This window comes from Chenopodium album, chromosome 9 (genome assembly GCF_948465745.1).
Source record: "Chenopodium album chromosome 9, dcCheAlbu1.1, whole genome shotgun sequence".
In the NCBI taxonomy this organism is placed as follows: Eukaryota; Viridiplantae; Streptophyta; class Magnoliopsida; order Caryophyllales; family Amaranthaceae; genus Chenopodium; species Chenopodium album.
The window spans coordinates 60,084,323-60,156,411 of NC_137842.1; the positions used below are offsets into that span (position 1 = coordinate 60,084,323).

The window sequence follows — 72,089 nt, forward strand, 5'->3', positions numbered from 1 at the left end:
ACAATAAATCCACATATAAAATTGTTAGAAAAATAATAGAAATAAAAGGAACATGATTCCTTACTTTGATTTTGCTTGCTTGCAACTATAAAAACAATAAACGTATTAGTAACTTCAAGGAAAACTAATAAAACGGTAATTAAAATGAAATTAAATAGAGTTGATTTGGGGCCAAACTCTCAAACAATTCTACCTTTCACGCCTTGGTTTAAGGACAAAACCTCGGGTAAAGTATGGACTCCTTGGAGTGCTTAAGGAAGGTATTTTGAGAGAATAGGGTAGGCTATTGTTTAGGCTAGAGCTTAGAAGAGAGAATGAGAGAGTTAATTGATGCCCCGTACATCAGAAATAAGGGGGTATTTATAGGGAAAATGAGTAGAGGGAACACACGGAACCCTAAAATGGATAAAAACCCTAAAAACACTGTCGTGACACGGGAGAAAAATGTCGCGTGACGGGAAATATTTGTGTGACGCGGAATATTCTAGAGTGACACAGGACATATTTGACCTACGAGAAGTGAAAACGCGTGAAGGGTTTATGCGGAAAAGACAAGGGATTGTCCCGTGTCACGGTACTAGCACCGTGTCACGGGGAACTGTGTCGTGGCGCAGCAGTGTGTCTGTGGCGTGGCACAGCTTGTCGTGACGCGGCAGGCCCTGTGTCTCTTTTTCCGTCTAAATACATTTTTGCCCTAATTATGCTCAGCCTTTTAAGTGTCGATTCATATTTTTGGGCTATTTCTGATTTATTATTAATTTAATTGGGTTAAATAATAATAATGAAAAAATAAATAAAAAGGTTTGGGCCAAACTAAAAATTAAACTATGCTTTAAGTAAACATTAGGACTGATCCCTCGACTATTTTTTGAACTGAATTCGATTAAACATGAACTTAAAGCATTCCCGGGATTAAATACTCAACCCGACCAATAACGGAGGTGAAAGGTTGTTCATCATCGGGTTTGGTTTCAGCGAGACATTTTTAAGTGTCTACACCCACATGGCTCTAGGCTCATTTCTCCTCATGTGCAAAGGTATAAAAGCCATAAATTGTACCATTTTACATTCATTTACATATAACCTCAAGCAATTAATTCTCTTGCATAGCTTTCTTTTCCTTACGCACTGTACTGACTTCGGCATCGGAGAGACCTTCCTCGGCACAACCCCCGAGGCCAGTTTACATGTGTTTTGCTATGCAGGAAATCCTCGGTCCAGCATCACTTGGACCGAGTTTAGTCTTTAGCGCACTTCTTAGGACCTTGCCGAAGGTCCCATTGTTTTACCCGAAACAATAGGGGTTAGATATAAACACTGTTTTTGCCCCCTTAGAGTAGATCCCACGCTAAAGAGTGACTAAAGATTGAAAGCTCTTATGTTATGGTAAGAGTAGTACGTACTCTTGCGTGTGGGCATTCAGTGTCTTTATTGTACGTATTAACATGTAAATTTCCAAGTCGTAAACTCGTAATTCTACGAGTCAATACATAGCTCGCATGTATGACTTGGCGCACCAAAAGGTCCTAAACAAGAATAAATACAACTGAATATAATTGTAAACTGAGGTTGTCCATAAGTTAACCAAATAAAAATCCTAGGATTGAGTGGTGAACGAAGGTTCATAGTCAAGTCAATAGAAAAGTAGTGGCCTGGAGTCGACTCATACTAGTCCATGCTGAAAGAGATTAAATCACAGCATTATGCAAAGTATGTATTAAGAGTATGCAGCTGAATGCCTGAATGTACACATAACAAATTCATTAGTCCAAAAAAATCATATGTATTTTTTTAAGAAAAAGCCGTGGGTTTGGGTTATGTCATTCAACACCATCAACATGCTTATACCATACTTGCTGATTTATAATCATGGATTGATTTTCTCCTTGGCTGCTGATGATGCTGCAAATTTGACTTCGTTAGCCGATGAAAGAGTTGCTGCAGGTACATACAATTAAGCTCCTAAGTCCTATAACTTGCTTTTACATTCAAATATTATTATGATGCTTTAAATTAGTAATCTACAGTACTACGTACCTGCTGAATATTTACATGTATCAATCTTTAATTTGTAAGCTTTCATATGTTCATTTTTTAACCTTAGATAAAATTTCCTACTAGTAGATCATCACATGACGTTTATTATAATCAATACTCATATTGTCTTTACTTTAATTTTGTTGAGTGCATGAGAAAACCTACATGTGAGTGGTGTGTTGTCTCACATTAGTTGAGTGTATAAGTGAGACTGTATATTGGGATGTGATTGAAGAAACAAGTTGTGTCAACTTTATAAGAATAAGGGGCTACTCCCTTCATTGCCATATGATTTTGAGGTGGAACCTCACTGACGTATAAAGTGGACAAGTTGTAATGGGTGTAGCCCAGGCCCGTTTATCAAATTTAGAACCAATCACGCAAAAATTATTTTTAATTATTCCCTATTACACCTTATGTTTTATTTATTTTTTTAAAAAAAAAACTAGAGTCAGGATTGTGCGGAGTTTTAAGAGATTTAATAAAATAAGATTTTAACGGGTAGATAAAGTAATAATTTTTTTTTTTTTTATGAAAAGTAAGTTGGTGTGAGAGGGACTAATTAAGGACCATTGGAGGGAGTGAGAAATGATTAAGTAAATATGAGTGGGGACTATTAGTGGGTAAATACATATACAGAGTATATTATTAAATTGCAAATGTTTCCAAAAAAGGAGGTGTAGCTGTTACAAATAATATAGACGAAAATATACCGTGTAGCTTTTATAAAAAAAATATATGAAGTGAGTATATTTCTTCTTTATAATTACTGATTTTTAACTGAATTGATATTTTTTATTTTTTTTTTACAAAACTGATATTATATTTATTGAACTAATAAACTATAACTATTTTTTATTGAACTAATCTGAAATTATTTTTATTAAATACTACTTTTTTTTAAGGTGAAAAGAACAAGACCTTCTTGTACTAATATTGAGACAAAAAAAACGATAACATATTCGGAAAAATTAAGGAAAAAAGTAATAATATCAAGTTTAGATTATTCTACATTTTCTTGTTGTTATTTGCAAATAAATAAATAAATAATAATAATAATAATAATAATAATAATAATAATAATAATAATAATAATAATAATAATAATAATAATAATAATAATAAAAACCATAAAGTGGGCATAGATACAGTATATTTTTTTTCAAAGAATGAAAAATAAATTGGGTCGTAGGAATTTTTTTTTTTTTAAGCTAAGGCGCAGTTCTCTTAACCTTATTTTTTTAACTTAAATTATTTTTGATTAGTTGAAATTATTTTTGTCAAACTTAAATTGATTATACTAAATTAAAATTATTTTTACCAAACTAAAATAATTTTATTGGTTCTCTACTATATTTCTTCTTTAAGTAAAGTTATCGATTTTTACTAATTTAAACTGAAATTATCATTACGAAAGTGAAAATTTTGTGATTGATCTGAACTTATTTTTGTTGAACTTGCGTTAATATTATTTTTATTAGATATTATTTTTTGTAAGTTGAAGAGAAATGACCTAAAATAAGGGTAATTTAGCAATATATATAATACTCCCTTTTTCCACAAAAATAATTGGCACAATCAAAATTTACACATAATGAGATTCTAGTTGGATCTTATTTTTATATAATTAAATATTATTGTAATTTATACAAAAAATATATTATGAAACTTTGTAGTATTACCAATCTAATAACATACTTTATAATAAAATATATACTTTTGTTATTTTAGTGACAAACTATAGTCACAGTTTATATATACATAGTGAAAAAAGTTCAAGGTGTCAATTATTTTATAATGGAAGGAGTATAAGGAAAAATAATAAATTCGAAATTTTATTATGCTTTGCGTGGAATAGAAACATGTGTCAACTATGAAAGATACGTATGGACTTTTATTTATTTCATGCATCATACACCCGGTTGTACCTAGCAGGCTAGCAAGGCACAAACGATTGTAAAAGATCCTTTTTGATTCAAATTAGTCCTCTAAACTTATATAAGAGTGTAGTTCGCCTTCATTGCTAATGTGTGGTTGTTTTATTTTTGGTGGTTGACTTGCGAAAAAATTAAAAGGATTCATCAACATTGACTGTGGAATGACTAGAGATTCACAATATAACTATGGGAGAGGGTTATATTACAAGTCGGATTCAGAATTCATAAACACCGGAAAAAACATGGAAGTAGAGAGCAACTACACAGCTAGTGGTTTATGGACAAATTACAACACACTCAGAAGTTTCCCAAATGGAATTAGAAATTGTTACACTTTGAAACCTTTACAAGGCAAAAATAGAAACTACTTAATCAGAGCTTCTTTCTACTATGGAAATTATGATGGACTAAACACCTTACCAGAATTTGACCTTTATGTCGGAGTTCATTTTTGGGTAACAATTAAGCCAGCTTCCGTAGGAGGATCAGAGTTTAGGGAACTTATTTACACTTCTGAAGATGACTTGATAAATGTATGTTTGGTGAAAACTGGATTAACCACGCCTTTTATTTCTACATTGGAGTTGAGGCCTTTGAACGGATCTATTTACAATTCCAGTAATGGTGCACTAATTAATCATGTGCGCATGGATGCTGGCTTCTACTCAAACCTCTGTTCAAGGTTGTTTCTTTATTTCTGTCTTCATTGAATTTTAAATTGCAACACTTTTACAGTGGACTTTTTTTTTTTTTTTTTTATTATTATTATTATTTTTTTTATTGCAACACACACTTTCTTCAATGAAAATACCTCACACTATGGCCCAGTTTGGTTTAATGGAAAAGGTTTTCATGGAAAAGGTTTTCATGGAAAATGATTTTTTCATTTTTTACCCATTTTCCTTTGTTTGGTTTGTCAAGGGGTGGAAACCAAAATTTTTCAACGGTGAAAAATTTCATCCTTAATGATGGAAAACATTTTCTTTCTAAAAATAAGGGAAGCTACATTTTCCTCTCTCCTCCTTACCTCCTTTTTTACTTACCTCTCATTCATCTTTACATTTCCACTCCTATTTTTTTATTTTTCTTGAACTTTTCTTGTATGCAACCAAACAAAGGAAAACTAATTTGTAATTGTGTTTTTCCTTAAAATTATGTTTTCCATAAAAACTAATTTTCCACTGAAAATGTTTTCCATTAAACCAAACAGGGCCTATTTTACTGTATTATACTTCGTACTTCTCACCTTACATGGCCCCCACTTTTACCCTACTTATATTATTTCAAAAACTTTTGCATGCCCCCGGTTTACAATAATTTTATTGTACATCGAATATTTTGCGAAAAGTGACCCTTTTTTCTTATAAAAGTGACCCTTTTTTTTTTTTTATAAAACTGACCCATATTTTCATAAAAGTGACCCATTTTTTTCACAAAAGTAACCCTTTATTTTCACAAAAGTAACCCTTTATTTTCACAAAAGTGACCCTTTTCATACATAAACGTTACCCTTTCATACATAAACGTTACCCTTTTTTACCCACAAAAGTTATCATTTTCATGCATAAAAGTCGAAGTAACTCTTTAATGCACAAAAGTGACCAACCCCATAAAATCACATAAGTTACCCTACAAAAATTACTTGTAATTTTTTTTTGAGTAAAACACTGAAAAATTAATGAATTTAATTAAAAATATACGAATAAAAAGATTTAAAAAAAAAAAACTAAAACAAATCAGAAATAAATTCAAACAAGTTCAATTTCGTCGTTTTGATTAGTAGAATTGTCTTCTTCTTCATAAGCTTAAAATTTACCATTTTAATCTAAAACTGAAGAAGTAAAAAAGATAACTCAAATTTGATGGAAGAAAAAGATTGCTTGAACCACCAAAGAAACACTACAAGAAAATAACCTTTTCGTAGCGATTATTTTAACCTTTAGTATCGATTGTAATTGTAACAAAAAGCTTTTCCAACGAATGGTCATTCGATACAATATCCCCCGTTGCATTAGCCTTTAGTAGTGGTTTTCAATATCGCTGGGGTTGACCTCAATAATCGATACGAAAAACTACATCTAATCGCGGTTATTATTGTAGCGATTACAATCGCTTTAAATGTTTAACTCATATTCTTCAAAAAAAAAAAAACATGCGTATGATCTTTACAAGATTTGAACATGCAACCTCAAACTCTTATATTAAATGTTTCACCAATAAGCTATGACATATTTTATGTATTCTTTGTCAAACAATATTTATATATCTAGTGTTGAAAAGGCTTTACTTATCGATTTTAAGGATTTAGCGGCGATTGTAAATGATACGATTTCTCAAAATTATATAAATGTGTAAAAATAGTGTGGATATGTATTATTATGATTTCCGTATTGATTTTATATGGGAAAACCATGGCGATTGTAAAAATGATACGACATCCTTAATTATTTCACAAACATACTTGCATATTGTAGCGAATGAACAATCGCTACGAAATAATCGCTACGAAAAGTGATTTTTCTTGTAGTGAAAATGGAAGAAAGAAGTACAATAGTTCATCAATGGAGAGGATCGAGAGAGGAAAAATCCAGGAGAATTGAAAGAATCTTTGAAAGTAGGGAAATGAGGTAAAGAAGTACTGTGAGGGGATGAGAGAAAATGGAATATAGAGTAAAAAATGAGTTACTTACAAACCCACACTTGCTTTATATGGTCCGATTTACAATGAATTTATTGTAAACCGGTTTTTTTTTAAAGTTTGTGATATTATTTATCTTCTCTTACATCCATTACTTTATTTAATACTTTCTCCGTTCTAATAAAATTACAACAATGAGACTTTTACACTATTCATCACTCTTTTTGGCCACATAATATGATTTTTAAGTTAAGCAAAATATAGTCATGTGAGATCTATTAGACTCTCATAACATACTAGATTAGTGCCCGTGCGATGCACGGTAATAATAATTTATTTTTCATAATTGATTGTGATATACTTCGTAATAAAAAATTAGGCAATTTATGTGAAATCAACAAATGCAATGCATATAAAAAAATAATAAGGCAAAAAAAAAAAATTTAAACCACAATTGAGAAAAAAACAATTATTGTTAATTAGTTGTGTTGAAAATATTTAAAAGTAGTACGAAGTATATGCAATTGTTTATTATTTAATTTTTTTTATTATGTTTAGAAATTAACATTTAAAGTAGTTGTGTTAATTGATATAATATTGCCTTAAAAATTTATTGTAGATAATAACTATTTATCCAAAAAAAAATAAAGATACACAAGAAGATGTTAGTTGTCACTTCGTCCAACAATTCTGTTAGTATATGCAGCTTTATTATAAAATGTCCAATGTGATAAGTTTATAATCTCAATAAAATGTTTCAGCAAAAGATAATTAATTTTTGTATTTACTAAGATACTAATATTTTTTTTAATTGCATAATAACAAAAAATTGATTTATAAATTACATTTTTGACATATGATATAGTGTCGAACACTACATTTATTTTATAGTCATATCTAATAGTCCATTAGTCTAAGAAAAACAAATTATTAGAGGTATTTGAAAAAAAAAAAAGGTGATGTTTTAGTAATTTCTATTATATGAATCAATTTGCTATTTTAAAAAAAATTTATATGAATCAATTTTATTATTACTTTTATTATTTTTTTTTTGTTTGACTAGTTTATTACTTTTATTATACTTTGTCTAAAAAAAAAAAAAAAAAAAAAAAAAAAAAAAAAAAAAAAAAAGAGGCTAGTTGAAATTATATTTTAGGTAAATGTGTATGGAAACATTTAATACAAAATGAAAAGGAATACATTTTATATAGAGATAATATATAAGATTTGTAATAATATTATTATAGTTATATTATGGAAATTTTGACAATTACCACCTACGTACTATTCTTTCCATTTTAGCAATTACCACCTTCTATTATTATTATTTTATTTTTTTTTTGAAAATTACCACCTACTCTTTTCTAAAATATTAAAAGTTCCCAGCTAATTGTCTCCCAACCACCAAATTAATGACGTCATCTGCGCCCCACTTATTACCTTCCCTCCCTTTTCCCCTCCCATTTCTTATTTTTCACTCGATTTTCATCTCCCCTTTCACATTTTTTCGCTAAAAAAAAATCAGAAACACTACAATTCACTTCTCCAAACCAAAATTAAGGAACAATAATTGGTGTTGTTGCAACATGACAACGATTCCATGAAGAAAGGTATGTTGTTCTTCTTGATATAGGGGGTTTCAATTCGTGTTAGGGTTTATGATTTTAATTTTGAGAATTAAATTATTGTAGTTGAAATTAAGGTTTTGTAAATCAAATTAGGGGTCAGGCTGTTCAATTCGTGAAGTAATTAACAGCAAATTGTGCATTATCACCTTGTTCTGTAACTTACAAGTAGTTATATCCACTAATTAAGCAATAAAAAAACCCTACTTTACAACTAATTCATGAATATAATACCACATTACATAAAATTGTATGCAACTAGAGTGTAAATTTTTCTAGGGTTTGACAAATTCACTGTATAAACTCAAATTACCTTGCTTTTTTACTTCGTTTTGCTAATTCCAACAAACAAAGTCCTCCTAGCTTGGTCCCCCCTTCAACGATGACGTTTTCCCCCCAATTGTACTCTCTTACTGCGCCTTGAGGAAAGGTACAAATTTGGGAAATTTTGCAACTCTTTTGACCAACAATTATGAGAGAGAAAGAGGATGTGACACAAGGGAGAAAATTTTCTGAAAAAATGAGGTGGGTGAGGTTGGATTAATTGACATTAATGGCGAAGGAGAGATAAGGGAGACAGGGGGGATGAAAATCGAGTGAGAAATGGGAGGGAAAAAGGGAGGGAAGGTAATAAGTGGGGTCCAGATGACATCATTTGGTGGTTGGGAGGCAAGTAGGTGGAAACTTTTGATGTTTTAGAAAAGAGTAGGTGGTAATTTTCAAAAAAAAAAAAAATAATAATAGAAGGTGGTAATTGCTAAAATGTAAAGAATAGTATGTGGTCATTGTCAAAATTTCCTTATATTATACAAGTATTCCAAAATAAAAGATTATTTGTATTGTTAAAAGCGGAAGGTGAATTTTTGAGGGAAAAACAACACCAGGATGTGACACATGTCACTCTCGGTGTCTGTTTTAGTATTAAGTTATTGATGATGATTTTCACAATATCAACTTTTTATAATATTTTTTCTTATATATTTATAAATATTTAACATATAAATTGTGCTTTAAGATGCGTAATTTCATCCTTGTTGCAATATTAAAGAAACGGAAGAAGTATAAAGTATGTATCTACTTTTTTTTATTTTATCATTTTTTAATTTCCAATTAAACCTAACTTACACAATATTTTAACAAAATTAACTAAACTGCATAAAGTCAAATTTAATTCAACTGCTTAAAACTTTGTGTCTAAAGTGTTGTAATTAAAATAAAAGGAGGGGACAAACGGTAATGGAAAATTTTGGAAGATTCCCCCAAATTTTAAATCAAAGCATAAAAATGAAACGAGATTGTATTACGATTTTAAGCAATACATACTTTTGCATTATTCTAGTTTCTATTATTGTCTCTATTATGATCATTAAGGCTAACACAATATTTAGAATCTTATTTCTTGTACACTTGTATGTTATTTTTTTAGTGTAGCTGATGATCCATATGATCGACTATGGTGCGGAGTTACAGCTAATAATTTTCCAACTTGGGGCTCTTTAAAAACTGATCAATCAATGAATTCTACGTTCATCGATCACTACGAGTTACCACCATCAGTTTTAAAGACAGTTGCCGTTCCTATGCCTAGCAATATCTCCTTAAATTCCTACAGTCGGTATATGGGATCCTTAAATACTGGATTAGTATTGGGTTTCTGGCACTTTGCAGAAATTCAGAAGTTGGGAAGTAATGAAACAAGAGAATTTACTATTTCAATACCTGGAAAATATCAGTCAGGAATAATTAGCCCCAGATATTTGCAACCGTTAACCATCGTTTCCGATGTAATAACACTGACTAATGGATCTTCCATCGAGTTTCTCATTACGAAGACAAATACGTCGAAACTCCCTCCTATTCTCAACGCTTTTGAGATATATGAAATAGTGGACCTCAAAGCATTAGCAACAGACCAGAATGATGGTAAGTTACAGCTTAGAGAGAGAGAAAAAAAAAAAAAGTATACATTCTTGAATGAACTTTTTCAATAAATACAAGTATTAATTCTTTTGCTTTCATTATTATCCAGTTGATGCTGTTATGAACATCAAGATGAACTACACAGTGCCGGCGAGTTGGCAAGGGGATCCTTGTCTACCAATTGTTCCTTGGGATGGTTTAGAATGCAGCAGCAATGATCATAACTCCCCTCGAATAACTTCTTTGTGAGTCTAAATAAAGAGATAGGAATGTATATATTGGGATATCATATTATGAGAATAATATGACATGAGATAATATACATTCCTATCTCAATACTAAACATATTCTTTTTGAAGTTACGCCATGATTTGACACAATAAATATATTAGTATCTATAATTAAAATGAATTGAATGCCAGGAATTTGACTTTCAATGGATTGGCCGGAGATATACCCCTTTCATTGTCTGCTCTTACAGCTTTAACCTACTTGTAAGTTGAAATTATATACTCTGTACTTCGTATATAAATATGTTTTAATTATCAAGTAGGTTATTCGATCAAAAGTTTGAGTAGTTGTGTTTGTTAGATATGTGAAATCATCCACAAAAGTATATATACTATACATGTACGCACATAAATTAAACATATGTGTAGACTAAGCAAAATGATCACGTTTACAATACACCCTCTCTTTTCATTTTTGTTTATAATTTCACACTTTGATTTTTACTACACACATTCTTTCTATACAAAGGGATCAGCAAAAGTTGATCATGAAACTCAAATAGTAAATTAAAGAATAAGAAGGAACATAAAGTGTACCTATTTATTGTTAGGGCCTGTTTATATTTACTGAATTGAGCTGAACTGAACTGAGCTGAACTAAACTGATTGGAGCTGAGCTGAACTGAACTAAACTGAACTAAACTGATTGGGGCTGAACTGAACTGAACTGAAAAATTAAAATGCATAAAACTGAACTGAACTGAACTGATTAGAGCTGAACTGAACTGAACTGAACTGATTGGAGCTGAACTGAAAATAAGTAAATATGAATAGGCCCTTATTCTATCAAGCTAAGATTCATTGTACAATATTGTGTAAAGACCAACTCATATATCCTTAAAACTATTGGCAACACAATATACATTCAACTTTTAACATTATTGTTGCTATTAGACGCGACCATCTTCGATGGTGAGAAGACTTGAGTAAGTTTTTTTAGGAGAGAGAGAGAGTATTTTTTGCAAAGGATATTAATAAGATGGTATTTAAATTTAGCAATTCTGTAAGAAAGTTGCTAAATTTAGATACTCAACTTTGAGTCTCATTTGACGAAAAGTGTAGGCACTTTATTATAATATATTTTGTAATTAATTTAAGGTTTTTTCTTTTTCTTTTTTTTTTTTTTTTGAAAAACTTACAATATAGATTTTGTGGGTCATAAATTGAAGGTGACATTAGTATACTTTAGAGACTCTCACCATTGAGAAATTAGACTTCACATGAGTTGCCAAATTGAGAATTGGGTTGGGTATCACCATTGGCGAAAAAAAAAACTCATTTTGTATCTCAATATTCAAAGTTGAGTCTCAACATTGGAGATGGTGTTAGGAGTTTGATCTTAAGTGTCATGTCATAGAAAGATCATATCCCAATATGTATACACAAGGGCATTTAGGCTGATGATTGAATATCTTGTCACATACATAGAGTATCATCTGACGCTAATACAAGTGAAATGACGTGTTTTATGGTATGATAGGTGTTCTTGACCTTGTGAATTTTGTTGCTTCAGGGATCTTTCATATAATAATCTTACAGGGGTAATACCTGATTTTCTAGCTAAGATGACATCTCTACATACTATGTAAGTTTTTTAGTTGCTTTAACCAACTTCTTAAGACTTGAGATGTGTATGAAGTTGACCTTGTCTAATCCTTCTATAACAGAGATTTAAGAAGTAATATGCTCACTGGTCCAGTTCCGATAGCACTCAGCAAAAATTGTACATACTCCCTACGTGTTTTTTTTAAGTCTTACACTTTGACTTTTTTTATTATTTACATAATGGTTTTGACTTCACTAATCTAAAGAAAACAAATGTTATTGTATACTACATTGTTAGATTCGTCATAACGTACTCATAATGTATAATTTCATATTATCAAATTCCATATAATTTACTAATATATAATTAGATAAATTAGTGGGAAAAGCTGTGTTTCGACATGCGTGTTTGGTCAAAATGTAACACTTAAAAAATACAGAGGGAGTAGTAGTTTTTTTTTTTTTTTTGAAGTACGTATATTAGCTCGCTGCTCACATTGCCTTGCGGCAGGGCCAAGCGATAGCTTGCTCGGCCATTGGTGGGCTTTGCGTGGTCGGCTCTTAGCTTTGATTAGACCTAATCAAGTTGAGCCCGACCCGCTAGCCTAGCCGTTTCGGGCATTTTTTTTTCGGCCTAATTCCAATTTTAGTTAATATTTTTTTTTGGCGCGGCTCGCTCGAAATTTGTCAAAAAGCCTACACGGCCTGGTTTTTGGACGGGTTTTATTTGACACAAATATTTTGGCTCAAACCTTTAACCGACCTGGCCCGAGGAATGAGCTAAATGACCTCGGCCAAGCCCACCCATTGATTACCGCTAGCTTTGTTATTTCTTAGATTTTTTTTTTCTCCTGTAAGTATACTTTTAAGCCTGAAAATTGATGATGATTTTTTATTAACATTGAAACCCTAAACAAATAAACACGAACCTATTGAGATCTTAGCGGTTCTTGAGCAATTTCAACCTTTGAGTTAGGTTACATGAATTACCGAGGTTGTTGTGTAAATCTTGGGGATGCTTCTAGTATAGTCGTCGCTAGGATACCAGTACCGGTGGTGGCGTATTTCTCTTCTAATTAAGATAGTGGGTCCCAAACCACGGCATAATCGAAGTACATTAGATCTTTGATCAGGAATGTGCTTTTGTTCTTTATTGTTCTTTTGATTTCAACAAGCTTTTTTCCAAAAAGAGGTGAATGCTAATTTAACAAGTTACTCCCTCCGTTTTTAAATACTTGCTCTATTTTTCTTTTTCGGCCGTTTTTAAATACTTGCTCCATTTTTTTATTTGGAAAGTTTTTATAATATTTAACTAATTTATCTCACTTAGTGGACCCAACAAGCCACCAAATATTTTCTCTCCTCCAATCATCTCCACTACTTTTGCTTTTTACAATTTTTTATTCTTCCACTTATCCCACTATCTCCATACATTAATATTTTTTCCAATTTCTCCTAAAACTCCACGCATGGAGAAATGGAGCAAGTATTTAAAAACGGAGTATTGTTTACCAAAAAAAAGAAGGATGCTTTTAGGCATTTAATAAAGGTTTAGACGTTTAGTCATAAACACGATTTCTGGACCCATAGAGTAGAGCCCACGCTAAAGAAATGAATAAAGACTGAAAGCTCTTATGGACTTATGTTAAGAATACATACGTGTATTTGTTGTACAATTTCCAAGTCATAAAATTGTACGCGTCAATGTATAGTTATCATGACTTGACGCACCAAAACAAGAATAAATACAGCTATATTGTTAATTGAGGTCGTCCATAAGATAAATCTAATATATATATAAAAAGGGGAGTTTTTTCCCAAGTTTTTAGAGAGCCATGTAGGGTTTAATTTTCTTAGCGCGCCACGTAGGATTATAAATTTAAATTGTAGCCAATTAAATAAGAAATTATTAATTTCTTTTACAATTAAATAATTCAAATGCCACGTAAGCAAAATTGACGAATGATATTTTAATGTTTAAATTAATTAAATACAAAATATTATCTTTTGAGATTAGGAATTTTATCTAATATTTTAAAACTAATATAATAACAATTTTAATCACATAAATATGAAAAATATTTTTAAAAAAAATACTAACAAACCGTACATCGCACGGGCTTCATATAGTATCCTACATTCCTACTATCCTAGGATCGAGTGGTGATTAGAGAAAGAAGGTTCAACGTCAAGTCAATAGAAAAGAAGTGGCCTGGAAATTATACGCATATCAACGTAACACTCATCACATACATCTTTATACAAAGTATATACCAATAGTATACTGCGTATATATAAGTATACGAAATTCTTTAGTCTTAAAAAAATTATTGATTAAAAAAAAAAATTATAATGTGGGTTTGGGTTATGGCGTTTAACACCATCAATATACTTATATCATACTTGTTGATTTGCAATCTTGGATTAGTTTTCTCCTTGGCTGCCGATGATGCTGCAAATTTGACTTCATTAGCTGATGAAAGAGTTGCTGCAGGTATAACTATTCTCCTGTTCACTTGCTTATACATTCAATTAGTTATTATGAAGCTTTAAATAAGTAATCTAGTACCTTACAAAAAAAAAAAAAAATGTAATCTAGTAGTCTAGTACTACCTACTAAATATTTTAATTTGTAAGCTTTCACTTGTTCATTATTTTTCAACCTTAATTTGATAAAATTTCCTACTAGTAGAGCAGCTACACATGGCGTTTATTTAATACTCAATTGTAAGATGTGGTCTAATTGCTGAAAGTTATGCTAAATTTTTAATTGATGGCTTGTATTGTCGGGTTGGTGGCTCTGTTTTTCTGCTGCCACGATGTGAGTTGAGGGTGTAGCAGTGCTTGGGGAGAGAGGTGATTGGCTGCGTGGGTTTGTTTGTGAGGTGGTGCGTTGAATGGCAGCGAGTGAGTGGTCGAGGTTTGTGGTGGCGAAATGGTGGCAAAGTGAGGTTTGATTGTGTGGACTGGTGTATGAAAGTGGGGTCACCTGCAAATCAGTAGGTGAGGTGGGCCATACAACGTCCTTCATACTATTATTAAATTGTTTTGTACGGATTCTCGTAACGTTAGGATAACGGGAGCTAGTAACCATAAAGGTGACACTGTCATACTTTGCTTTAACGGTGCAAAAAAAAAAAAAAAATCTGGAAGGAAAATACACCTTGAACTCAGTAGGCCATCTTCACCAAAGTGACAATCAGCTCAGAAGATGAAGTAGACGAATGTTGATTTACCAACACTAGCTAACTTGTGAATCCTTTCCGTCTAAGATGAGATCGCCACTTTCAAATCAGGAAGTCATCTTCACCAAAATGTCTCACAGCTCGAAAGATGAAGTAGACGAAAGTTGATCTACCAACACTAGTTCACTTGATAACTCCTAAACTCAAGGTAATACAAATTCGGCATATGTAGTGTTTCTTCAATTCGGTTCTTGAGTATTTAAATAACGCAATCATATGATATATTAATTTATAGTCAATTATAATGCCTAGGGTTACGATCTTTTTACTCCAATTGTGTCGATAAGAAATTATATTGAGTCTAGTAGGTGGTTGAAATTTATTGATTATTATAATTGTTGACTAAATTGCTTTAATTAGACGACTAAAGGTGAGTTGATGCTTGTTGTAGTAGATTAGTCGGATTTTCTTAAGAATTAGGGTATGTTTTGATTAAATCGGGTTATTTGTATTGATATGTAATCGGCATAATGCCGTACTTTAATAATAAAAATCCTGACTATCTAGTCAATTATTTTGCCTTGATACCCTTAGCCATTCAACATAGTTGGTTATTTAGACCTTCTTCTTATATGTGATTAAATTTTATCAAGTATTATTAATTGGTTGGTCTGATTTGGTTAAATGTTTTAGAACATTTGTTTTAATATTTTGTTTTGTTTTTTTAACTGTAATGAGTAGGTAAATTGTAGTGTCTTCCTTTCTTTACAATCTAGTACTTTGTAGGTTTGTTCAACAAAATAATTCACTAATGGAAGATAACACTTTCGGATCGACCGAGATTGAGGAGGCAGCTCATAACAGCATGAGTAATCCATATTCAGACAATGTTGTTACATTGTCAGACAGTCTTGTTCCTGTGGTGGATGCTGAGGCAGGGGCATCTGTAGATGTTGTTCCTAATTCATTGTTGACTCCAATGAAGACCATAGAGACTGTGGAAACAATTGTGTCAACAAATAAGGTGTCTGTGTACTCTACCATTGAAAGTCCTAAAGTTGGTATGGTGTTTAAATCATGGGAAGAGATTGAGTCCTATTATAAACAATATGCCGAGCAAACAGGATTTGGTGTTACTAGGGCTCAAGGATATACGTCGAAGAAGAATAAGGAGAGGCGGGGGATAACCTAGAGGTGTGAATGTTGGGGTCATCCAGATTCTAGGGCTAGAAGGGAAGCGAACAAGAGGGCAAAGTGTATGGATGTTTGCGGGACAGGTGGCACAGTTGATGGAGTCATTGGGGAGGATGAACTTGCTCGTTGTAAAAGGACATCAAAGAAATGTTTATGCGAAGCCAAAGTATATGCTAGTGTTAATCAAGAGGGCCTATGGTTGTTGAGAAAGGCTGTCTTGGACCATGTGCACCAAGTTTCCCCCTCAAAGGCCAAACTGGTGAAGGAATATCGTATGAACAAGTTGACAACCAATGTAAAAAAGGCGCTGATAAACTACTATGATGAAGGTGTTCCCGTTACTCAAATTCATGGTTGCTTGGGACTAGACAAAAGTGAGGAGATCATGCCTACAGTTAAGGATTTACAACAAGAAGTCTACAAGGAGAGGAGGGCTAGGTTGAACATGGCAGGTGGTGGTTGTGCTGCCATGATGGAGTATTTTGAGAAGATGCAAGCTGACAATTCTAATTTCTACCACACACATCGCAGTGATGAAGATGGTCGTATGAAGGATGTGATGTGGGTGGATGCTCGAAGTAGGGCGGGTTTTGAGTACTTTGGAGATGTGGTGTGCATGGATGCCACTTATCTCACAAACGAGTTTGAGCTTCCCTTTGTGAATGTTGTTGGTGTGAATCACCACGGTCAATCTATTTTGTTGGGGTGTGCTCTAGTTTCACATGAAGACACTGACACATACTCCTGGTTCATTCGTCAATGGTTGGCTTGCATGCGAAATAACCCACCAAATGCAATCCTTACTGATCAAGCGGCTGCTATTCGCAAGGCACTATCCTTAGAGATGCCTACAGCTCGGCACAGATGGTGCATTTGGCATATAATGCGTAAAATTCCTGACAAGCTCGGGAAGTGTGATGGGTAAGTACTGAACCTACATTTGTTTGTAGTCTTTTTTTGACATTTCTTACTATGTTTATGTTTTTTGCTTTCTTTTACGGCATTATCAGAACTCCTCATTACTGTATGTGTATGCTCCCATGGATTCTGTTTCTTTAAACAAAGCGTTGTTGTTAAATGCTATAATTGTGCACTGTTTTGTACCTTTTTGTTGTCCCCTGTTAAGGACTCTGCATAAAATTTGTTGACATGGCGCATAACTTATGTTGTATTATGTTTTCTATAATAATCTTGAGCTCTTTTCTGCCAACCTTGTATGGCATATGTGTTTTGTTCAAATGGTTTGTGAATACTGTCTTCTAATGATATACCATCTACTGATTATTCTATTTGACCAAATGGCCTCAGTTACCAAGATTTTAAAAGCCCTCTCAAGACTCTTATTTATGAGAGTTTTACCACAGAGGAATTCGAGAGTAGATGGAACTTACTCATTGCTGAACATAACTTGGTCGAGAATGATTGGTTATGTGACCTTTATAATGAGAGGCATATGTGGGTTCCGGCCTTCATGAAAAAGCATTTTTGGGCTGGAATGAAAACGACTCAGCGTGTTGAAAGTATTAACAGCTTTTTTGATGGCTTCGTCAATAGGAAAACAATGTTACATGAGTTCCCTATGAAGTACAATAAGGCCATGACAAAGAGGGTAAAGGACGAAACTGATGCGGATGCTAGGTGTTCTAAGTATGTACGTCGTCTTGTAAGTGGGTTTAAGGTGGAGAAGCTGTTCCAGAAAATTTATACAGACACAAAATTTCAAGAAATTCAAACGGAGTGCGCACGTATGATGTATGTGTACCCCAGGGATGAGCGACACCTGTCAGACAATGTGGTCCAGTATTTGTTGGAGGATAGGGTTTGGATTATCCCCGAAGGATCTAAGCGGGAAAAAATAACCGACCGTCGTAGGTTCTACAGAGTAAACTTCAATTCGGAAACGAAGGATGTCAGTTGTGACTGTAGGAAGTTTGAGACCTTTGGTATACTGTGCAAGCATTGCATACGTGTGTTAGACCAAAACCATGTTTTTGAGATTCCAACTAAGTACATTCTAGACAGGTGGCGAAAGGACGTTGTCAGAAGGCACACACGTGTGAAGGTATCGTACTATGACCCTTCTGAGATAGTGGAATGTAAACGTTTTAACCTAATGATGACCAAGTTTGATGGTATTTGTGAAGAGGCTTCTACAATTGATGATACCACAGTTGATTTGGTTTTAGAAAGGCTAACCGAGCTCTCCGCTAATGTCCAAAAGGCTAGGCTTGCCTTCCAGGAAAAGCATGATCCACCATCTATGCCGAACAGCAACATCACTCCATCTGTGATCGGGTCTAACTCTGCTGCAGCTGCTGTTGTTTCCCCTCCTTCTGTCGCCAAACGTGATGAACCTCCTAAGGATCCTAAGACTAGGAAAAAGCCACGAGGTCGTCCAAAGGGTTGTAGGTTTAAGTCGTTTGCGGAGACAGGGTACAAAAAACAGCCCCATTCTAAGCAGGCTCTACCAACTAATCAGCACACCAACATCCAACCTTATGAGATATGGTGTGACATTGCTGCTGATGATGTCACACCTCCGCCTGTCTCTGAACCTCACGCAAATTTCAACAATGAGAACACGGACCCTACACATGTTCCTATTCAGGATCCTAAGAAAACTTCCAAACCTAGAGGTCCTACAGAAGGGAGTAATTACAAGTCCATAGATGAAATATACAAAAATCAACCTCAGATTGAGAAATCTCGACCCGTTGCTGCACCAAAAAAAAATCCGGTCAGTCCAACTCTATTATTTTGTTCCAGTTCTTAACCTATCCTGGATATTTTGGTAGAAGTTAACCGTTGCTTTGACTGCCTCATCAGGTCAAGCGGAGACTCATTGTGTCTAAGGAACTTCCCTTTGAGCAAAACTCAATGAATTCGGTCAGTTCATCCAACACTACAAATGGAAATTCGTTATGTTTTTTTTGCTTATATTCATGACCTTATCTTGTTATACAGCCCTAACACCTAATATGAAATAACCTTCTTTGTGATTGAGCAGGTCAAGCGAACCAGAAATAAAAAAGGTGGAATTCATGATACTGCTGAAGCTGCTATTCCCCGCGATGATGAATTGCTTTGGAATTTTGTCGGCTGCTCTTCCCCATCTTACATGGTCTGACTCAGTGTTCTTGGGCTGCCATTCTGCTGACTACTACCATATTAATGCTGACTCAGTGTTCAAAATGACAACCACTGTAAAAGACAATATTTTATGCTAATCTACTATTAAATTGCCATTTTGAACTTTAAATCAGTTTGTATTAGATTATATCTAATGAATGGTACGTTATTATTCAGGTTAATTTTAGTAATACAAATATCTGGTGTTGTATCCAAGAACTGTATGTTTGCAATTTACCCGCTAATCCAGTGGAAGGCTAATAGTACAAGTCCATATAGAAATTGGAGCTATATATTTAAGAGTAAATGTTGCCCAACATTTAATTGTATAACAAATTCAGTCTTTTGTGGTACTTTAACAAAATAATTGTAATTTAAGGTTGGAAAATAAGGATGGAAGGCTTATAGTACAAGTCCGTGTAGACTACGCAGCTATTAGGTTATGAGTACGGCCAATATTTAACTGTCCAACGAATCCACTTTGAGTATGGTACGTTTTAAAAAAAATAGTAGTTGGGGGTGATTTAAAATTGGTAATGTGTGAAACTATTTTAACACTGGTATTTGTCAATCAATATGGGTAAGGCATGTAAAAAAAATAATTATAAAAAATTATTTTTTGTGTAGATAAATCCCAAAATAAAAATTAGTGACATTAAAAAAGGGTGTGGGGTTGGGGACTTTGACGATTCCACTTGAGCAATTTTCCATTCTCCCATTGATTCCTATGAAAATAGGAAACTTGTATTTCTCATTCACAAATCCATCTTTGTTTATGCTGCTAACTCTCAGTTTGGTCCTACTTCTGCTTCATTTTGTTACTAAAAAGGGAGGAGGAAACCATGCGGTTGTGCACTCTTCGAATAGGAATCCATTTTCTGAAAGATCCTGGCTTTCGTGCTTTGGTGGGTCTCCGAGATCCCAGGTATTCCCTTAAAAAGAATGTCATCCAGCTCCTCCAAAAGCATAGCTTTAGCTATTACAACCTCTCTTTCACTCCTTATGGCATCTGGTTTCAGTGTAAGCAGGATTCCCACGAAAAAGGGCTGGCCTACGCGACTGGCGCTTCAAAAGGTAGTTTCTGCCCTTACCTGATGCGATTTCGGACTGTCTTTCTTCCTTGACTACTTGAAAACTCTCCTGGGATTATTTCAACTCTTGCCGACTCTGAACGAATAGTTAGCGGTGAAGAAGAAAAAAATGAGTTCTTCCTTCTTGGCAGTTAACTCTCCAGGTAGGTGGACCGATCTCATCCACTTGAAAATTCGTGTAAAAGTTGGTAATTCTACTTTCTAATAGAGTCGTTAGTTCCGCAGCTCTGGAAGAAAATTCCATGATTCAAAAATAGATAGGCAGAGTTAACAGATAAGGCCGCCCGGGGAATAAATATAACGATAGACCTGGTCGCGGATCAAGGCCTTGTCGAGAATGAGGTAGCTAATCTGCTTTCTTGTGCAGGCGAGGACCGCTCGGCTAGGGCGCGCCAGAGGAGCTTCCAGTGACTTGTTAGGGCTGTCGAAGCTCTGCCCTTTGCTTTGCCCCGTGCTGTCTCCCTCCAGTTGCCAGCCATAAAGACTTTTTTCTTGCCACTATTTTACTAGAGGCCCTGGCGATTCCACAGCCTAGCCTGTCCTCCACCAACCCGAGGCACCGCCTTTTGGGCGGCTTACATGTTTCCTGCCAGAGGCGATTGTGCACAAAGATGACACCAGCAAAGAGCTGCTTGAATGGGGCTCCAGAGTCTCTGCTGCCAACAGTCGTCCCCCCAGAATTCTTCCATCGAACCCCCACTCCAAAAAGGTTGAAGAATATACTTTATCAAATGATTACTAAGACCCCGAATCTATTCTATATTTTTTTTTCAATTATTTCTCTATTCTAGATAGAGGAGAGAATTTCATATTCTCTCTAAAAAAAAATTTAGAATATGAAACGAAAAAATGGAAGAATTTTTTTTGAATCGATTTCAAGTTGATAAGAGTAACAGGCCAATAAAAGAAGGTTTGTTACTTTTTCGCTAGGGTGAAGGAAGTGAAAAACCTCTTTCACTCTAGCGGGAAGAAGACAGGTGGGAACGAGCGTAAGTAAATACATAATTTAACCATTAATGAAAAATGTGCTTTTTTTCGTCAGCCTTAGAGCCTATGGGTCTGTGCACATCAGCCCATCACATCAAGGTGACAGGATTCGAACCTATGGCCCTCTGTACCCAAAACAGATGCGCTGACCAGACTGCTCGAAGAATTTATAATCCCGATCCATGCAGTAACATCATTTTGAATCCATTCAAATTGAATTGGTATTCTCTTCATTATAATTTTTGTGAACAGATATCCACAAAAATTTATCTTGGACAATTTGTTTGCCCGGGGTCTATTATAAACGTGAGCGCTCCGGAACGAATTCGGTTTTCTCAGGGCCGTTCTTGCGGGATAGCAAGCATGAACTTTCGCTAGCGACCGAGAAAACCCGATAAAGCTCTGAGAAAGCCTGACTCAAGCCCTTCCTCTGCTTGAAAAAAGCCAGGGTCGAGTCTGATACATCAACCGTCTGTCTACTCAATATCCTTGTACGAGTCCACAATCACTACACGAGATGAACCCTGGTTTGCCGTAAGTCGGGGAGCGGCCATAACATAAGGCTATTACTTTCACATCTCTCTCCGCCGTGCTGCTATATTTTGTTACCCCCGTCGCGTCGCTCGTTTTAGATGGCCGTGGCCGCCTGCCCGGTGGGGGCGGCTCCTCCGTTGTGGGTAAACGGGAAACCCGACTCTACGAACCCCCCCGAGGGGGTTTTGGGGGGAAACGTTCCTTTCCTGCCTCCGAACTATTGTCGACTACCAGATCCGCTGGTCTGCAATATTCACCCCAGCCCACAAGCACAAATCCTCAGCTGCTGACATTCCTGTAGTCAGAAGTCTGGGGCTCGAGTCAAATATACAAATGAGGGTTGCGGACCTGGAAGCGCCTTCGATTGGTCAGCAACGAAGAGAGACGGGGTCGTCGAACAAGTGTCCCTGCTGTTGCTCCTCTGGTGAATTTAGAGAGTCAAACCCACAGGTGAGATTTTGCTAGAGGAGCGGATAGCGGGAATCGAACCCGCATCTTCTCCTTGGCAAAGAGAAATTTTACCATTCGACTCTTCTCACAACGTGCCTAGCTATTATGTTCTGACTCATGCATTTGCCGGTAAAGCACGTCCAAAGTGATGCGCGCTTCCATAGAAAAGAAAGAAGGACGTTTCTTTAAATTCAAGGTTTTGTTAAACAGTTTCTTTGAATTCCTTGAATTTAAAGCTTCTTGAAAGATATCCCATTTCCCCCTTCGCATTCAATAGTTTTTTTTAGTTTTTATTGAAATTGTACACCAACTAATTACGACTTCTCCCGCTTTAAAGTGAACAGTCACTGACGGAGGTCAACTCGCAAGAGGTAGGATTCCGATTCCTCGATTGATTAGTTCTCCATTCCAAAGAAGGGACAAATCGGCAAGAAAACCGCAAGAACGGCCCTGAGAAAACCGAATTCGCCCCAACCTCGAATTCGGATTTTCGAAGGACGCGACCCCCACCCACGGGGGGAGCCCTGGCGATTCCACAGCCTAGCCTGTCCTCCGAACTTGAGTATAGAGAAATGCTCTTTTTACCCTCATAAGGCCTATCCCCACTAGGGTTTTCTATCGCTCGAAAATGTAAGAAAGAAATGGGTTAATCCGGCAAAGTATTTAACCTACCCTGTTGGAGCTCTGATAAAGTCACCGGTGGCAGGTTAGGACAGTTCTCTTGCTGCTGATTTGGCCCTGCCCCTTAAAGAGGAAGCTTAGTTCTTTCAAGCTTATACTTAAACGTTCGTGAGCCCGCCCCCGAATGCGCTGTTATGAGCTAACGAGTTTTCCTGTTTTTCTGCTGAACTCGGAGAAGAGGAGGTAGCGGTTCGTGCTTGAGTTGAATCACTTGCCTTTGGCCCTCGCCCCCGGAGGATCCAGATAAAGAATACTACGCTCGTACATTCACTGTTTTTGAAGCTTTAAATTCAAGGAATTCAAAGAAACTGTTTAACAAAACCTTGAATTTAAAGAAACCTTCCTTATCGAAGGAGGCAGGAAAGGAACGTTTCCCCCCAAAACCCCACGAATCCAGCTAGGGCTAAGTAAGGCTGTTTGCGACGATGTTCTCGAATAAATGAATCTTGTGATAATGGGCATAGTCCTTTTTTGCGAACTGACTGTAAGGAAAGAATCCCAGGCCGATAGACAGGCTTTCATTGACCTTGAAGTCAGAGATCAGGGTTTTTCTTTCCTGCAAGAAAGAGAAAATCCTTCATCTTATTATGAGTAGCCGCCGCAGGGGCTCTCTTCTCAAACAAAGGTGGGATCTCTTCCAGCAGCAGTCATCCAATGAATTGGATCCGCTCCGATTCGAGAAAAAATGGGATTTTTGGCTAGAGAAAGGTTCTGCGACATGGACGCTCAGCCCAACTCGGTCGGTTGGCCCGCGTGGCGAAATCTGAGATACCAAATGTTTTCATTTCCCTAGGATCGAGCGATAGGGTGCCTGCCTACAGTTAAGAATTGATCTTTCCAAAAATCATTTTTTAGAACGAGAAAGAAGAGGGTCCATTGCTGCCTTACCTTGCTTTGCTTGAACTGTCTTAAAGGAAGTCTTCCACTCAGTGAGTCACCTCATTCGGGAAGATAGAATCTTCCGGCGACTAAGGTTCTCCTTTTCCTTTTGGATGGCCATTGGCGAGTGTCTTAGTAAGCCGGAGCAACATTGGGTAAGGAAAAGCTGCTTTCAAATCGGATTCTATCACAATTCGTTAAGCCAACTCCGAAAATGAAGTGAACCGGACTAAACGTGTTACCGAGATAAAAAGGGGAAAGGACGTTCAGTTTTAAATTTAAACAGGGCTGATGCTGTGAAGGGTTAAGTTTCGCCACTATTTTACTAGAGGCCCTGGCGATTCCACAGCCTAGCCTGTCCTCCACCAACCCGTAGGCATTTCAGGTTCCGGAGCGCTCACGTTTATAATAGACCCCGGGGGAATAAGGGTTTTGAGTGACTCATATGAATGGATAGAGTCGTATTTCTGCATATCGCTCGAGCAAAGGCGCTTTCTCGAGGCTGGAGTACTTCCCTGGTACCTCCGAACACTTACGTTTCGAAGGGACCCCCCAGACCCCACCCAAGCGCCTAATTTTAATCATAGTTTAAGCCTCAATCCGCCGTCAGCACGAAGCCGCTGACGCCGAGTCGGCTCCTATGCCGCTAGCTATGCCCTGCTTGGTCCCCCGGCACGCTTGAGGTTCCGTAGCGCGTTATGAGCACCGGGCTAAGGGGCAGTTGAGCAACTCAAGCGAACCGCCCTACCTTATTACAACATAAGGACAGAAGGGAGAAGGTTGTGAAGGTGGGTACCCTAGATGGTGAAAGTCCAGTAGCCGAAAGCATCACTAGCTTACGCTCTGACCCGAGTAGCATGGGGCACGTGGAATCCCGTGTGAATCAGCAAGGACCACCTTGCAAGGCTAAATACTCCTGGGTGACCCCAGGATGAACCATCATAACACCGGCAGCATACGGTTGGTGAATTTCATCAAGTAAAAGAGTCTCAGTGTCGGCAACCAAGAACGGGTTTAACTCCTTAGAATTGCATTTAACAGGAGTTATACTGCTGTAATATGTTTTCTTACGATTTCTTATCTTTTTAGGTGTAATCGTTGGCAAAGAACCGACCTCTACTTCCGATTGATGAACAAGAAGGAAAATGGAACTTTTGGATTTTTTGACTTGCCTCCGGCTATGTGTCCAAAGGCCACCCCTCGCCCGCCCGCCACCAACTGGCACGCTAGCCTCCCATCGACTAGGGCCAAGACAAGTAGAGGAGCGAGGTACGAGCTTCTTCTTCTTTCTTTTCTTATACCTTTTCCTTCTCTTCCTCTATTCTTGCGAGTAGAAAGAAGACTCACTACTCAATTCGAAGGCGAAACCCCTTGCTGCCTTTACAAATATTTTTTTTCCCTTTTTTGCTTGCCGATTTGTCCCTTTTTTCCTGTTTTTTAAGGAAAATAAGGGACCGCCGTGCTGCTATATTTTGTTACCCCCGTCGCGTCGCTCGTTTTAATCTTGATATGCTTGTAGGATAACGAAAGTCAAAATAAATCGAAAAATCCTGAATTAGACCAATCAAATTCTGTCTGCTATACTATAAAAAATTGCTTCGGAATTGATCTCATCCTTTACTTAAATTTTGAAGAATTTCCTTTTTATTGAGTATTACAAAAAATGCAAAGCCATGAACAAAGGGGATTGACTGAGAAGTAGAGCTAAGCGATCTATTGAATGAAGGGCAGGAATGAATGGACTGATTGATTGCCCCAGCTCAAAAAAAAGGCAAGGGGGAAGATCAGTCTTGAATAAAAGAAGAGCTATCGTCGTGGACAGATAGACCACTTACCAGAAGAAAAAAAGAAAGGAATTCCTTGCTCTACTAGTAAAGTAGAAATGAAAGTAGATGGTCCTAAGGAACTTTTCCGAAGCTCGGCTACTTCGCGAAGGAGCACGCGTACAAGTTCTTATGTTCGGGTTTAGCAAAATGAAGTGAACCGGACTAAACGTGTTACCGAGATAAAAAGGGGAAAGGACGTTCAGTTTTAAATTTAAACAGGGCTGATGCTCGAACTGACGAAACGGTTAAGTTTCGCCACTATTTTACTAGAGGCCCTGGCGATTCCACAGCCTAGCCTGTCCTCCACCAACCCGAGGCAGAACTGTCTTAGCTTTAGAAGGTTTCGATTTTTGAGCTTGTGAACAATTATGCCCAACCTTATTGCCTGAAGCACATAATGGTGGCTTCCATTCATACACAACAGGCTGAGTATAGTTATTACCAGAAGCATCTTCAACCTGAATTTCAGTAGGTAGAGGCTGAGTGATGTCCATTTCATCCAATGCATTCTTTTCGATCTTGTACGAAAGTACACTGAAGACCAACCCAATCTCGACGAAAAAAAGAAAAGCGTTATCGGAGCAAGAAAACGGTAGAAAGGTGGGAACGAGCGGAGCGAGAGCAAAGCAAGTTCCAGCGGTGGGTTGTCTTCATGGTGCCATTTCAATCTTTTTCATGGGAAGATATTCTTAGTTCGCTTTTTCTTCCAAAACCTTTTTTCTTGAGTTTACCATCGGTATCAGGAGACACGCTACTACTAGACTACTAGCACTCTACGAGTAGATTAGTTGAGTGACTAGACTGAGACTCTCTTTGATATCAATCACTAAACTCAAGAAAGTTGCGGTCATATAGGCCCGGGTCGGACATCCAATTGCTTCGATTTGAATTATCCGGAGGATACCTTATCTTATATATCCTTGCGGATCGGATCATCCATGTAATATACAAAGGGAAACTCCAGATATTTGATATCTTTCTCTTTCAATGAGATCTCCTGACAACGTTATGGCATTCAGGGGTTTCATCAGCAATGGTGAGAGTGGCCTATACTAGTTGCGAGATAAAAGTGATTCTTCCAAACAGCGGTAATCCCGCATCTGAACCTATTCTTCTAGCATACAGCTAATACAGTAAGAAAGGCACTAAGACACTAATGCAATAAGACTAAAGCCAAAAAGCGCCAGCAAGAGCAGCCGGACGGACTAGTATAGTGAGTCTAGTGACTACTAGAGTAGAGTTAAGTCAAAAGGTATAGTATAGCAGCCTTTCCGAGCGAGCCTCTGGGATCTCCTGTAAACCCCCATGATGTGGTAAAGGGAGGATATTAGGGGAAGCAGTGAGTGGAGATTCTCCTGCAGAGAGCCGGATGAGGGGAGACCTTCACGTCCGGTTCGGAGGGCGGGGATATCCCGACCCTACTATCATTATGCCTCCTCGAACTATCCGGAGCTTACTATAGAGCCGTAAAGAAGCATCCAACCCATAAGTCTACTAAGTACTCGTGTGCTTATGCGTTCGTTGCCTTTCTCTTATATCCGCTTTTCTTTTATGGCTTGCTGGATTCAGCTATCGCGCTTGCTTGAAGAAGCAAGCTACCTTAGCTCTGCCAGGCACTGGACAGGGGTTAGCTCTGTAAATGTGTAGAGCCAAGTGTAGTGTGGTGTAGTAGTAGGCACTTCTAGGCCCCTTCCCCGCTACTGGATCACTCCAGTGCTTCGGGTACTACGGACCCTCTGCCATCCACATTGCAGCAAAGCCGTTTCATGAGCGGGGGGGCTAAGCGCAGTTCTTTGAATCATCCAAAGGCTACCTTTGGATTCTAAAGATTTAGCTTCTTATGATGACCTGGTCGAGAGAGTACAATACATTGGTGTAAAAGATTGAATGGGATCTGTGAGGTTGGTTATAGTAAGGCCCGGCCGTCAAGCTAAAGCTTGCCTCTATAGTGGGGGTAGTCTCCCTTTCTAGAGATGACTTGCTTGCTGAAAAAAATCTTTCTAGGTTTGCTTTGTGTCTTCGTAACAAATGGTCCATTTATTGATGGGCGAACGACGGGGATTGAACCCGCGCGTGGTGGATTCACAATGCCTTGATCCTATATACCAAAGGAAACTGATTCAACCAGAACTACGTGAGAGTTTCAAAGCTATTAGTTTTCTTCTATTATGCCATAATATATAGTGGCTTACTTGCCTGAAAGCTTAATAGGAGAAGGTGACTGAGCTGACCGGAAGTCCACTAGAAAGGGATGTGTGAAAAAGAACGAACATAATCTAGTGAAAGCAGAACCAGCGCTTAAGAAAGAGTTTGAAAAGTTGGCACGTCTTTAACTTGGCTACGAAGCTGGGTAAGCAATTGAAAGAAGTCTTAGTCGAGTCCGAGGCCAGGCGATAGCAAAGGGCAATGAGCGGGAGCTACAGTGCCGCAGACATAACATAAGAATTCGGTAGTTTGGTCCCTTCCCCCCTCGAGCCCCTATCGTCCCGAAAGCTTTCGTGTGAAGAGTAAAGGTCAAGCTAGAAAGCCGGGTTCTTTCACCAATCCATCGAGTGTAATTCCTGCTATTGGGAGTTCTGCGTAACAAGGTCAACGTAAGCGTCAATAAATCCATACAAGTTGTCTAAATCCTGACCTTCCAATTTACCATGCCAGACAGGCTTACCCCCAGGTATAGGAAAAGTCTTAGGATCATAATAGTTCGTACGAAAAATAGAGAGAGTTTACCGTGGGCACGATAACTGGTACACCAGAGGTGCGTCCTTCCCGGTCCTCTCGTACTAGGGAAAGGTCCTCTCAATGCTCTAACACCCACACCGGATATGGACCGAACTGTCTCACGACGTTCTGAACCCAGCTCACGTACCGCTTTAATGGGCGAACAGCCCAGTTAAGGATGGATGATTACGCTTCTTCACCTTTGACGCCTCAATTTGAAAGCAGGTTCCGTAAGTCCAAGCCTAAACAAGGCAAGCCAAAAAGGAGCCTCTTTTCTTTCTGCCTAGCTCCCTGAAAACAACGTTCGACTTGCATGTGTTAAGCATATAGCTAGCGTTCCTTCTGAGCCAGGATCAAACTCTTCTTTTGACTATGATTGGGTCCTGCAGTGGTAGAACCTCGTGAACCGGGCGTACTACTTCCCAACCTTCTGTGAGATAATTGTCTCTTCACCACCGCCGCATCTCTCTTTGGGAGACGGACGAGTCTCCCTGCCCTTTGTTCCATTCTCAAGTCCCTAAATTTATGAAGTCTCGTTTCTGTCGTGAACCAATTCGTTAACATACCCCCAAGCCACTTTAATGAATTCTATAATAATGAAACCCGTGTCAGTTAATTACTCAAGAACGAAGAAAGCAGTACTGATTTAGTGGACTTAAACGATTTAATGATTAACATTATCAAGTTATAAGTAATTTTAGTACTCAGATATATTCGTAGGTTATTTTTCAGTACTCTGTCAATTCTACTCGGGTTGATCACATCTAATCTTACAATATCCTTTTAAACGGGGAATAGCTCGGATAGAAAATTTGGTATTCCCAATTGTGATGCCAAGAATTCATTTAAATACACGCAAAAATATATCCAAGTTAACAACATTAATTTTTACATATCTTTAGTTAATATCTTCTGAGTCGTGTTAAGTAATACAAGTTTAAAATTATGTTTCCTTTTTGGGATTTAAGTCTTACTATCGAAGACGATAATAAGAGAAGTGTACACCCTTAATGTACGGAGTTTCTTTACTTTATTTCCGTCCTCGGTCCTCCATTAGTAATTCTTTATCATATGACATGGAAATTATTCACTCATAAACAACAATCTCAAAGGTGGCATTTTTTATGTCCCTTGGTAATTTATGCTCTCAAACCACATACCTACTTCATCTGCATATCCATCTATATAATTAAATTACCCCATTAATATTACTTAAAAAGTGACAAACATTAAACTTGGGTTACATTTGATAAGAACGTACGAAATACATTAAACAAGGACAACTAAAACAAAGTAAAACGCATGCATCCATCATCCAAACATTATGACATGGAGCCAAAGCATTATATGCTACATCACCCAAAATGGTCATCAACCGTGTCTAGCTCTTCTTTTCTTGTTCGGTTTGGTCCCAGGGTAACCCTTCACCAGAAAAACAAAGACATGTAATTACACATCATAATATGGTGCTAACGGTTTAACAAATTTAACCACATAATTCACGGTGTGCAAAATATTGATGAATGTAATAATACTAAAATCACGTAACCAAACTAGTATTTTCAACAATTACCTGTACCATCGCGTCCAAAACTTTATCCTGTCCAATGCCCAATACTCGGTCGCAACAATAGACCTCTTCACCCCTCCAAAGCAAGGCGGCCCCACCAGAGTGACAGTCAATCGCGGAATGTACGAATGTGTACCTCCCGAGTTTGTTAACAATCTCGCTTAAATTGGGAACAGTATTTCTGGTCTCAAGAAGGATAACAATAGATGGATGATAGATATCATACATTGACTGAAATAGTCTTAGAAATGATGATCTAGCAACATCCCTCACATTCCAGCATACTAGAGTGGTGCCAGGTGGCACAGGTGAAATGTGTGCGACTTGTGGAATATATGTTTTACAAAAAGGGTCAATTACAACGGTGTGGTGATCTGGACTAACCCCAGCTAGCTGCCTAAAAATTTCAACATGAAGAACAAAATGAAATATTGGAAGTCTAACCAACTGGAAAGCGTTGGTATAAGATGCCATTTTTATTCTTAGTGTTTCATTTTCGGGGATGAGGTTATAGTGTTCTTGAGGATGGTCTACGGTGGGTTCTGGGTCTAGGAGGTGCATCATGTGAGGGGGAATTAACACATGAACAGTAAGAGGTAGGTCGTTATTGATATGCCACCTGAATATCTCCTGGAATTGAGGATGTAAAATGCTAGCGTCGGATATGCTAGGGATATGAGCAGGCACTAACCGACAATCGTCGTTCACCAGCCTCATTTTCAAGTTCACCCCTGGTTGGAATTTAGTTTCTGGATGGAGAATTAAGTTCCATAGCTCTGCCCTAGTAAGTCTAGTTGTGCTGAGGTTAGTTTGTTTGTAGTAATGAAATGAATTAAAGTCCATTTCTGGAGTACGAGTGGTTTGAGGAAGTGCGAAGAAGGAAATAGTTGGGTTGCCAAGTGAATCATGTTCAAGTGTGCCCATGGTTGAGGTTGTCAACAATGAAGGGTATGGTGTGATAAGTCGTGTTTAGGTTTTCTAAAACTCCTAATGTGCTTTATATTGTTGTGCATAAAGTTGAGGAACTTGACCTACTTTCAAATAAAGGGTTGTACACTTGTAGTATGTCGATTTGTCAAAGTTGACATGTGTTAAGTTTGGGGCCAAGTTCGTAAATATAATGGTTAAATGGGTGATTAATAAAAGTGGATTATCAAGCACAAACAAAGTATTTGAATCCGGGTTACTATATCTCATTGTAATTCTTATCAAAATTGAATTCGGTATAAGTGCATTTTAGTTTTAATAAGTCCCGTGCGGTTCGGTTTAGTTCAATTCATTTCAGTGTACTAAATATAGGAAGTAGTGGTTTGATGACATAATTGTATACGAATTTTACAAGAACACCTCATATAGAAAGTAGGGTATTTCAAAGATACTTGTGTTATGTTACCAATATATCAAATCATGGTTTTATGTCAATCTTTTAAACGAAAGTCTTTATAGAAAAACTTATCAGAATCAATTTTAGGCACAGAATAATATGATTGTGATTTTAACTGTTTATGTAAACTAAAATCTTGATAACATTAGTTTATTTCAATTCAAATCAAATAAATTCAGTTCAAATCCAAGCTGTTCAATGCATATCCGATCAGTGAACTTCAAATCCAAGCACTTCAGATTCTACTCTAATTAGTGTAGTTCATTTTAGATTAGCTAGAGAATAATATTTTATAGTATTAAATTTTTTGATGAAATTAAATCTTTTAAAATTACTTCAGTGAATATCCGATCAGTGCACTTCAAATCCAATCAGTCCAGGTCAGATCTACTCCAATTACTTCAGTTCACTTTAGCTCCTAATTTCCCTTTCTAGTATATTACCTTTCAATTAGTGCAGTTAAGTTCAGTTCATATGTAACTAGATCAGGTCAGTTCAGCTTTTGTGAGTTCGATTTATTAATTTTAGCTGCTCATTTGGCCGTGTTTATTTAACCATATTTTCACCGAATTGAAATAAGGGTATGTTCTGAATGATTGGACTAAGCTTATTGGAGCTAAACTGAAGTAACTGGATATTTTGTAAGAGGAGCAAATTACGATAATAAATGAACTAAACTTAGGGGAGCTGAGTTGATCTCACCGAACTAGAAAGAAGCTGAATAGAACATGTCTTTATTTTTAAAAGAACTATAATTATATTTATGCACTTAATGTACGTTAACTAAACTAACTTAAATTGTGTTGAGTTAAAATTGTGTTTTGGTAAGGTAAAGTGCTCGAATAGGGTCACAGTGTTTACATGTACTCCCTCCGTCCTATAATTCTTGTCATAGTTACCTATTTTATCCAAAATAAAAATCAGTGACACGGTACTTAGTATATAAATGGGCTACTTGTACATAGTAGTACATCTATTTTTTAGTCATTGGCACGTTTTGCAATTAATAATAATAATAATAATAATAATAATAATAATAATAATAATAATAATAATAATAATAATAATAATAATAATAATAATAATAATAATAATAATAATAATAATAATAATAATAATAATATGTACGTTTGTATATACACATATGTATAGTAATAAATAATCAATAACTAATCAAAGATCAGTAATCCGTAGTTAGAAATCACTAATTAATAAGTTCAGTTCAGATCAGTTCAGTTCAGTTAAGTTCAGTTCAGTTCAGTTCAGTTTAGTTCAGCTCAATTCAGTTCAGTTCAGTTCACTTCAGTTCAGTGCAATTCAGTTGAGTTCAGTCAATCGGAACAGGCCCTTAATTATAAGTATTGATATTTGAGAATAAGTGTAGAGTATAGTAGTGTACTGACCGTATAGTTTTCTAATGATATTTCAAGGTGTTTTTTAAATTTTTTTAATAATATATAATAACTATTTTAATTAAATTAAAAATTATATAAACATTAAAATGCGGTTAACTGGTTTACGGTTTGGTTTCGTTTGTAATTTTCGACAAACCAAACCAAAACGCAAACCATATTTCCCCCAAAATCGAAACCTAACCATTTTTTTCCAAACCGTAAACAAAACCAAACCGCTAAAATGCGGTTTGGTCTGGTTCGGATAATGTCTGTTTTAACAATGGTAATAATTGTAGTGTTTAGAGGCTTAGATTAAGAACTAAACAATGTCATTGATTTCAATTTCATATCTTATTGGAATTTGTGATTTAGTCATCTACGTATGAGTATTATGGCCTGTTCTCTGCAAGTAAAAAATTAAGTACATTTCAGCTCATATCATTTCAATTCAGTTTAGCTCAATTTAGTTCACTTCAGTTTAGTTCAGTTCATTTCATGGCAGCACTCCTAAGTTGCGTCTTTTATAAAATATTCATTGCAGTTCAGTTTTGTTCAATTCAACTAAGTTCATTTCAGTTCATTTCAGCTGAGTTCAGTCCAGTGCAGTTTAGTTCAGTTTAGATGCGTACAGTCAATGAGAAAAGGCGTATTATTGTGTCATTATGTTAAAAAAATAATGAGCCATTTCCCTAAATAATGTTGGGAAATTATCTAATTCCCAAATTACAGATACTTTTTTTATAATTCCCATTATATCGTTCACGTCAGCTAAGGAAAACAAACCGATTTTTTTTTCTCGATCCAGCAACAAACCGCTACTTCAAGTAGCGGTTTTAATTTTGTAAACCGCTACTTCAAGTAGCGATTTTCCACAAAACACCCCTACTTGAGGTAGCGGTTTATGAAATTAAAACCGCTACTTCAAGTAGCGGTTTATGGGTTTGTTTTGTAAGTTTTCTTTAAAGACAAAATATCAGTAATTAGTAAATACAAACCGGTACTTCAAGTAGCGGTTTGTAATATGTAAACCGCTACTTGAAGTAGCGGTTTTCAGTAGCACACCGCTACTTGAAGTAGCGGTTTTCTAATAAACCCGTTTTTTTAAAAAATTCCCACTAAACCGGTGACGTGGACGCTATGGTGGAAATTAAAAAAAGACTAGCTGTAATTTGGGAATTAGATAATTTCCCAACATTATTTAGGGAAAGGGCTCAAAAATGATGGAGTATAAGGAAATTAGGGGCCTGTTCTCTTCCATTGAAATTCAGTTCAGTTCAGTGCAATTCAGCTCAGTTCAGTTCAATTCAGCTCAGTTCAGTTCACTTCAGTTCAGTTCAGCTCTTAATTTCAGGTCTTAATTTACGTCTAATGATATTGCTAATGATATAAACCCAAATTTCATTCGTTTAAGCTCTTATTACAACGACATTAACAACAACGAACAACAACAACAAACAACAACAACACAACAACAACACCAACAACAACAACAACAACAACAACAACAACAACAACAACAACAACAACAACAACAACAACAACAACAACAACAACAACAACAACAACAACAACAATAATAATAATAATAATAATAATAATACTCAATAAATAATAATAATAATAATAATAATAATAATAATAATAATAATAATAATAATCAAAATTAATAATAATAATAATAATAATAATAATAATAATAATAATAATAATAATAATAATAATAATAATAATAATAATAATAATATGTACATTTGTATATACACATATGTATAGTAATAAATAATCAATAAATAATTAAAGATCACTAATCCGTAGTTAGAAATCAATAAATAATAAGTTCAGTTCAGTTCAGTTCAGTTCAGTTCAGCTGAGTTCAGTCAATCGGAACAAGCCCTAGGTTTATTCTTTTAAAAATAAAGGGTTACATTAGGTTTCTCAGTGCTTTGACAGGTGTCTGGTTTTCAAGCTACACTGGACAGATGTAGGTAAAATTACCTTACTTTAAATTTGCTTTCATCTTCTACAAGCATCCCTCTCACGCTTATTCTCAATCTGCTCAACTCGAAAGTACAATTGCCCTTACTTCACTTCCAATTTCCAAATGGCCAACCCAACATTTGACCTAGAAAATCCAGTTTACCCACCGGGATGCTATGGTGTTCCTACACCTGAATTTTTGTCGTTCCGCGAACCCAATCGAGAGGTCGTTCCAGATATGGACTTCAACAAATACATCTACTTTGCACCAACAGGACCAAGGGGAGCCCTCCAGATTGTTAGTGACTCAACCATTAGGGACATCCTTCGAAGCCCAGAAAGCCCGTGGGACAAGAAGCTAGAGGGCCTAGTTATGAAAGGTCCTTCTGGTCACATTGTTCCAGCTCATCTCCCTAATTTAGTTGATTCTGTTGGAAAAATGAATTTAGTTGAGGTTTTAACAATTCTTAGAGATAATAATGCTTCTTATGATAAGAACGAGATGAGTCAGATAGTGCCTAAATGTCTAGTGAACGTGCTTGATCCTTGTCCTGTTGTAGTTGTTGAAGGTCCTGTGTATCCACTGGTTGTTAGAGAGGTCAAAACTGAAATGGGTTGTTATTCTGATGGTATTCAAGTTTTCTATTTGCATGCTAAAATTTCTGAAATTAATGTAAAGGTCGTGAGTGAAAGGTATCGAAGTGACCCTTTCATTCGCCACATGGATGTTACTTTGGAAGCCAAACATGAAGTAGGTGAGAACACATTTGCTTTAGGGTCGTTCGTAGTGTTGTGGAACGCCCGTGGGGTAACCCGCCCATCCTTTAAGAGTAATGCACAAAAAATTGTGTCCGTGCACCAGCCTATTATATTCATAATCACTGAGGTTAGGGTGGGTAGGAAGAATTTTAATGAAGTGGTGAAAGCATTTGACAATTGTATGAACTGTATTCTGGATGAAAGTGTCGGTCAAATAGGGGGTGTTGCAATTATTTGGGACAATAACAAAATTACATCCGATCTCTTCCTCGTCACCCTCGAGAAGGCATGTCCACTAAGGCTTGTTGGTCGTGTCAAGGTATATATTCACAAATATAAATAGTTAATTTTTTGTTTTATCCATTCAAAAATATACAGTTATTGTAATGCATGATTAGGTTATTGTTTATGTTTTTATTGAATAGTTATATTCATTGTGTTTACTATTTACAGGCGGCAGTAATTGAGCCCGGGAATGGCGAGCAGGCGGCTGCGATTGATTCTGGGAAGGGTGGTGATCCGCCAGCTATCTTCTATCCGGTGGCTTAACGCCACGAGTTGGGGCGCTGCCAGCCTATGTGTGCATGTCATGTTGGTCTCCATCTATTAGCTTTTTAATTAACAAAAGACAATATTATTTGGCTATGTAATCGTTTACTTGAACTCTCGTTACCTACCTTCCTTATCGTGTTTTTTTATAGTTAAGGTGACATGGGTATTATGTCATGTGGTTGAACAAACTATGGTGTTTATGTTTATGTTATAATTCTATGTTTTAAGCTCTGATGGTTATCATGGTAATATGAGTCACTTCCATTGTTTAAGTTTTTATTGTGACCAAAATTTGTTATTTGGAGTAATTGTTCACATTACATGCCTAACATTAACAGTTGTAATTACTTCGTTAAAGTTTGATATAAATTCAAGGAATCATTCACGTAATATCCTTCTTGAAATTGATCAATTGGTACATTTGTGTCTAAATGTAGTGAAAATTATGAAATACCTTGTCGGTTTGTAATGTAGTCAGATTAATCCAGTGCAATACCCAAATTTATCTACTATAATAAGATTACGTGTGATAGGAAACGCCGAAGTTACATATTTTCCCATATTGTTGCAAGCAATGAGCTTATTGACCAATTGTTCGTTGTATTAAGTTTGTTTATAAATTTATACCTGAAATGGTCTTCCTTATTTGCAAAACTGACTTAGCAAGGATAGTACCATAAAATGGTAACACAAACGTATAATGTTGTTTGTTCCGTATAATCAAATACGAAATCCTTCTATTAATGTTCTTTTAATTTCTATTAACTCGACTGAACTCAAACCCAAGCCTAGCAACCAGTTATCGAGTTTTGATCGAGTTTTCACCTAATGGGGCTCAGCTAGGTGACAAACCTTGTGGGTGGAGTTATTCTACTCTCACTCATACGCATCGTATTATGGTAATTTATTGTTATGAGTTTGCTTAATATGATCATCAGAATATATAATCCCCAATTTTTATTTGCTTAACAAAAGATGTATGAGCCAAGTCTATAAACTGTGCTTTGTCATTTGTGAATCAATTAAACAAAATTAATATAATTAAAATCCGCCTAGCTTGATTGACATAGCATGAAAAGTAGTTCATGACTTCTTGTACTACACTTGTGATGTGATAATACAGTTTTTCACCCAAGACATCCCATATCTTATAGCTGTACTTTACCAATAGGAGGTCAATATCAATTATGTCAATGAAAGAAAAACATGTGTAGGGTCATAGGGTTACCAAATCCTGTAATAGATCTAAGGGAAAGCCTAGGATCTCATTACATAACCTACTAACGAAACTCTTTTTAACAGTGTACACCTTTTTCTTAACGCATGCATTGTATGTAGCTTATAGGAGATGATGGAAGTAGTATAGGACAAAGGACAACATCACAAATTATTTAATGAAATTGTATCAGGTATCTTATTTGATTACGAAAATTGGGTATTTTACCTGGGATGTTATTGGTTTCGTAATAATTTTAGTTAATAATATTAACTAATTCTTTATTCTACCTGGTATGAATTAATTCGTAAGAGATAAAATATCCTTTAAATAATAAAATCACAATTTGAAGAGCGAAACTACAATGTCACGTGTCATAAACAATTAAGTAATTTCTTCTGTACTTAGAAAGAAAGTAAAAAAGTATCTAATAATTTTTCGCCTATTACGTCAAGGGTTATCCATTCAGTGATTATATGTAGTCGATCATGATTTAGAAATCATTAGTGTCTAATTTAATCTGTAATTTATATGTATATTTAAAGTCCTTGCAAGATAATATATCAACTTGTATTTTACATTAAACAAACGACCTACAATTATATTTTAACACGAATAGTCCACACCCTTTTAAAATGTGTGTATATTTGTGACACAATTAAGCCAATAAGGAAGTAACGATATCAATGATAGAAATATGAAAATGTAGTGTTAATATTAATGGTACACTATAGTTATTGGAGAGGGGTAATAGTCTTTTAAGTTTATGAAGATGATGTTATTTCATCAACCAAAATCTAACACACGGCTACCAACCCCGCCATCATGGGTTCGATTCCTCTCAACCTTCAAACTCCCTCCCTTTTTTATATACATAATTACCACACGCTACATACCCAACCAGCAACTGTTCAATTCCTAGTAAGCAAAACCATATTGTAGTGTAGCACAACTCTGATTAAAATCAGTTTTTTGAACAAATGTCATATTGCCTTCTCATTGTAAACATATATTTAGTGTTTAGATGGTCAAAGAAATATATTATACGGTAAGAATTTAGTTCATAAACTGTGTAGCAAGTTATAATTTGATGTTGTGCTTGGATAAACTTTAATAATTACACTTTGTAGGTGTTGATATGACTTGTACTTTATGAAGACACTCTTGTCAATTTGTAAGGGGAAGATGGTAAAGCAATCTCCCTAATCAAAATCAAAGAAAGAGATGACTGTTGAAGACAAAAAAAATTAAAAAAAAAGGAAGGAAAAGTACCAAAAAAATCTCCCAAATCTTACAACAAATCCAATTCGTACTACATATCATCCAGTTGCAACAAAAAAAAAAAAAAAACCAATCCCCTAGATGTAACAATCCCCTAGGTTTTGCAGCTAGTGTATTAGGTAAGATAAAAATGTTTGTACTAGAAGGTAACAAATAGTTAAATTTGAATATGTTTATGAGTCAATAATATCGAATCGGCGACATTTAGAGTAAATTAGCGACATTTAGAGTAAATTAGCATCATATACGTAGGAATAAGGAGGACGGGGATCCTAAATCGTATATCCTAAAGTCCGATATGTACGGTAATTGTAATGGCAATTATATTTAAATATATTTAAATTTGTGTAAAATATACAGACGGTCAACTTTGTCATGTGAATCAAATGAAAGGAGATAAAGTATAACATATAGTTTTCTAGTGACTTTAATTATTCTACAGATTTCAGGTCAGGGATATCATATATGAGTATACTATATTCTGTAGTTGATATCATTGGGTATTTATTTGTAGGAAGATTATAGTGGGATGGTATGTTAAATGTTCATTTGTATATTAATTACTCATACATGGGGATAGGAGGTTATAAGCTACTTAGTTTACCATTGTTCGGCTTATGTTGTTCTAAATAAGGCATGTAAACATACGGTAATCATAAAGACGTACACAATTTCCAATCATACCTAATTATATGATTCTTGTAACCCAATAACATCTATATCAACATACGGATGAGCACGCCGAATTTGTGATTTACAATGTAAACAATCTTTGTTAACACATTAGGTAGAGGATTGAAAAACTCAATTTAATATTAACATGGAACACATTTATTATTAATCATTTGGTGTATGTGTTTAAATGATTAAATGCATTTATTTCTTTAAGCTATATTCTATTTAAAGAGATATATGTGTTTGACATGTGGATGAAATAGCGCACCACAAAGTCACTCCTTTTTTTTTTACTTTCTAACCTCTTTAGCAACCCTTCATCCTCTAAGTGTCCAGCCATGCCTTACCCAAGAGTAGCTTACACCAAGACAATGAACCGTGTGTTTTTGTACTTCCGCCCTACTCAAGGAATTGAAACGAAAAAGGATCTCAACTCCATGTATTTCCTCTACCGTGATTCCTCTGATTCACCCGCCTATGTGTCTCGTAAGACCATTTCCCAGATGATTCTCAACCCTAAAGCACCCACCCCAGAGATATCAACTCTTAAAATGAGACCTAAATATTTCCATGAACAAACCAAGCTTGCGCACATTCCTAACATTGAAGACTTATACCCAGTCTCTATTAAAGGAAAGTCGGTGATCAAGTGGTGTTTGGAATACTTGAAGACCATCCCCCGCAACTTGCAGCACTTGATTGATCCCAAGCCGATTCTAGATTTTAATGTACCGGTTGTACGATTATGCTTGGATACCGTGTATCTATGCATGGGAACGTATACCGATGCTATCCAAGTTGTGGATGTTCCCATATTTGAATGCATGGTGATAATCCAAATTTACAAAGCCAAGGAATCTAAGGAGAGGGGTCCTTTCAACATTGTGGTTTTTGATCCTGTCACGTTCCCTAGCTGGGTTCCTTATCTTCAAAATGTCCCATTGAAGACTCGTATTGTTTGTTGGAATGTTCGGGGAATTGCTAGGGGCTCATTCCCTGAGAATTTCAGGCTGAAACCCTTCCGCGGTTGTTCTTTTGGAAACAAGGCATCTTGATGAAAATGTCAATGAGGTGGTGAGGAATTTGCCATGGCGATTCAAAGTGAGGACATCGTTCATCGACTCATGCTCTGGTGGTACCGCAATACTCTACAAGGAGGACCTAATCAAGCTGGTTGGAAATCCCATTTGCCCGACATGTGCTATAGAAGATGTTGTTCTTCAGGTAATTTCTTATGTATGCATGGAGTGTTATACGTAATAGATAATTACAATTAACATATTATCATTTATTCATTTATTTGTTTTTAACATTTGTAGGGTAGGAAGGCCAGTCCGTTTAAGAATATGTCCATTGTTTGCAAGAAATGTAAGGGTGAGTGCTCCAACTAGGTACTCGGATACGTGAGGCCATGTGGAAGGTGGTGGATATGACTACACCTAAATTTTTAATCTGATGGGGGCGGCTTTGGTTATGTGGTAGTATATCGTATGTTATGTAGTTGGATACCGTATTTTATGTTGTTACTAGTGAAATGATATTTCGCATATTAAGGAATGTATTTTGCTAAATTGTGACATCTTTTGTAGCCTTTGAGATGAAGGGTTAATCAGATCGGATATTATTTAGTCATGTAGTGAGGATAGGTGTCATTATGTATTACAAATTTAAATAGCGGAAAGTAACATGGTGATGACCAATGTTCTATTAGAAGTGTGATGGCAACTAATTTTAATTGTATTAAGTGATTGACCTAAATAATATTGTAGTATTGAACACAACTAATTGGGCACTTCAAATGACGGATGCGAATTGTCACAAATTGTAATTGCCTATTCGTTCGTCGTTGGTGTAATTGATATGTCGGATGAGCTGATTATTTAGTCTAAAATTTTAAAGGAAATGGTATCACCCGAAAAAAAACAATTACTCGGTAGGTTTTCAATGGATGATAACGATACTAAAGAATAATAATAATAATTAAATATGATTTATTGAAACAAATTTAAGTGTTACTCAGAAATTTTTGTTGATTAAATTAAATTGTTTTAAAGGGAACAATTGATTAGTATTTGAAAGTAAATTACCCAGGTTAGTACAAATATGTTAGTTCAGTTTTGCACACAATGAGATCAAATTTTTTTGTTTTAATTGTTCGAAAACAGAAAAATAAGGGTACATTAAAGTTCAATATGTGAATCTATCTACGTAAAAACCTTACTATGTTCTTATAATGTTTAAATTATAAAAGTAAAATAATAACATTGCGCAAATTTAATTCCGTGAAAACTACAAGGAGATAAAATAGGGAACTTGGACTCCCGCAAAAAATTATAAATTGTGATTATGTAGTGTATGTCACTATACAATTAAAAGTTACCCTTTATTTAAGTAGGTACCATTTAAATTTTTATGTAATTATATGTATATCTACATGTTCTTATTTTATTAACTTTTGATTCTTAACCGAAATATTGTGGAAGGTGAACAAACCCTAACCCTAAAAACCTTTGGTCTAAAGGGATGTAAAGTGGTAGTTGGTATTTTTTGTGTACATCATTTACTTGCCTCTTGCATTTGGCTCCCTTTTTTGGCGCCCAAACTACGATCCCCCGCCTCTTTTTTTTTCCATTTCGTATATATATATATATATATATATATATATATATATATATATATATATATATATATATATATATATATATATATATATATATATATATATATATACATATATGTGTTTATGATTTGTGTAGTTTTGCAAACCCCAAAAGACTTTCATAGTTGTAATACCTCAAAAAGCCCCAACATGAGTCCCCCCATTCAATCTTACCAAAAGAACAAAACAAAAAAGGTATCCAATAAAACTAAAAATAATAGGGAATTTGCCATACCAGCCATAATGATAACACCTCATGTTCAAAAATCTATACCAAAAAAATCCCCTCCAAATAAACCGCGTAAAGGAATTATGGCATTTGTGAAGACTTGTGTGTTAAATAGTAAAGGAGAAGTGACCATAAAGGTTGTGCATGCCGAGTTAGCAGCAAAGACTATAGCTAGGGGTTCGAAGTTGGGTGATGATGTAGTAGTTATTCATGAAAACAATAAGGTCATACCGGGCCATTTACCCGATTTATCAGATCTTTCTTTGTGGCCAAAAGCCTTCAAGGTGGCTGTACAATGGATTCTCATCAACCATGGGGGTGCAGGTGGTGCTGGCAGTGAACACATTATCCCAGAGTCAGTAGCAGGTTTACTTGGTGGGTCAGTCAATCCAATGTCTCCCGATGTACTTTCGACTGTTCTTTGTGATGAAGTACATAAGATAAACATAAACAGTTATAGCGATTATCTTCATATGTTTATAACTACTGGTCCTTTAGCAATACGTGAAATTACATGTGAGTCTGAATTTCATTCTAGCAACTTGTTAGATGGTAAAGCAATTCGCATCACCTTCAAAGTTGGTGACGTCACGCAAGTTAAAACTGAACGAAAATACATGTTTTGGAACTGTAAAAGCATGGGTAGGAAGAACTTCTTAGTTGAATTACGGCAACTATTTGAATTAAACATGCCAGATGTGATCATACTAACGGAAACTAGGGTGTCTATACATATGGCACGGTTGATCTGCCACTACATTCACCCATATGCAGTGCACGGATCTTCGTACACTGCCTGTGATGGGGGCATGGCTATCATTGTCTTCAACAAAGTAACTCTTTCGGGTTAATTGAAAGTCTTAGTGTAGGGAATAATTTCAAGCCTTTAAAATCCCACTAGCTTGAACCCCACTGTGATCATACACTAAAGTACGGTGGCGTCCAAAAGGGAAGAAGATAGAGCAAAAGAGTCGCCAACAAGTTTTTAAGGAACTTGTAAACCGTTCACGAGGTGAAGGTTACACCCCTTAACGATCCAAGAGATCGTCAACTCCATAAGGTCATGAACCAAATAAGGGTTCGGGGATGATGGTACAAATCCAACCTAAAAGAGATTGAACCTGCCCTAATAATAGGCCTCTACTTTATTCTGATCGTATTCATGTGCGCTTTCTGACTAACATACAATCAATAGGTTAACCCTAAACCTGTTTAATCTATGTTGGTTGAACATTAATGCACAAATAAACTATTATTGGCGATCACTTGAATTATAATCACATTAACCCTAACAAGATTATTAGTTATCTTATTAAGCGTGGTTACAAGTACCAATTCCCTTTAAACATGCAATAAAAGGTGATCAAGCAATAAATAATAAATAATACATATCAAGCAACATAATAATAATCAATAATCATGAATAATAATCATGACAATAATGAATATCATAATCATAGAAATCATAAATATTAATAATCATAATTATAACAATATTCATGTTAAAGCATAATAAAAGTAAGATCCTAGGCATGATACTAACAAGATTAATAACAAACCCTAGCATGTCACTAAGCGATAAAAATCAAATCTTTAGCCCTAACATGATACTAACATGAATAAATATTAGGAAGAGAATAAAAGGCACCATAGCAATCATATTTAATATTAAAAATACCTTATACATGATACTAGGAATATCATAACAACAATATAAACATGATGTCTACATCATAATATCAATAAATCAATTGAAGTACTTACTTGGATGCCTCGTACCTCTTTCTAATAACAAAATACACACGTTAGTAACTTCAAGGAAAATAATATACAAAACAATTAAATTAAATAATTGAAATAGAGATTTGGGACCAAACCCTCAGAAATTAAAACCTTTCACGTCTAGGGCGAAGGCAACTTCGAATATGGCTAGGTGTATCTAGATCTTGTGAATGCGGAATTTTGTATGAAAAAGCAAGAAAGAATTGACTGCTAAAGAATACTTGTGAATGAGGAGAATTCGTGAAATATGGATGTAGATGATGAAGATAATTGGTGAATGAGGAGAATTGGTGAATGAAAACGGAGTTTTTAATACGATATTTATAGAGAAAATCAGCCAAAAAAGATAATTTAACAAAACAGAGTCTGAAGATCACAGAACAGTATTGGCGCCAATCCTGGCTAGCTGGCGCCAGGCACCAGTGACTAGCGCCAAGCACCAATGGCTAGCGCCAATCCTGGTTCCAGGCGCCAAGGCCTGGGGTTGGACGCCAGTCTTAATTCCAACGCGTTTTCGAAAATCTGATAAATTTACCGTACTGGAAGATAAAATAATATAATTTCTTCGAAAATGCTATTTGATCTTGATTAAAACTCTAAAAAGAGTCCTAATTGAATTAGGAATGAAAAGAACCTTCTAGAAGATTCTAGAAGACTAAAACCATTCCTAATTGCATTAGGAATGATAAATCATATTAGGCCCTCCCCTAGATCATTGGGCCGTACATAAAGTTCAAACCGGGCCTTTAGTAAATTGGCCATAACTTCCTCAATATTCATCGGAATTGGGCTTATAATATATCGTTGGAAAGGTCTTTGAAAGCCCCATCCAACTACACCACTATTGGACCCATATCATGGACCAACCAAACTGGATTGGCTGTTTTCTTAAAATAAAGTTTTCCAAAACAGGGAGAAAAGAAAAGAAATTAAAACTTTCCGCAACACTAGACCTTTCCACACTTTCGTTTCATTCGATTATGATTTGACGTGAAAGGCACTCATCACTGGGTTTGGTTTTGGGGAGACACAAATGGGTGTCTACACTTAGGAACTCAAAAAAGTGGGTTCTTTTAAACTAAAGATGTTATGCAATCTGTTGTGTTTAATTATTATGTTGTGCAATTTGGTAGTATTAATTTGTACCGAACCTTAAAAAAAGGATACTAAACCTTAACCTTATGAATGTAATTGTATGGTAGGTTAAGTCTGTAGTTTTTGTTATGGGCTTAATTGTAATCAAATGTTGTACTGAAGCTGGCCCAATAATGAATACGTACTTGTATGCCGTTTTGGGTAGTGTTAATACCCTTAAATTTGTTGGACCCTTTTATATGTATGCAATTTGTATGCAACTAATATTATAGACTCGTAAATCTTCATAATTTGCAATGTTCAGATGTTGTTGAGTAAATGTTCAAACGTACAAGCGTGATGCATTGCGATTGTTCAAATTTTTAAACTAAATGTTCAAAAGTTGTGATATTCGTATGTGTAGACACCCATTTGTGTCTCCCCAAAACCAAACCCAGTGATGAGTACCTTTCACGTCGAATCATGATCGAATGAAACGAAAGTGTGGAAAGGTCTAGTGTTGCGGAAAGTTTTATTTCTTTTCCTTTCTCTTCTCTCTGTTTTTGAAAACTTTATTTTAAGAAAACAACCAATCCAGTTTGGTTGGTCCATGATAAGGGTCCAATAGAGGTGTAGTTGGATGGGGCTTGCAAAGACCTTTCCAACGATATATTATAAGCCCAATTCCGATGAATATTGAGGAATTTATGGCCAATTTACTAAACTGGGCCCGGTTTGAGTTTTAAGTACGGCCCAATGATCTAGGGGAGGGCCTAATATGATTTAACATTCCTAATGTAATTAGGAATGGTTTTGGTCTTCTAGAACATTTTAGAAGGTCTTATCATTCTTAATTCAATTAGGATTCTTTAGAGTTTTAATTAGATCAAATAGCAATTTCGACTGAAATTATATTATTTTATCTTCTAGTACGGTAAAATTATCATAGTTTCGAAAACGTGTTAAAAGCCGGTTTGGCGTCCAACCCCAGGCCTTGGCGCCTGGAACTAGGATTGGCGCCAGACGCCAGCCATTGGCGCCTGGCGCTAGCCACTGGTCCTGGCGCCAATGAGCCAGGGCTGGCGCCAAGTTGTTTCTGTGATCTTCAGACTCTGTTTTGATAAATTATCTTTTTTGGCCGATTTTCTTTATAAATATCGTATCAAAAACTCCGTTTCCATTCATCTACAATCAACAATCACCAATTATCTCCAATCACCGATTATCAATTATCTACAATCAATAATCATCAACATTCTCCAATTCTCTTTATTCATCATCTTTCTTTCATCAATTCTCAATTCTTAATCTTTTGGCATTCTTTCTTTCTTGCTTTTTAATACAAAATTCTGCATTCACAAGATCTAGAAACACTTAGCCATATTCGAAGTTGCTTTCGCCCTAAACGTGAAAGGTTTTAATTTATGAGGGTTTGGTCCCAAATCTCTCTTTCAATTATTTAATTTAATTGCTTTGTTTATTATTTTCCTTGAAGTTACTAACGTGTGTATTTTGTTATTAGAAAGAGGTACGAGGCATCCAAGTAAGTACTTTAATGGTTTAATTGATATTATGATGTAGAAAATCATGCTTAGATTGTTATTTTGATTCCTAGTATCATGTCTAGGGTAACTTTAATATCAAGTATGATTAAAAGTACGATGCTTCCTATATTCTTCCTAATATTTATTCATGTTAGTATCATGTTAGGGTTAAAGATTTGATTTTTATTGTTTAGTGACATGCTAGGGTTTGTTATTAATCTTGTTAGTATCATGCCTAGGATCTTGCTATGCTTTAACATGATTATAATTGTTATAATTTATAATTATTTAATTTATGATGATATTATTATTATTATTATTATAATTATTATTCATGATATTGATTATTTATTATGTTTCTTGATATGCTATTTATTCTTTATTGCTTGGTCACCTTTATTGCAGTTAAAGGGAATTTGGTACTTGTAATCACGCTTAATAAGATAATTAATAATCTTGTTAGGTTAATTGTGATTATAATTCAAGTGATCGCCAATAATAGTTTATTTGTGCATTAAATTCAACCAACATAGATTAAACAGGTTTAGAGTTAATCCTATTGATTGTATGTTAGTCAGAAAGCGCACATGAATACGAGCAGAATAAAGTAGAGGCCTATTATTAGGGCAGGTTCAATCTCTTTTAGGTTGGATTTGTACCATCATCCCTGAACCCTTATTTGGTTCATGACCTTATGGAGTTGACGATCTCTTGGATCGTTAAGGGGTGTAACTTTCACCCTATGAACGGTTTACAAGTTCCTTAAAAACTTGTTGGCGACTCTTTTGCTCTATCTTCTTCCCTTTTGGACGCCACCGTACTTTAGTGTATGATCACAGTGGGGTTCAAGCTAGTGGGATTTTAAAGGCTTGAAATTATTCCCTATAGTTTTTGGCGACTCCACTGGGGAGGATTTCTATTTTAATTCCTGAATTTGTTTCGGCAATAATTTAGAATGAGTGGATGAGACTTGAAAAGTTCTAAGTATTCCATGTGCGTAATTTTGATTAACATTGTGGCATATGCATAAAAAGGTTCTCATTGGAAAGACCATCCGTAATGAGTCAAAAACATAGGATTTTACACGTAGGAAATTTGAGAAATGTCTTTCACAACTAGGACTGAAATAACACCGCGCGAAACTGGATGATTTTATTGAGCACAGAAAGCTGCTGAGGCATGTGGGAAGTAGCGTCAGGGGCCAGAGCTTGGCGCCATACTTTTAGCCGTAGCGCCAGACGCCAGTATTGGCGCCAGGCGCTACATTTAAAAGTTGGCGCCAGTCTCTGTTTGCTGGCGCCAATTTCCCCCAATACCGAGCCAGAAATATGCGTTCTAATTTCGACCGGTTTTTCGTATTGTTTGCTCGATCCTACTTCCTGACTGAATTTTTTCTCACTTTTCTGAAACCCATATGTGTTCTACATATGGACATAACCCTCTGGGAATTCATGCTCTATCTACCCGATTGAACGCTCCCGGCAACAAAGGGTACATCTGAGAGGTTGAATTCACCAAACCATGGAAGCGAGTTTTTTCTAAAAAACTCGTTGTGTTCTATCCACACGCGTTAACCCTTCACGGTTAGGCTTCTACGCGGTGCATCTGGACAATTAACCATGGACCCTATTTGACTAAACCATATCCCGAACTTTAGAGAACTAGAGCCATGGTTAGGTTGCAAACTCATTGCATCATATTGTGCCTACTTGACTAATTGTGCATTATTTGTTGTGCATACTCTATGTGATTTTTCCTAACCGTTTGTTTGACTTGTGTTAAGACTAAATAAAATGATTAATGACAAAAGGACTTTGTTTAATTAATTAATTAATTAATTTGAGCTAATAAATAAACATAAAATCGAGTCAAAGCTCCTTTAAGTCAACCCGGATTTTTATTCCCGTATACTGTACAAACGTCAACTTGTTTTGGTCATAGCTGGAGTTCTAGAAAGAACTACGAGTCGTACAACCTATGGATCTGTAGCCCCGAGTTTTATCTTTAATTTGGCGTTGGTTTCATCCCAATCAGAGTTGCAGATCAAAAGTTATGACTAAAATACCACAGTCTGTCCAGTTTAATGCATATACGTGAAGTCTTAACTTAGTCTTTGCTTAAGTCTAGTCATATAGTCTAGCCACATGGTCATGACACGAGTCTTAAAATGTCACCTACACTCACTAGTCTTAGCACACACTTTGAGTATACATCACCATGGCCATGTCTTAGGTTCATGCATGAGTCGGTCTTTTCCGTCATTTGAGTTGGGGGTACATTCTATATATCCCTAATTCTTCATATCCCTCCACCTCCATCATCTTTTTCTTTTTTCACTTTCTATTCCATCTTTCTTCACTTCTTCCATCCATGTGTGTTGAATCGAGTTTGAGTCATATGATTGACAAACAAAAAATGAAGGTAATGATGAAACAACACAAGACAAGAGGCGAGCTTCAACGAAAAGATTTCATGACCTCTTTTTCTATTTCTTTTTCATTTTTTCCTCTCCCCAATAAGTCTAGCATAGCACCTTTCTTTTCCCTTAGATTATTTTTTGTAGATTCTCTATTTATTTATTTTTTTAATAAAAATGAGCATTTATTTCCTTATATATGATCATTTCATTGCATTGCATTTAAAAAAAAAAAAAAAAAAAAAAAAAAAAAAAAAAAAAAACCATGTCGAATTAAGCACAAGGTATACTAATGATTTGAGGCACCCCTTGTAGCCACATCATATCTCCTTTCAAATTTACAATCCTTTCTTCATAAACCACTTTGAGCCTCGTCTAATTTAACGATAGACCCTTCTTTTTTCAACCTACATCTACCTAACCTTGGGATGGGATGGCGTGCAACTTATGCAATTCTAAAGAAAGCTTGAGCAAATTCAAAAGAAAGCAATAGCAAAAAAAATAAGCAATAACAAAAAAATAAATAAAAGTGTACAAAAGGGTAAGTGTTCCAATGTCTTTGATATGAAAATATCTTCGATAAGAACACGTCTCAGATTGCGTCTCTTATCGAGTGCTCGGTACCGTGCCTGAGAAACACGAATGCCAAGTGAGTGATAGACCGCATGATCGGGATTGCCCACACTTACAAAAATAAAATAAATGCTAAAGCAAAAGATAAAAGAGAGCTAAAAAAGAGTAGAAACTCAAGCATAAAAATATAAAGATTCGAAAGCGAGGTTGCACACCTTGGGGGCTTATCTAGGGTCTTGAGCCTTTATCCCCTTCTTCTTTAAACCTTTAGCCTAACCACGTTACAACCCTTAAAAAGACCTTTTTGAGGTATACACACTTGTGCGAGGTTCGACTAGAGCTACGTTCGGCCTGATTCCTTACGGATACGTAGGCAACCTCACATCGAGGTGCGGCCGTAATAAACATGCATTCATATTCACATTCATACACTTACACCATGATCATATCAAGGGATCTCCAATGCTCATCCCTTTTCATTTAGAGCTAGACTTGGGGGCTTGATCCCTACATCATTAGCTTACCTAGCCTAAGAGTCACCATTATTTGACTCTTCTAATAATAATATTTTTCCACACACTTAGCTCTTGCGGCCTAGCTTTAGTGTCACTATCACACACATCACACATACATGACCAATATATTTCCCTTAGGAACCCTTTGTCATGAAATCTTAATGCGGAAGCATGCTTCGTCAAAATCACTCATAATTGTCATTGCATCACGAAGTATGAAGTGCTTAGCCTCCGTGCCTAAGTTACCCAAATACTTTCATCATGGAGTCAACAGTTGAGATAGCCTAGGATGAAATAAATCCTTGAACCTTGAGAAATAGTATCAAACAACATTTGACTAAGCTCATTCAACATGCATCTTCAAACTTTTGATTTTTCTTTTTCACGTCTTTCTTTTTCGGGAGAAAGTCGGTACCCTCCACAATTGACGGAAAATTTTTGCTTCTTTGCTTTTTTCGAGTCGCACGATCACATTACAATGCACACACGAGTCATGTACACATTGAGTCATGTCGTGTCATATCATTTTGATTTGAGTTTAACACATGTGTCATTACACTTCGAGTCGAGTCAACCTCGAGTCAGTCAATCAGCGAGTCAAGTTTATACCTTGAGTCGTGTCAAGTCGATGAGTCAAGCAACATTAAACATTAGGTCAACCCTAAGATAATTAAAAAGATTGGCAAAGTTCTATAGTAAAAAATAAATATAGGTGCAGCAGAATAGGGAAGACCCTACTCCAATTCTTGGCGCCAGAGATATCTCAGCAACGACAGAGCTCGAAGCCTCTCAAAAAGGTGATTTCGACTTAATGCAGCAATTTCGGGTTCCTTGGTACGCCAGTTAGCCCCTATAAGCAATTTGACATGATTAAGTAGTCGGTTTGATTACAATTGCAATAAGTGATCGACCTGACGAAAAATCGTCTCACTTAGCTTAAGCGCCTAAAACACTGGCTCATTACAATCGGTTCAAAAGCAAGCACTTAAACGACAATATTTCCAAATATGGATTGTCGCGCATTCTTATTAAACGACAAAGTTTTCCAAAAATTGGATTGTCATCCCCAACTGACAATATTTCCAAAAATGGATTGTCGTGCATCTTCTTCAACGACAATTTTTCCAAGATTGGATTGTCATCTCTGGCAAAGTTTCCAAGCGTGGATTGTCGTGCTCCTTCTTTGTTTGGCAAGTTTTTCCAAGTTCGGATTGTCATACATTCATAGATCGCTGGCAAGTTTTCCGAGATTGGATTGTCATACACCCAGTTCCCTATAGCAAAATTTCCCAAAGGATTGTTGTAGGTTTCTATTCATCATAAATATCGGCAAAAGTTCCTCAACGTGGATTGTCATTTATTTCAGTAAGTGGCAAATTTTCCCGAAGTGGATTGTCGGTCGACTTTTTTTTTGCAAATGTTCTAAGACGCGGATTGTCAATTGTGGCAATATTTTCCTAAAAGGGTTGTCGCATAGCGTTGGAAAATTTCCAAGGTGGATTGCTTTCAAGAGTTATATTCCAAGATGTGGATTGTCGATCGTAGCAAAGTTCTTATGAAAGATTGTTACGAAGCATTGGCAACTTTTCCAAAAATTGGATTTTGGCAAATTTTCTGAGATACGGATTGTCGCTTCATCGTGGCAACATTTCCAAGGATGGATTGTTACGAGGCATTGAAAACTTTCCCTAAATCGGATTGTCATACATCATACAAGAGTTGTGTTGGCAACTATTCCCAAAGAAAAGAGGATTGTCATCACAGCAAAAGCACCGACATACTGGTTCACAAGCAGCAAAGCGCCGACGTACTGGCATAGCATCATTAAGGATTAAAAAGCAGTGATCTTTTCGAAGACTATCACAGCGGGCAAAAGAAGCTCTTTGTTCAGAGACGAGTGAACATCGAAACAGCAAGGTGGCGTTCCCTAGATTGTGGAGAGTTGTCACAAACAACTGAGGATTGTTTCAAGAGAAGCAATCTTCGATGGTATTCCCTTGGACGTGGAATATTATCATTGCGGGGAGGATAGTTTCAGGTGAAGCAATCTTCTAATTTGGAAGCAGTTACAAGGCGTAGCGGTTTTCAGGCGGGATGGCATTCTCTAGCTTGCAGGAGGTCATAAAAAAAAGCAACATACGGCAATATTTGGTTACTTTCAGAGACGTGTGCTCGACGGTGCAAGATACGCGTTTCTTAGCTCTTTTATCTGTTTAACTAATGCTAGTTTTGCAGGTATCGGCCTTACAAGAGTGATTTAGGATTGCAGAACGTTCTGAATCATTCTCCGTCCCTATCGTTACTTTGACTTTCGTTTTCGAAACTTGCGTTTCTCCAAACTCAATCAAAGTGGGGGCTTCTGTAGACACCCATTTGTGTCTCCCCAAAACCAAACCCAGTGATGAGTACCTTTCACGTCGAATCATGATCGAATGAAACGAAAGTGTGGAAAGGTCTAGTGTTGCGGAAAGTTTTATTTCTTTTCCTTTCTCTTCTCTCTATTTTTGAAAACTTTATTTTAAGAAAACAGCCAATCCAGTTTGGTTGGTCCATGATAAGGGTCCAATAGTGGTGTAGTTGGATGGGGCTTGCAAAGACCTTTCCAACGATATATTATAAGCCCAATTCCGATGAATATTGAGGAATTTATGGCCAATTTACTAAACTGGGCCCGGTTTGAGTTTTAAGTACGGCCCAATGATCTAGGGGAGGGCCTAATATGATTTATCATTCCTAATGTAATTAGGAATGGTTTTGGTCTTCTAGAACATTCTAGAAGGTCTTATCATTCTTAATTCAATTAGGATTCTTTAGAGTTTTAATTAGATCAAATAGCATTTTCGACTGAAATTATATTATTTTATCTTCCAGTACGGTAAAATTATCATAGTTTCGAAAACGTGTTAAAAGCCGGTTTGGCGTCCAACCCCAGGCCTTGGCGCCTGGAACCAGGATTGGCGCCAGACGCCAGCCATTGGCGCCTGGCGCTAGCCACTGGTCCTGGCGCCAATGAGCCAGGGCTGGCGCCAAGTTGTTTCTGTGATCTTCAGACTCTGTTTTGATAAATTATCTTTTTTGGCCGATTTTCTTTATAAATATCGTATCAAAAACTCCGTTTTCATTCATCTACAATCAACAATCACCAATTATCTCCAATCACCGATTATCAATTATCTACAATCAATAATCATCAACATTCTCCAATTCTCTTTATTCATCATCTTTCTTTCATCAATTCTCAATTCTTAATCTTTTGGCATTCTTTCTTTCTTGCTTTTTAATACAAAATTCCGCATTCACAAGATCTAGAAACACTTAGCCATATTCGAAGTTGCCTTCGCCCTAAACGTGAAAGGTTTTAATTTCTGAGGGTTTGGTCCCAAATCTCTCTTTCAATTATTTAATTAAATTGCTTTGTTTATTATTTTCCTTGAAGTTACTAACGTGTGTATTTTGTTATTAGAAAGAGGTACGAGGCATCCAAGTAAGTACTTTAATGGTTTAATTGATATTATGATGTAGAAAATCATGCTTAGATTGTTATTTTGATTCCTAGTATCATGTCTAGGGTAACTTTAATATCAAGTATGATTAAAAGTACGATGCTTCCTATATTCTTCCTAATATTTATTCATGTTAGTATCATGTTAGGGTTAAAGATTTGATTTTTATTGTTTAGTGACATGCTAGGGTTTGTTATTAATCTTGTTAGTATCATGCCTAGGATCTTGCTATGCTTTAACATGATTATAATTGTTATAATTTATAATTATTTAATTTATGATGATATTATTATTATTATTATTATAATTATTATTCATGATATTGATTATTTATTATGTTTCTTGATATGATATTTATTCTTTATTGCTTGGTCACCTTTATTGCATGTTAAAGGGAATTTGGTACTTGTAATCACGCTTAATAAGATAATTAATAATCTTGTTAGGTTAATTGTGATTATAATTCAAGTGATCGCCAATAATAGTTTATTTGTGCATTAAATTCAACCAACATAGATTAAACAGGTTTAGAGTTAATCCTATTGATTGTATGTTAGTCAGAAAGCGCACATGAATACGAGCAGAATAAAGTAGAGGCCTATTATTAGGGCAGGTTCAATCTCTTTTAGGTTGGATTTGTACCATCATCCCCGAACCCTTATTTGGTTCATGACCTTATGGAGTTGACGATCTCTTGGATCGTTAAAGGGTGTAACTTTCACCCTATGAACGGTTTACAAGTTCCTTAAAAACTTGTTGGCGACTCTTTTGCTCTATCTTCTTCCCTTTTGGACGCCACCGTACTTTAGTGTATGATCACAGTGGGGTTCAAGCTAGTGGGATTTTAAAGGCTTGAAATTATTCCCTACAGTATGTTTTTACTTAAATGTTCAAAATTTGTGATGTGCAAAGGCTTTTTTAAGCACATTTAAGTAATAAGGCTTTTTTTTTACCAATGTTCAAATTTTGCAATTGTCCAGAGTTTTTAAGTAACTGTTGTATAGAATAGGCGGGTTAAAATTTAATCTTTAGGTGCACCAGGGTGCAGCTTAAAATTTGCGGTAACCGATAAGTGTGCACTAAATGAAATACTAATGATGTACTTGGGACATTGAGAATTATGAATGTTATGCATTTGGGCTAAGATATCAAAGTAATACTACATTTGGGCCTGTTATTTATCAAACAAGTTATGTATAGCTCACTTCGATTTTGATCTAGTTTTTAGGTATGAATGAATGTAATGAAATTTTACCTGACTAAACAAATAATTGTGTTACAAACAACATATGACAGGTGGGCTGGCCTTATTGTATGGGCCTGGGCCGACAAGTAATATCCGTAATGATCAAGAAACCTCAATGACACTTCGTGTCCACCAACACCATGTTCCTCGAAAGTTTGCAATCACACAGACCTTTGAGGCAGTATTGGAAAATGTCGTCCTGAACTTGTTCCGAGGTCGTAAGCTGCGGGATAACAATTCCCATTACCAAATTATAAAATTGTATATTGTGGGTGGGGGGGGGGGGGGGGGGAGAGGTGTTGGTGGTGTTGTAATTGCAAAGGGGAGGGTGGTGAACGGGGCTACGGAGACATCTTACCCGTCTTTTCTCAGCACTGATTGTTGGGGTTACGGAATCACCTTGAATAAGGATCATTTCCGACGGCGAATTAGCTTTCAGGGCAATACATATTCGGAAAAGGACTGGGGTAGAAGTGACTGCCGTACAACTCTCTGAAGCATAAACCTGGAAAAATAAAATACGCACATGAGTACTAAGACACACGCATTAGAGGTCGACCGCTCTTAGTTTATGCACAACATTAACCAACACTAACCTCAGATACCACCACTAGTAGACGACAATATCGATTAAGGACAAAATTCCCCAATGAAGGCAACAACAAACTTCGCCAATCGCAACTTCCACCCCCAAACGACACAACCTCACCCTGCATGGTTAAAAAAACTTTTATGATATATGTAATAAAATCAATACTGTTTTGAGACAAAAAAGGTGGAGTCAACAAGTCACACGGTTACCAGTAAGGGAGATCCACCCAGCCTACTGCAAATAGTCATTGCAAACGAGGTCATACTTCTAAAAAGGAACAGGGCATCTGTAGAAATGGACCTTGCAAATATAATAACACAGAATACTTAAGTTATGAAACGAATATGGTGCAAAGCTAGAAATTGATATTGAACTTTTGTAATGACATGTACCTGTGCAAGGCTTCTATAAAAAGGTGAACACTTGAAGCTATATACCCATTCGTATGTGTTTGGTTCAGTGTTTGCAATGTTGGACCCAGCTCACCATTGTTAGTTCCGATACCAGTTTTACCCCCGGACGTGTTGGCTTCTTTCTTATGAGTGGACTTCGAAGAGGATGCGCCACGCCTTGGTCTTGGTGGGAAACAGTCTACAGTATCATGCACCTCAACCTCCATAAAAATGCAACTCAAATAATTATTATGGTGTTTAATTCACAATAGGCAAATGGCAAAAACCCAAGGCATTATTGAAGGGGTTCAGTACCTTTGTAGGTCTATCGGTATCTCTTGCCTGCCTTGGATGAATCTCTCCATAAGCAACGTCCAGAGTCTATAAAAGTCAGCAATTGCAGTTAGGGTATGACTGTGTCATTACATTACATTGAATCAACAAATGATATGAATAACTGGAGGAAAAAATGAATTACCCCTATCTTGCCGTAATCACCCCCCATGGATGACCTGTCTTCCTTACTTGCAAGCACAATCTGTTTGATGTTCCAAACCTTCAACCTGGGGAATACACCCCAATCCACAGCCTCTCGATCTAGTCGGTCTAAATAGAAAATCTGTTACAAACAGAGAATATTATTTGCCAACCTATTAAACATAAAGGAATGACAGATAACACTATGAAATATCATATACCAAAGCAAATAGGGTGCAGCCTCCGCAACCACCAGCGTGCCCTTTTGAGTAAAACCTCTGACCAAAAGAACGGACACTAGCAAGCAACTTCGTGAGAACCAAAGTGCACCAATCGTAATCCACAGCATCCATAGCACACGTAAGAGCTGGCACAAGATCAGAAGCCAGCCTAGGGGACAAGGTTGGACACAGAAACATTTGTAGAGCAAGTAATAGGAAGAGGGTCTTGAATTCATCCTCCTCGTGCTCTTCCCAATGACACTCCAACTTGTCCATTAACTCAGGATACACAGGAATTCCAACTAATGAGCCAACTCTAGAATCGCCATTACTAGAAAGGGTCTTGCGGGTTTGTCCATACTTTGAAATTATATGTTTACCCTTTTCTCGCTGCGCCTTATTTAATGTTTTATAACTTGGAACAACCTTTGATCCATTCGGAATGCCAAGAATCCAATGCACCTGATTTCTAGATAGTCTTAAACACCTTCCATCAGGGGAAATTACCATCTTATTATACGGATCAATTCGGGTCATAAGCCAATACCCCAGCTGCCTTGGAATGTGCATATCACCGGACAAATACAGCAGCCCACCAAAACCAATTTCGTTAACCCAGCGTCTACGACGGGAGTCAAATGTTTGACAAATTCTACCAAAACTCTCCACCCGAAAATTCAGATTTGGAGGCTGAAATACAAGAACAACAACAACAACCGACCGCATAAGAGCAGAACAATGTTTGCCAGATTCACATGTAATTATTTTAAAATTTCGAATTACCTTTGAGCGAGCATTAAAATACTCCTTCAGCACTTCACCTTTCGATTTGACATGGCCGCCAACACTCAATTTATCATCCTAACAATTCATTTGATATAATCTTATGCGGTAAGCTTGCAACGGGAGCTTAGATGAAAGGGAGTTTATATTAAGAGCATTTCAATGTAAGAAAACCTATACCTTGAACACTGCTGCAGAACATTTGAGTCCTTCCATCAACAATCAACTCCTATACACTAAAATCAATGAAACCAAAAAATTTGGATGAAGTTACAGTAATCAACAATTACATAGTCAAAATGGCAAACAATTCACCTGAATTGTATATTATAAACACAATACCAGATGCAGGAAGCAATATCAACATTTACAACATTCGAATCAAATATACTGCTTCACCATTTTACTACACTGCTACTCAATCAACAGTTTAAACCAGAGCATTTAACTAGTCTAAAATAACAATTGTAGTCTCATTTCGTACCATACACTAACATAAATTGATAAACATAGACACATTCAGCAACACATTCGGGAAGAGTAAGCAATTACACAGCATAACATGATATGAACAGGATTACATTCATTACAAGTCGCGGCTAATGAGAAATATCAATAGTAAGCTCAATTCATACCATACAGTAAAGAAATTGAAAGCACACCATAGACATGAACAAGCTTACATACATTCGAGTTTGGATAATTAGTTTGCAGACCAACTTGGACAATGTAGACTCAACAATTGATTTGTGTAAGAGGTCACTAGCTGAGTTCGCTGGTAAGATGAGTTAGGGTTTACAGTTTTGAGAAGGTAAAGTGATCTGACGGACGACTAACGTGCTGAATCATGTAGCCGTTAGTCAAGAATTGTCGTCGTTAGTCAACTAAAACCCATCAAATTTCCGTTAACAAAACTTCAGCAGGAATGGACACATTTACCCCTTATATATATTTGGAAAAGACGAAAATAGGTGCTGATTTACTAATTTCGTACATCAGGCTGATGGACTTGGATTTTCCCCTGTCATTTGAACCTGATAAAATTCAATAACTTTAAAGTTCAAAACATTCATAAATAGTTGATAGTTGAGATTAAGTAAAGTAAATGGCTCAAAGTTGGATTAATTATACAAATTTTTTCCCAAGAAAAAAAAGAGAGGGATGAGAGTCATTTAAGACTCATTTAGTTAAAGAAAAGATTTGATTGTACTAAACAAAAAGTAAAACCAGTTTCGTTTTGGATAAATGTTGAAAGAGATCCATTTGATTACATATTAGTACTCCATATGTAGTTGTATTAGATTGTAATTGTTCATCATTATTGAATGTGCAGCTGTTTTATTTTTGCAATAAAATTTGAATTGAAGGATTCATCAGCATTGATTGTGGAATGACTAAAGATTCACGATACGACAGTGAGAGAGGATTGTATTCAAGTCGGATTCCGAATTCATCAACACTGGAAGAAACGCCGAAGTAGCTGGAGGGTCATGGACAGTTTTCAACACACTTAGAAGTTTCCCAGATGGAAAAAGAAATTGTTACACCTTGAGACCTTTACAAGGCAAAAATCGATACTACTTAATCAGAGCTATGTTCTACTATGGAAATTATGATAACCTAAATACCATACCAACATTTGACATTTATATTGGAGTTAATTTATGGGCAACACTCCATTTATCAAGTGTAAATGACGAGAATATACTTGATCTTATTTACGCCCCCTCCGAAGATTTGATATATGTATGTTTGGTAAAAACTGGACCAACCATACCTTTTATTTCTACATTAGAGTTGAAGCCTTTGAACGACTCAATTTATAATTCCAGTGTTGGTAGTGCGCTATTAAAACGTCAGCGCAAGGATGTTGGCATCAATTCATCGACTAGCTATGTAAGGTATCTATGTTTTCTTCCTTCATTTCTAGTTATATTGAATTATACCAGGTACAACTTGAAAAAAAAAATTAAAAATCTATCCCTTTAACATGAATTTACAAACCTTTTTTTTTTTTTTAACCAAACAGTATATTATAAATTTATGCACACACCACATGAAATAAACTATGCATTATTTTTGTCAATTCACATGATTAATTATTAATATGTTTAGTTAATTGTTACTCCCTTTAATTTGTTTCTGAATAATATGCATAGTCAAACTTAAGACACTTGTCAATGCCACTAGCTAGTTTGACCAGAAATATATAAATGATTAAATATTAGTAATATAAATAAAAAAATTTAAAAAGTTAATACTAATATTTACAAGTATATAAAATATATATCATGACTAATTTTTTTCAATGTTCCTAAACAACGATAGTCAAATTTAGTTTATGAATAGCGTAAAAAAGTTAAACATATCAATTATTTAGGAACAAATGGAGTAGTAAATTATACTCCATCTGTCTTGCATCATTATTATTAATTTCACTTAATCACATTCACTACTATGTTTGCCTTTTTTTTATTAAATAAATGTTATGGAGTAATTGGATTGTTACAATGTCTTATTTTCATGATTTATTTTTATACAATTTTATTAATATATTTATAAAGATACTAATAGTAAAAAATATATATATATATATATATTAATAGTCAAAGTTATGTCTCGGCAAATATACACACCAGTCAAAGTGATACAAATATTAAGAAATAGAGAGAGTAATACAGAGTAGTACTAAAGTCTAATATTTAGAGCACCCATTTTGATCATTTAGAAATTAAAAAAATAAAAAAAAAACAAAAACAAAACAAAAACAAAAAAAAAAAAAAAAAACAAACAAACAAACAAAATCTCACATGACTATGTTTATTATGGTACCTTGTATTATATATATATATATATATATATATATATATATATATATATATATATATATATATTGGGTGTTTAAAGAGCCACAAGCTAAGGGCAGAGGTGAGAATCGATCCCAGGATCTCCTGAAATCGAGAGGGAAGTTCTAACCACTTGAGCTATCCCTCACCCTCTACTTTGTATTATACTAATGTGTTCTTGTATTTGTATTACTAGGTCCTACTATTGTTTCTCTGTTGTGATCATTAGCTAACACAACGTTACGTTATTAGGAATCTTATACACTTGTGTGTTAATGTTCAGCACAGAAGATGATCCATATGATAGACTATGGGGGGGAATTTCAGATAACATTCAAGCTTGGAGCTATATAAAAAGTGACCAAACAATGGATTTTATGTCCACTGATCCCTATGAATTACCACCTTCAGTTTTAAAGACGACTGCCATTCCTGTGCCAAATACTATCCCCTTGAATTACAATTGGAATGAGGGATCCGCCAGTACTGGATTATTATATGTCTACTGGCACTTTGCTGAAATTCAGGAGCTAGGAAACAATGAATCAAGAGAATTTACTATTTCGATACCCGGAAAATATCAGTCAGGAATAATTAGCCTCCAATATTTGCAACCGTTAACTATTGTTTCTCCTGTCATAAAGTTGATTAATGGAGCTTCTCTTGAGTTTTCCATTGTGAAGACAAATACGTCAAAACTCCCTCCCATTCTCAATGCTTTTGAGATATATGAAGTATTGAACTTCTCAGCATCAGCAACAGACCAAAATGATGGTAAGCTGAGGTTTACAGAAAAATTAAATACATTGTGTTTATTTATTGAATGAGGTTATTTTAGAAAAAGAAAAAAAAAATTGTCTAAAAGGGACATATATGTTTATAGTGGTCTAAAAGGGAGTTCATTTTGTTGTTTGAGAGAACTTAAGGTCGGAATCCAACAATAATTGACTTTTTCTGATGTTGACCTCTTATGTGAGCTTAAAAAATAACTCCGCTTAACTTTTTTTCCATGATTTCCCTCAATTCCCATATTTTGATTTGTGTCTTATAGGGATTAGAATAGAGGAGGAATTAAAGGGAAATCTTGGAAAAAAAAGGGGGTCTTTTTTTTAAGTAACTTGAGAGGTTAACGTTGGAGAAAAAAGTCAATTATTGCCAGATTCCAAACTCAAGATTTCCTCAAACAACAAAATAAACTTATAAGGTTTTTTTAGACCACTTTAAACATATAATGTCCTTCAAAACAAAATAGTGAATATATGTCCCTTTCAAACAAATTTTCCAAAAAGGAAAAAAAAATAATACGCTTTTGTTATTATTAGTCGATGCCATAATGAATATCAAGACAAACTACACAGTACCGGCGAGTTGGCAAGGGGATCCTTGTTTACCTGATGTTCCTTTGGATGGTTTAAAATACAGCAGCAATTATCACAATTCCCCATAATAACTTCTTTGTGAGCCTAAACATATACCTTTTCAGGTTTTTCCATTCTTTAACATAATTATGTTAGTATATACTTCGTACTTAATATTTAAAATGAATTGTATGCCAGGAATTTGTCTTCCAATGGATTGGTCGGGGAAATACCCCGTTCATTGTCTGCTCTTACCGCTTTAACCTACTTGTAAGTTGAATTTGTATCTATGAATATGTTTTAATTATTATGTAGGTTACCCAACAAGCGAGTTATGTTATAGATCTATGAAATTCCACCGTAATATATGCTCCCTCCGTCCCATAATATATACTTGAGACATTAGACCTATTTTCCATTATTATTCATGCATTACATTTGAACATAATTTTTTACTAACATAATAAAAATATATTTTATTATAATATATGTTGTTAGATAGGTTTCAATATAAAGCCTCATAATATAATTTTTACAATAATTTCATTAATATTTAATTATATAAAAATAAAGTCAAACTAGTACATTGACATGTGTGCATGTAATGTTTGACTGTGTCATATATTATGAGACAGAGGGACTGAGGGAGTGCGTACTTCCTCTATTTTGTTTTACTAACAACACAATCTTTAAGCATGCAGTTTTAGGAGGTGATTAGTGACAGTAGATGAATGATTTTCTCAATAATTTTAACACCGTGATTAAGAAAGGGTTACATATCATGTGTTAGAATTATTTTGATTAATTTATCCATCTAAAATTACGTGCTACAAGGGTTTGTTGCAAATTTATAAAGAGGAAGTATATGGTATATATAAATCAAACATATATATATAACTATATAAGTCTAAGGTATGCAAAATAATATAATCACATTTATACTACAAATTGTTTTTTTTTTTTTTTTTTTTTCTCAATGTATAATATACTCCCTCCGTTTCATAATGATGTTCCTGTTTCGTAAATCGATGCAAATTTTGACCCAACTTTGACCGCAAATGTCTTTAATCTCACACTAGCAAAAATTATAAAAGTTAGATATTAATAATCTACTCACTAAGATGAATCAAACTAGATCCCACATGACTATATTTATTCTTATAGATTAAGAGAAATTTAGAAGATTCTCTTTTTCTTAAAAAAGTCAAAAAGTCAAAACAAGAACATCATTGTGGAACGGAGGGAGTAGCTTTTTGTTAACTTTACTGCTTGCTTTTTCTTAGTATTATCAATGTACGAGATTGATATGTGTTCTTGACCTTATGCTTATTGTTGTTTAAGGGACCTTTCATATAATAACTTAACAGGAGTTATACCTGATTTTTTGGCTAAGTTACCGTCTCTGCATACCATGTAAGTTTTTTAACTTGTGGAACATAACATACTTCCTCAAACCTGAGATATGCATGCATTTGACCATGTTAAATCCTCCTACAACAGAGATTTGCGATATAATATGCTCGCTGGTTCAATTCCGGTAGCATTAAGAAAGAAGGAAGAGGATGGCTCAATAAAATCGAGGTTAAGTTTATATCTTATGCACATCATTTATAGTTTATATTATAAAAGAAAAAAATAATGTATTGATAGTAGTTTATAATTGTTCCCACAATCATAGTTCATGTAGCATTCTATCTTACCCTAATCCTACATGCCCTCGTCTCATAGATTGGAAGGCAATCCAGATTTGTGTATGTCAAACCACTGCAAGAAGAAGATTTCAAAGACGACAATGGTGGCTTTAATAATATTATTTGTAACACTCGTCTCTATTGCAGCAATAGTAGGAGTATTGATCTACATGTGTAAAAAAGAAAAACCATGTAACTTAGGGCTTGTTTGGTACTGTTTTTTGTTTTTTGTATTTTTTCTTTTTTTTTTTTTTTTTTGAAAACAAAAGTTTTCACTTTTCTGTTGTTAGTTTTCAAAATTATCATGAGTTTAATAAATTTGACTAATTTTTTTTTATTCATTGTATGGCATTTTTCATATGATTAAAAAACAAAAACATGATGCCAAACGAACTCTTCATTGTTTATGTTATTTGTAACTATTTTTTTAATTATTTTTTATGTATATAAAGGGTAAGAAATTAATATACCAGTTTCAGAAATTGAATTTCCCAGATTATAAAAGATTCACCTAACAGTGGCAAAATTATACTTTATCTCGTCAATTGACTACGTTACTTAATTTAGACATTCACCCAACATTTTGCTATCTCGATTATTATATCATATCACTAATATATAAATCTAGAAGTAGTCAACAACTATTATATCATACCAATCATATCATATAACTAATATATAGAGCTAAACTTTTAGTCAGGTCACGAGACAGCGACACTTGGCATTCCAACTTTTCGCCAAGTGTCGTGCCACATTGTATATATTTAAAAAGACATTATTAAGATAAATAAAAAAGTTAGTTTAGAATTCTATTTGGATAAAATTTTAAGATAAAATTATTATTTTAGAGTTTTATTTTCAATAAAATACAAATTGAATTATAATTTTAATTACAAAAATAATTATATTATTATTTTCAAAAATTATCATATAAATTTATTTTTTATATCATAATATTTTTTGGAGCGAAGGAAATAGTTTAAAGTGTAAAACATACATTTATAATACAAACTAATCGTCTTATCAGTTAAAATAATATACTTCACAATCTAATAGAATTTTATCACCGTGTAGACCTGTCAATTAGGGTCAGGTCATGAGTCATCTTGGTTGGATCACTTTAGGCTACGAGTCAAGAAATGTTCAACCCTTGCCCAAAGTTTTGGGTTTGGGTCAACCCAACGGGTTTTGAGCATTTATTTTATTTAATGTATTTTTTTGCTAATTTTTATTTTTTTTAATATATTAAATCGAACATTTCCACCAACACTATTATTAGTCATAATATGCCTACTAGATAGCAAATCGTCACAAAAGTACATTAATTCCTACTAATTTTGTGTCAATGATATATTTAAAATTTGATATATATATTATAAAATTATGTTAAAATTCAATAAACAACCCGGGCATCGCACGGGGCACAAAACTAGTAACTAATATATAAAGCTAAACTTTTAGCCAGGTCACGAAATAGCGACACTTGGCGTTCTAACTTTTCGCTAAGTGTCGCGCCACCTTGGATAAATTTAAATAGACTTCATGTGATAAAAAAAAAAAACGTCAAGTGTCGCGCCATCTTGGATAGATTTCATAAGATAAAAAAATAATTAGGTAAGAATTAGGATAGAATTTTAGAAAAAGATTATTAGTTTAGAGTTATATTTTTGATAAAATACCAAATAATAAATTTATAATTAGGCCACAAGACAACATCATTTAGCATTTTAATTTTTCGCCAAGTATCCACGTTGGATAAATATAGATTGACTTTGTAGCAAAAAGAGTTATAATTTAGAATTCTATTTTCAATCAAATTGAATTATAATACGTAGTATAATTTTATCTTAAAAGTCCATAAACTACCCGGGCATCGCCGGGCACAAAACTAGTAATATATAAAGCTGGACTCGTAGCTAGGCCACAAGATAGCGACACTTGGAATTTTATTTTTTCTCCAAGTGTTGTACCACATAAGCGACAAATAGGGTGCAAAATAATCGAATTTTAGATAGTTTTTTGAAGATAAAAATGTTGGATAGAGTTTTATTATCAATACACTAATAATATTTCATATATACAAATTAATCATAACTTTTAATACAAATCTAATAACTCGGTTCTATTTCCATCATAAAATTCGTTTTAAAAAGTCCTATAATAATAAGATCTATTTATAATACATTTAAAATAAGAAAAAAGATATATGTAGCAAGAAGATAAAAGTGGAAAGAATTGACAATAAATAAACATTTATTACACCGATTTACTCGTTAATTGTTGATAAATTCACAACTTAAAATAATAGAGAATTAGTAAAAATAAAATAAAATAAAATAAAAAAGTTCTTACCGGCAAAAATACTTTCAGTTTTGTAAAATTAATTTAAGTATGATATCGCATGTTAAATATTATGCATTATCAAAGCTAATTATATTACAGTATTTAACATTCAAGCCAAAACATTTATCATAATATTCAATAAACAACCGTCCAGGGCATAAAACTAATCACTAATATATAAAGTCGGTCTCGCAACCATGCCACGAGACAGCGACACATGACATTCCAGTTTTTCGTCAAGTATCGCATCATATAGGTGACAAATAGGTATTATTGTGACACATAAGCTAAGTAGACGACTTTTTGAATAGATTTTTGAAAATAAAAATGTTGTATAGAGTTTTATTATCATTATACTTCTCACTTGACTTTAAATTGACACATTGGACTTTTTTTCACAATTCGTATACTTCCTCCATTCTTTTATTATTGCACCATAAGGGTTTGATATATATTTTTTGGTAGTGGAAAAAAGGATGAGAGAGAAAGGTAGAATTACAAAATTGTCCATATGTGATTGTTTATACAAATAAAAAAGTAGGGGTTAAATAGCAAGGGTATATTATGTATTTGTAGTGTGAACACAAATATTTCTCTACCTAAAATGGATATGGTGCAATATTTGTGAAATTTCCTAAAAAGGAAAGTGGTGCAATATTAAAAAAACGGAGGAAGTATTACGTTTTAGTACTATAATATTTTACAAACAAAATAAAAACATAGCTTATCACAAAATATGTTGTTAGATAGTGAAAAAAAAAAGTCTAAAATGTCAATTTGCCAAAAAAATGGTGCCAATTTTTAACTAATTTAATGTTTTATACTCTTGAATCTCTCAATTTCTCTTTCACATACACTTTAATTACTTTTTTAATTAGAAATGTCTATTTCCCTTGTATTTTTATTACTTTATTGGTTGAGAATTCTACTTTTCCATATACTTTCATTATTTCACATATTCTACCTTAATTTGATCCCGTGATTTTCCTTCAAAAGTGACAAACAATAATGAGTACATAAAAGGTCCATCGTTAAAGCTAGAGAGTCAGGGCTTCACATATATGGAAGTGAGGAATATGACAAATAATTTCCAAACAATGATTGGTAAAGGAGGATCAGGAAAAGTTTTTGACGGCTCCTTACCAGATGGTACTCGTGTGGCTGTTAAAATGCTGAACCCATCTGATACTCATAGCTTACAGTTGTTTCGTACTGAGGTATGATCTATTAGTATACACTGAGGTATCATCTATTACATCCTGCTATAACAAGCTAACACCTTTTTTTTTTCCTGACTGACAGGCTGAATTGTTAGCAAGAGTTCATCACAAAAACCTTGTTTCTCTCATAGGTTACTGCATAGAAGGGGATGACATGGCACTTATATATGAACATATAGCTAATGGCGACTTGCAACAGCACATATCAGGTAAACATACACTATTAACAACCTACTATTGTTGTGATCATGACATTATTTTGTAGAAATTATTGGCATTATATCCTTTTAAATGATGTGTATGCATGAATCATGAATGGCCTGGAATCACTCAATAATCTGTTCTTTTGGCTCGTTTCAGGAAAAAATGTTGAGGCTTTATGTTGGAAGAAGAGACTACAAATTGCCAAAGATGCTGCTCAAGGTCAGTTTGCATATTGCATTATATGTATATTGCAATAATTTTGCAATAATTTCATATGAGAAAACTTTACTTGATCTAAATATATACTGATAGAGTATAAAACATATTCCTGGGCCTCAACCATCAGCTTAAGCTTTTGGTTGAGTTGATCCTTTAACATATACTACCTCCGTTTATTAAAAAGACTTCAGAGAAACTCAACATTACCTATGAATTGAAAGTCACCTCAAAATTTCTTTTGAAGTTGCAATTAGTTTTTTTTTTTCTTTCAAAAAGTAGATTTACTAGTTCGTTGTCCCTTTGAGTCTCTTAACAATTTACTTGGCAATCTTGGTGGTATAAGTGCATACAAAGATTGTATTAATTAAGATCATACCGAGAACTTCTAGCTTCATGACAACTTACTTCTTAAGAAACTTTGAGTCTTCGACTGTATATAAAACTATGTCTCCAAGCAAGGGGCAGTGACTGATTGTTTTGACTAACAGTAATCACTGTTAAATTTTGTACTAGTACTAGTAAGATTAATTAAGATTGATGGATTCATGGATAACTATCTATCATACATGCTAGTTACTTGTTTGCGTATTTTGAGTCATTCGTAGTGATGATTAACCATAAAATTTTGTACTGTAGGTTTGGACTATATGCATAATGGGTGTAAACCTCCTATAGTACACAGAGACATAAAGACCTCCAATATTCTATTAGACGAGAAATTGAATGGCAAGATTTCTGATTTCGGCATCTGCAAAACGTTCCCTATTGAAAGTAATGAGAGTGGTTTGAATACTAAGGTGATTGGAACACTTGGTTATGTTGATCCAGAGTAAGTTTACACTTTGTTTGAAGCATTTTAATTTCTTGTTATCCTGTTTCTATTTAGTAGAGTTGTGGAGCTTTCAAAATCATGTGGTGTAATCTCTAAGCCTTTTAAAGGATTACAAAACTTCAATTCCTTAGTCTGATGAGTGATATTATTATAACGCCTTGTGTTACAGATACTGTAGCACTCGTAGACTTAATAAGAAGAGCGATGTGTACAGTTTCGGGGTTGTTTTGTTGAAGCTCATTACAGGGCACTCACTAGAAGTAGTAGAAGGCAATTCTGAACCCACACCCATAATCTCATGTACTACTCAAAAACTTAAGAGTGGGGATATTGACAGCATTGTTGATAAGAGATTGCAAGGACAGTTGAGCACCAATTCTGCAAAGAAAGCCTTGGACATTGCTATGATGTGTGTGTCATCTACTGCGAAACAAAGGCCAACCATGGACCAAGTGTTGAGTGATCTGAATGTTTGTTTAGCTATCGAGCTATCATCTACTACTAACATTGCCATTCCCGATACATCAATTGAAATGGGTCCAACAGCAAGGTAGTTACCTGAAATGATGCCGGAAATTCACTTTGATCTTTAAAGTAGAAGTATTCTTCTATTGAAACATATTATCAGTATCCATGTACTACTGTATGTTTATGTATGTAATTTGAATTGTTGTGTATAGCTTGTAAATAAGTTGTATCCAAGTGTAGGTTGATTTGAACGAGTGTTTAGCCATTGAGATGTTCCAATGAAAACAAGAAGAGATGGTTAATCATGATTATACATAGCTACCCTACGATTGACAATTTGACATCAACCATGACACAGCCACTGCTGATACATCGATTCAAATGAGTCCTTTGGCAAGGTAGGTAGCTGAAATGATACGGAAAATAAAGTCAAACTGATCTTTAGACGAAAGAATTCTTGTATGTGATAAAACATGTATCCAGTGATTCTTCTTGTTGTGTAAGAGCTCTTAAATTAGTATAAGATTCATTCATTTATTCTGATTTATTTCACAAGTTCTAGTACTTCTGCTTGATGCTTCAATCAGTGTGTGCTACTTCTAATTACTTAAACTTTAGTACAATAACGTGATTGCAAATCTGTTAGACATTTTAATTTCCTTAGAAAAGAATATTATAAATGACTGAAGCATAAATTATAAAGCGAATAAAACCACCTCAAGCATATACAAAAACCGTGCTAGTGCTGGGCACAACACTACAAGGCATCTTTAAGTTATACGACGAGCATTTTCGTGCATCCTGTTTCATTTCTTAAAATTGCTCGCTGCCTAGTCTCATCTTATCAGTATACACTGAAACTCTTAGATAAAAATAGTGCTTGATTGTCAATGCTAGACTATACCAACTGTATATTTGTATGCAATCAATAATCCAAAAATATTAAAAAGTTCCGATGCCGGGAATCGAACCCGGGTCTCCTGGGTGAAAGCCAGATATCCTAACCGCTGGACGACATCGGAATTCTTGTTATTATTATTCAACGTAAATTATATAATCTAATTTATTTCTTCTCTTATATTCTAGCCTCCATTTAAGGCTTTATTATTTGTTAGTGGAACTAGTGCCTCCTGAGAAGACAGTCTTATTATTCTTTAATCTTTTACTCGGTCGGGTATTTTTAGAAAGCTTTTAAAACATCAACATTATTATATCTTGTTGTACCATAGTCCATAGACATACATTAATAACTCGCAATATAGATAAATAAATAAAAAAAAAAAAAAATTAATACGAATAGAAAATAACATTAATTGTACCATTAATCCGATGGTACATACTACCTCTGTTACAGGTTATGTGCAACGATTTGACATAAAGCAGAGAGGAAAAATGTCTAATCGTTGCATATAACCTCTAACGGAGTTAATACAAATACATGTCCAATAGTCAAAACGAATTGAAAAGGCCAAGCAATACAACATGAGCTGCATTGCCCTCATATAACGGTTAGTTGTTCCACTGTCCAGTATTTTCATTTAGTTATGAATGAAAGAAAGAAAGACTGACAGAATAATTAATGACAAAATATAGAAGATATTTATAACTACTCTCATTAAATTTAGACCACATGCATGTAGCTGACTGCTGCTAGTATATTTATCTAGACCATCTTCCAACCTATCTAGCTTAACAATCAAATCTCAATCACAACTACCTAATTTTGCTATATTCCCAACTTCCCCTCTATATAAAGGACACTAAAATGTGTTTGTATTAAATCTAGTCACCTCAATTATTGCTAGTATTATTGCACATACACTTGTTTATACGGCATTCTCCCTCCAATTTTTGCCATTTCTAGAGTTGTTACCTTGAGTGTTATTACCATTTTCAAGCGTAACATATTATGTTTGAAATAGTTGGGATGTCTTTGTCTCAAGAAAAAGGTTATAAAAAAACAATGTATTAGTTAGTTGTATGTGCACGTTTCTACATTTATTAGGGTTTGCTATTAAAAAAAACGATTAATAATGGTAGCGTTATTTACTCAATGGTTATAACATCTTAACGTTGGTAGCTATTGTGACAAAAAAGAAGATTTCCATAAATTCAACAATAAAGCCTTAATTAGTAAAAACAAACTATTTTATCGATATCTAGAATATGATTAATGTATGATATACAAGTATTATTTTGATTTATTTCTAATCTTAATGTTCATGACCTACACTCCCAAGTAATTTTTTGTGTAAACTTCAATTCTTCTTGACCGTACCCCTAATTCCTTCACTAAATACAAATTAAAGTATTAATTCCTAGTACAATGAATACTCCATTATTTAGTTGATATATCAACTTCAATTCAATAGTCATATGTTTGGCTAATAAGAACAATTTTTCTTGTTCTTTTAGTTTTTAAGTTTGGCTAATCTAGAAAGAACATTGTATAACACAATTTTCTCCGTTGTAACTATTGTTTAAGGTTATGCACTCAATTCTATGAAATATGAGTAAATGCATCAATTTTTTGAAATTGATGAGTATTGAGTAATAACCGGTAGTTGTGCATTGATGTATGTTTTTATTGAAAGATAATGTATACGGAGTATTATGTAATACTTTTCTCTGTTTCGTTATATTTTGTTTACAACACTTTGACTAATACATTATTTATAAACACTATTTTGATCTTTATGATTTATTATTGTTAATGGAAAGATGATTATGTGGGATCTTGTAAACTAATCGGCTCAATTTTCACTTTCATCATATCAAATTTTAAATGTTTACTTATTAATAACTAAATACATAAGTATTTGTTTTTGAAATAATGAATTGACATGACAAGCGTAATTTAAGAATATTGCAAGTAAAAGAAATTAATTAAACAACTGAAAATTAGTTCAGGCTTTGTTAACTTTAGCTTATTTTGTCTAAAAATTACTTGTATATTACCGTATATTTAATCTAAATTTGTTTGAAATTGCTACATACTTATATATGACGATATCCAAAAAAAAAAGTTTTTCTTAACTTCTTTTAATTGAACTTATTTTGTACATGCAAATAAGATGAAATAAATAGATCCTGAGTGGCTTGGTCAGATTACATGAAACGTACGCTAAATTTCTCACATTAATCACTATATAATTACAAGATAAGATTGATCATCTTGAATTGAACATGACACTTCAATGGCAAATAATGCTAACCAGTCTTTGAGAACAATCATTATACAAGGGAGGTGCATAATTGCAAAATTGGTTAAGAAGATTAGAGTATACAAATCATCAAGAAAATTAAACCAAAGCTTTGAATGTACATTCAACCACTAAAGTGTCTCCTTAATGCAACCATTCAATGCACACTCTCACCATATATACCCCCCTTATAATAAATGTAAACTACACTAGATAGCCTTGAAC

At 35.0% G+C, this 72,089-nt stretch overlaps 5 protein-coding genes and 1 non-coding gene across 8 annotated transcripts in view; 4 read left to right on the plus strand and 2 right to left on the minus strand.

Moving 5' to 3' along the window:
• Positions 1 to 1,718: 1,718 nt before the first annotated feature.
• On the plus strand, positions 1,719 to 16,369 carry LOC145557841 (putative leucine-rich repeat receptor-like serine/threonine-protein kinase At2g19230). Its single transcript, XM_081619024.1, has 9 exons — positions 1,719 to 1,944; positions 4,113 to 4,656; positions 9,664 to 10,160; positions 10,267 to 10,402; positions 10,580 to 10,651; positions 11,961 to 12,032; positions 12,115 to 12,170; positions 14,421 to 14,486; positions 15,930 to 16,369. Exons 1-9 carry the CDS (start codon positions 1,782 to 1,784, stop codon positions 16,367 to 16,369), a joined length of 2,046 nt encoding a protein of 681 aa, XP_081475150.1. The 5' UTR covers positions 1,719 to 1,781.
• On the plus strand, positions 14,311 to 19,697 carry LOC145558634 (protein FAR1-RELATED SEQUENCE 4-like). Of its 2 annotated transcripts, none has more exons than XM_081619935.1 (6): positions 14,311 to 14,486; positions 14,824 to 15,385; positions 15,964 to 17,292; positions 17,680 to 19,108; positions 19,198 to 19,257; positions 19,379 to 19,697. In XM_081619935.1, exons 3-6 carry the CDS (start codon positions 16,436 to 16,438, stop codon positions 19,496 to 19,498), a joined length of 2,466 nt encoding a protein of 821 aa, XP_081476061.1. In that variant the 5' UTR covers positions 14,311 to 14,486; positions 14,824 to 15,385; positions 15,964 to 16,435; the 3' UTR covers positions 19,499 to 19,697. The 2 variants fall into 2 exon arrangements, with proteins under 2 accessions (XP_081476061.1, XP_081476062.1); XM_081619936.1 differs by having other exon boundaries at positions 14,831 to 15,385.
• A 35,218-nt stretch (positions 19,698 to 54,915) lies between these two features.
• Positions 54,916 to 58,284, minus strand: LOC145558635 (uncharacterized). Of its 2 annotated transcripts, none has more exons than XM_081619939.1 (11): positions 58,168 to 58,284; positions 57,661 to 57,716; positions 57,481 to 57,558; positions 56,698 to 57,387; positions 56,478 to 56,618; positions 56,315 to 56,380; positions 56,000 to 56,220; positions 55,817 to 55,841; positions 55,612 to 55,725; positions 55,374 to 55,520; positions 54,916 to 55,238 (listed from the first exon to the last, which is right to left on the minus strand). In XM_081619939.1, exons 2-11 carry the CDS (start codon positions 57,694 to 57,696, stop codon positions 55,128 to 55,130), a joined length of 1,629 nt encoding a protein of 542 aa, XP_081476065.1. In that variant the 5' UTR covers positions 57,697 to 57,716; positions 58,168 to 58,284; the 3' UTR covers positions 54,916 to 55,127. The 2 variants fall into 2 exon arrangements, with proteins under 2 accessions (XP_081476065.1, XP_081476063.1); XM_081619937.1 differs by having other exon boundaries at positions 55,817 to 55,907.
• Positions 58,285 to 66,887: 8,603 nt separating this feature from the next.
• LOC145558636 (putative LRR receptor-like serine/threonine-protein kinase At4g29180) lies at positions 66,888 to 68,890 on the plus strand. The gene is made up of 4 exons (XM_081619940.1): positions 66,888 to 67,147; positions 67,299 to 67,361; positions 67,998 to 68,190; positions 68,363 to 68,890. Exons 1-4 carry the CDS (start codon positions 67,093 to 67,095, stop codon positions 68,745 to 68,747), a joined length of 696 nt encoding a protein of 231 aa, XP_081476066.1. The 5' UTR covers positions 66,888 to 67,092; the 3' UTR covers positions 68,748 to 68,890.
• A 721-nt stretch (positions 68,891 to 69,611) lies between these two features.
• Positions 69,612 to 69,683, minus strand: TRNAE-UUC (transfer RNA glutamic acid (anticodon UUC)). The gene has a single exon. It is a non-coding gene; the product is annotated as a tRNA-Glu (tRNA).
• Positions 69,684 to 72,067: 2,384 nt separating this feature from the next.
• The window catches only part of LOC145558638 (GDSL esterase/lipase APG-like), a 3,568-nt gene continuing 3,546 nt past the window's right edge, over positions 72,068 to 72,089 (plus strand). Inside the window, exon 1 of the mRNA XM_081619946.1 lies at positions 72,068 to 72,089. This exon is cut by the window's right edge and continues 313 nt beyond it. The gene's annotated coding sequence lies outside the window, so the exon portion shown is untranslated.

What these genes read in the sequence shown, in the direction of transcription:
- LOC145557841 (XM_081619024.1), top strand. Translation starts at nt 1,782, where the DNA reads ATGTATTTTTTTAAGAAAAAGCCGTGGGTTTGGGTTATGTCATTCAAC. An exon ending in CTTACAGCTTTAACCTACTT is followed by an intron (nt 10,652 to 11,960) that starts GTAAGTTGAAAT and finishes TTGTTGCTTCAG; the next exon opens with GGATCTTTCATATAATAATC. An exon ending in GATAGCACTCAGCAAAAATT is followed by an intron (nt 12,171 to 14,420) that starts GTACATACTCCC and finishes ATCTTGGATTAG; the next exon opens with TTTTCTCCTTGGCTGCCGAT.
- LOC145558634 (XM_081619935.1), top strand. Translation starts at nt 16,436, where the DNA reads ATGGATGTTTGCGGGACAGGTGGCACAGTTGATGGAGTCATTGGGGAG. An exon ending in AAGCTCGGGAAGTGTGATGG is followed by an intron (nt 17,293 to 17,679) that starts GTAAGTACTGAA and finishes AAATGGCCTCAG; the next exon opens with TTACCAAGATTTTAAAAGCC. An exon ending in CTGCACCAAAAAAAAATCCG is followed by an intron (nt 19,109 to 19,197) that starts GTCAGTCCAACT and finishes CTGCCTCATCAG; the next exon opens with GTCAAGCGGAGACTCATTGT.
- LOC145558635 (XM_081619937.1), bottom strand. Translation starts at nt 57,696, where the DNA reads ATGGAAGGACTCAAATGTTCTGCAGCAGTGTTCAAG. An exon ending in ATTTTAATGCTCGCTCAAAG is followed by an intron (nt 57,388 to 57,480) that starts GTAATTCGAAAT and finishes CTTGTATTTCAG; the next exon opens with CCTCCAAATCTGAATTTTCG. An exon ending in GTGATTACGGCAAGATAGGG is followed by an intron (nt 56,381 to 56,477) that starts GTAATTCATTTT and finishes TGACTTTTATAG; the next exon opens with ACTCTGGACGTTGCTTATGG.
- LOC145558636 (XM_081619940.1), top strand. Translation starts at nt 67,093, where the DNA reads ATGGCACTTATATATGAACATATAGCTAATGGCGACTTGCAACAGCAC. An exon ending in TGCCAAAGATGCTGCTCAAG is followed by an intron (nt 67,362 to 67,997) that starts GTCAGTTTGCAT and finishes TTTGTACTGTAG; the next exon opens with GTTTGGACTATATGCATAAT. An exon ending in CTTGGTTATGTTGATCCAGA is followed by an intron (nt 68,191 to 68,362) that starts GTAAGTTTACAC and finishes CTTGTGTTACAG; the next exon opens with ATACTGTAGCACTCGTAGAC.